This window comes from Crinia signifera, chromosome 9 (assembly GCF_055691185.1).
Source record: "Crinia signifera chromosome 9, ASM5569118v1, whole genome shotgun sequence".
Lineage (NCBI taxonomy): Eukaryota > Metazoa > Chordata > Amphibia > Anura > Myobatrachidae > Crinia > Crinia signifera.
Genome location: NC_139225.1, coordinates 72903239 through 72964945, shown reverse-complemented (window position 1 = coordinate 72964945; position 61707 = coordinate 72903239). Strand labels below are relative to the sequence as shown.

General features: G+C 47.0%; 2 protein-coding genes across 2 annotated transcripts; both read right to left on the bottom strand.

Moving 5' to 3' along the window:
* Positions 1-2849: 2849 nt before the first annotated feature.
* Positions 2850-16024, bottom strand: LOC146036621 (glutamine amidotransferase-like class 1 domain-containing protein 3, mitochondrial). Its single transcript, XM_083160564.1, has 4 exons — positions 15805-16024; positions 5315-5486; positions 5021-5222; positions 2850-3149 (listed from the first exon to the last, which is right to left on the bottom strand). The coding sequence occupies exons 1-4, from the start codon at positions 15913-15915 to the stop codon at positions 2957-2959; spliced, it is 678 nt and encodes a 225-aa protein (XP_083016690.1). The 5' UTR covers positions 15916-16024; the 3' UTR covers positions 2850-2956.
* A 22041-nt stretch (positions 16025-38065) lies between these two features.
* On the bottom strand, positions 38066-43660 carry LOC146036620 (cis-aconitate decarboxylase-like). The gene is made up of 5 exons (XM_083160563.1): positions 43597-43660; positions 43118-43305; positions 40556-40660; positions 40264-40469; positions 38066-39039 (listed from the first exon to the last, which is right to left on the bottom strand). Exons 2-5 carry the CDS (start codon positions 43193-43195, stop codon positions 38118-38120), a joined length of 1311 nt encoding a protein of 436 aa, XP_083016689.1. The 5' UTR covers positions 43196-43305; positions 43597-43660; the 3' UTR covers positions 38066-38117.
* Between the last annotated feature and the right edge of the window lie 18047 nt (positions 43661-61707).

Below are 61707 nucleotides of genomic sequence, written 5' to 3'. Positions count from 1 at the left end.
TTCATCATGGTTTGCACTAATGCATACTTGCCTACTTTTGAAAATTAGTTTCAGGGAGTTTATAGTTGATAGAATTTTGCACAGCACCCCACTGAGGGTGCATGCCATGCTCCACCCAAAGGGCGTGTCTAGTTCCATAAATGGAGAAATTGTGAATGTGGCACCTAGAAGCGTGGGTGTGAACTGCTGCAGGAATCTTTTAAAATGAATTTATATACAAATGCAGATGAGCCCCAACTCAGTAAGAGCTACCAAACTTGGGAAATGGTGCTGATGATTAAATGTATCTATCTCCTATTCCTTTTTTCCCCAAAAATGTAAGTGTTCTGTGGGCTAGGTGAAATGAGGGAGATTGCTGCTATTTCAGGGAGTCTCCTTCAGAACGCAGGAGGGAAGGCAACTATGGGTAATGTGGGTTTACATTTTTTTAACACTGTTCGCATTTTATGCAGAAATGTGGCTTGTAGATTATAGGGAGTAGCCAAGAGTTTTACACAAAGTATGTAAGGACTTTAGTGAAGGGTATAGATACGTAGTATCCAAAAAAATAAATAAAGTTTCATTTTTTTCTTTGGCTGAAAACGACGATCAAACTACCCCAGTGGTTTCCAAACTTTTTGAATTGCGGCACAGTGGCAAACGCAGGATTTTCAGAAGGGGGTTTCCAGAGGGGCGGAACAACGCACGGAGATGGATACTTAGGTGACCCAGTATATGCCGGGTCAGTTAAAGTATTATAGATAGACCAAATGTATATAAATAATAATAATAAAATATATATATATATATATATATATATATATATATATATATATATATATACACACACACACACACACACACACATATACATATATATATACATACAGGGGCATTAACATCAGTGTAGACCCCTGGGCATAGCAATGTATTGGGGCCCCTACTGATCCTCCAGCGGTAGGGGTGGGGGAAGCTTTGATGTCCCGCGGGTGGTAGGGGGTATTATAATAACCGCTCAGCATGTAGGGCCTGGATCAGTAATTTCCACTAATTACCCCTTTACTGCACAGATGGTGGGAGATGGGGTGGGAGAAGGGGGCATTGGGCTGAATGAAGGGGCCCTGATACATAACTTCCAGGGTGGTAGAGGATGTTTAATATGCAGAGGAGGGGTGTATAGTGGAGTGGGCTTATTATTCATAATTTTCTGGTGGGAGGACATCTTGCTTGACTGCAGATATCTCCAGTTCCCATAAATAGATTTCTTAGATTTTAATGGAATTAAAAACTAGAGAATCCCACCTACCAAATGGTATTGGAGACTAGGGAATCAGAGTTCAGGAGGCAGAGCAATCCGCCAACGAGAATATGAAACTACATACCAGGTGTGTGGAGCTGGAGCTGGAGCAGTAACCAGCTGCTGGAAGGCTGATATCTCTGGTTTTGGAAACAGTAGAGACAAGCTACTAGTGTCTATCAAAGGGGGAGAGTCTCATCTTTTGGAATATACTCTCAGAAAAACTCTGTCAGATAGAACCTGAAATATCTGACTAGGAAGAGCAATTAACAGTCTTGGATGGGGACCACTGCTTTGAAGTCAGATATCTCCGGTTCCCAAGGGCCGATTTTTAAAATTCTTGTACCCATGGAAAGAGGGGACCCTCAGCTTTCAGCCTAGGTCCCTTAGACTCCTAGGGGGGTTTCTGGGTACTCAGAAACCCCCCATGCGTGCGCTACTGCGGCACCCTTAAGTATCAGAATATTTTTTTCACTGCACCCCTAGGCCAAAAGTTTGTTACTGATATTAAGTAAGTTGTGATTAAATGGTTTTCCTTAGGTCCAGTTATGTGGTGAGAAACATGATTCACTTCTGTTTACCCACATATTCTTGATTGAAAGCCACAAGAACTGATTTGGACTATTTCATTGGCCATAAATAATTTGAATTGGTTCTGGACCACCAACCTGAGGCTCCCCTGCAAGTGCTCAGAGGTACCCCAGGGAGCCTAGGCGCACAGTTTGGGAACCACTGAATTACCCAATAAAAAAGGTATTCAGCAAAATCAAAATGCCTCATTGATCCTTATATAGGAAACATTGCAAAGGAATAGAAAACTGCATATATGTACAATAAATATTGGATATAATTTTGCACGTTGTATTAGAAATCTAACTAAGTGGAAATCCTTTTGAACGTGAATTTATATAAATACAAATGCAATTCTTTTACAGACAAGCCATGGAAAAGCAGCTGACCGTAAGGCCGGTTTCACACAGTCCGGCTCCGGCCAGGGAGCCATGCCGCACACATTAGTTGTGAATGGACACTATTGTGTCCATTCACACGGGACGGCCACACTGTTGCAGCCAGATCCCGCCACTGGAAGGGACGGCTGCCGGGCTGTAGCCATCCCCTCCATGATAAAGTATTGTGTGCGGCACGGCTCCCTGGCCGTGCGGGATTTCACCGTCCGGCAGGAGCCGGAGTGTGTGAAACCAGCCTAAGAGCCACGGAGTTCCTCACAGAAAGTTACATACAACTTATAGCAAGAGCTAATGTAGTCCTAAGGTTGCAAGATACATGATGTGGGAACACAAGTGTGCAGATGCATCTCTAACCACTTTTTAGTGCAGGGCTGGGCAACACCGGCCCTCCAGATGTTAGTGAGCTACACATCCCAGGATGCTTTGCATTAGTTTTGCTATGTGGCCATGCTGAAACTGATGCAAGGCATGCTGGGATGTGTAGTTCATCAACATCTGGAGGGCCGGTGTTGCCCAGCCCTGTTTTAGTGCCTAGTTATGGTGTGTACACAGAATAACTGTTACTTCTAGAGTAAATGCAGAAGGAATGACACCAGAGCCACCTATTGAATATCAAAATGACACTTTAATTGTTAATAAATAGACAATTATTCAACGTGATGAAGTTTTAACTACATAATAAAATCCAGCTGTATTCTTTTTCCTTGTTCATTTAAGCTAGCTTGAGTACATCTTTAACCATTTCACCGATGCCGTCGAAGATCTCATGTATTGGGCTATTACACATGAAAGCGCTGGTAGTCACCAGTTTATTTTTCGTGTCCACATGAACTTCATGGACTTGTTTGTTGACATGTTTACAGCCAAGCTGTTTAATGGCTCCAGCGGTTCCTGCATGGGGCCACCTGCGGAAGAGAAGGGACATGCGGTTACAATAGTGATAAAATGACCGTGTAAAGTACAATAGAAAGGACTTCCACATTACCAGCATTTATTTCTTACATAAGTCTGTGATGCTAGAACAGACTACTCCAATCTGAAGTGGGCATCTGGCTGTGGTGGAACTACAGGACGTATAGGGAGTTACTGTAACACATCCCACAGAGCAGTGGTCAGGGAACTCGGTCCTCATTACCCCACGCAGTGCATGTTTTGCAGGTCTCCTCACAGAATCACAAGTGAAATAATTAACTCCACCTGCAGACCTTATAAAATGTGTCTGAGTAATTAGTACACCTGCTGGGTTACCAGCAAAACATGCACTGTGTGGGGCAATGAGGACACAGTTCCCTGACCACTGCCATAGAGCCATATTATGATCACCTCTGATATATATTACAAGTTCTAATTCAGATATAGGTCAGAAGGAGAACAGCTGGAGATACAGGTTCTGGTGTTGGATGAACTCAGGCCTTCTTCCTTCATTCCCCTTCAAATTTAGTGAATGAGCTAAAGATACATGTGGACAGAGTTGGACTGGCACTAAATGCTGACTCTGGCATTTAAAGCCTACCAGCCCCATGCTGTGGGTTTCACACACAGCTCTGTGGGTTTCACACACAGCTCTGTGGGTTTCACACACAGCTCTGTGGGTTTCACACACAGCTCTGTGGGTTTCACACACAGCTAGACTACAAGCTGATGGGGCATAGCTGTTGCAGAAGGGACACACTGAAATTTAGTAGGCAAAGTCACAAGGGAGAGGAGTTAACTGCACCTGGGTGTTATCCTTCCAAGGGGTGACACCCAAATGCTCCTCCTCCCTGACAGGAGCGTGTTGCTGCAGTGTGACATTATCCTACAGCATGGGTCCTCAAACTGCGGCCCTCCAGATGTTGTGAAACTACAAATCCCAGCATGCCTTGCACAGTTTTGCTATAATGGAGTGTTAAAACTGTGGCTAGGCATGCTGGGATTTGTAGTTTCAAAACATCTGGAGGGCCGCAGTCTGAGGACCCATGTCCTACAGCAACTGGCTCCTGTCATGGAGAAGGAGTTGGCATTGCAAGCAGTGATCTCTGCGGATGCTGGGCACACCCCTGGAGTGAGGCAATTGAAGGGTTCTTGGAAAATATGGCCCTGCAGTGACAACAGTGTTTGTGGTACTGGCCGCACCAGGGGTCACCTACTACAGTGTCCCCAATGGTAGTAATAAATGGATGGGTGGGGGGGGGGGGGGGGGGGTAGAGATATATGATAACTGTGGGTGGTAATAGAAGTAGGGACATGACAGTGCACACCTCAATGAATTCTTACACATACCATGTAGACGCAGTGTCTGAGGGGCTGATGACTGACCTACTACATATTAACACCTGTCCTCCTCCATGTATTTGTAGTGCAGAGCCTGCACAGGCCTAGTGTGTGCCTAGATGGCCGCTGGCACAGCTCAGGCAGCAGTGCACTAATAGGTCACAACGTGTGACTGTGGATATAGTGTGAAGAGGTCAGAGGCTGCCTCTTTGGATCAGTAATCTGATTGGTGACAGTCATCAAGGAGGGAGGCCTGGGGCATTTGCCCACCTCCTAGATCAGCAATGCCAACCAGGCAAAACTGTCTGCCCATAGCACCAGCTGGTCAGTCCGGCCTTTCATATAGATAATCAATAATAAAAATTCCAAATCTGTAATCGCACACGGATCAATAGCATTCACTCTGTATCAGGTATAGGGTCTGCAAATCTTCATAGTGGTTTATATACAGTATGGGAGATTTTTGCATAGCTTTAAAAGGAAAGTACGGCCACAATTATTCACACATATTGCTGAGACATACTTGTCACACTCTGTATCGCAGCCAACAGTCACTTCACACCCAGGGAGCAGCTTTGCAGCCAGCACAGGGGAGATACAGCACAGGCCAATGGGCTTCTTAGCAGCATGAAATCCCTTAATAGCTTCTTCAACAGCTGTTAGAACGGAGCAGTCCTTCCCTGTCACTGCCCACGAAGAGAGATTTTTAGCAACTCCAAAACCTCCTGGTAAAGGAGAGAGAAAACAGAATGAAAATCTCCATCACATTTATGGTACTTTTGTTTGTGCAGATCTATCACCCTCTGTATGACTGTACCTGGTATGATGAGTGCATCATAGTCACCGACTTTCAGATCTGCAAGGTCTTTAATATCTCCTCTTGCAATCCGCGCACTCTCTGTGAGCACATTCCGCTTTTCCTCAGTGGGCTGTCCTTTCACATGGTCCACAACGTGCATCTGGTCTATATTGGGTGCGAAAAGCACATACTGCAGGAGGAACAGGGAGAGAGCGCTTTATTACACTAGGAATATGGATACTACATGCAAAGTAACATCAGAGGCAAGCACACAGCACCATGGGAGCTTATGTGATTAATGTATACAGGGCAGAGCTGTACTACGCTGAGAGATGCATTAAAAAGCCTATTAGGATACTCCAGAGGAGAAAAAAAAAAAAAAAAAAATTTGGTAATTGTGTATTTTCACGGCACCCGATATATCGGTGCGATCCGAAGCAATTTTTGACCTTTTCAGAATGATTTTATATAGTGTGGCGAGCGCAGTAATCCGCGTCCCCTCGTGGGGCTCGCCGTGCTCTCCACACTATATAAAATCAACTCCATGCGTAGTGGATAGTGGGGTTATGAACAGGTCAAAAATCGCATCGATATATCGGCCGATATATTGGGTGCCGTGAAACTACACAAGTACCAAAATTTTGCCCACACATAACAACATCTGCTATACACACTGTAAAGTCCTTGTTCCCCGCCACCTAGATGCGAGGAAGAATTGGGCAGCAGACCCCCTTCCCTCCTACAGATGTAGCCACGCTTATCATTGCAGTGTCAATCACCATGTGCGACTCACATGGCAATTGGCGCAGTCCCATAACCGCACGTGTACATGTGATTCGCTCCTGGGGCTCATAGAATGGACTGAGTGACAACATAGTAGCATGGCGATTCCACGCCACAGGTGCGAGTTTGGCTACATCTGTATCATTTAAAATGCATAATTGGTACTCTTTACTTAGAAGGGCGCCCACGATTTTGATCGTGGGCATCGTTAGTAAAAAATCTCGGGCATCTCGGGCATTGAATGCACTAAAAAAATCGGGTGCGATCAACCGACGAGATGCCCGAGATTTCCCATAGGGAACAATGTTAAATGTCTCAATTGACCCAATTTTCCTGTTCAATGCCTCAATTGACCCGATTTTTCCATAGGAAACAATGTTAAATGGGCCACAGAGGCCAAATGGGCACCCTGAAGTGTATAATGGCCACCCGAATTGTTAACGCCACCCCACGATCAACGTCAACCCGATGCGTGGCGAGCGCAGCGAGCCCGCGAGGGGCGGCGGTACGCGTCCTACGACCTTTTCATACCCCCACTATCCACGTCGGCGTGGAGTTGAGAATAGAAAGTGTGGCGAGCGCAGCGAGCCACCGAGCCCGAAGCGTGGCGAGCGCAGCGAGCCCCGCGAGGGTACGCGGACAGCTGTGAAGCCCGCGAGGGGACGCGGATACCTGTGAAGGTATCCGCGTCCGCTCGCCACGCTTCGGGCTCGGTGGCTCGCCACACTTTCTATTCTCAACTCCACGCCGACGTGGATAGTGGGGGTATGAAAAGGTCGTAGGACGCGTACCGCCGCCCCTCGCGGGCTCGCTGTGCTCGCCACGCATCGGGTTGACGTTGATCGTGGGGTGGCGTTAACAATTCGGGTGGCCATTATACACTTCAGGGTGCCTATTTGGCCTCTGTGGCCCATTTAACATTGTTTCCTATGGAAAAATCGGGTCAATTGAGGCATTGAACAGGAAAATCGGGTCAATTGAGACATTTAACATTGTTCCCTATGGGAAATCTCGGGCATCTCGTCTGTCGCATCGCACCTGATTTTTTAGTGCATTCAATGCCCGAGATGGGCGCCCTTCTAAGTAAAGAGTACCGCATAATTTCCTTGAAGGAAAACATGGGACAGTATCAAGTGGTTAATAAGTTTCAGGGAAAGTCATTAAGTTTTTTTTTACAAGCCTACATTATTAGTCATGTAAGCAATGTAAGGGTGTCAGCTATCTGGCTTGTTTACAGACAGTTTCTTATAAATGGATGTTAATGGAGCTGAAGGCTGTTTAAGCTTGAAGCATGATAAGAGCCCTGACTTAGGGTCAGCAAAAGTTCAGGCAGTGAAAAAACTCTGCTAGGTTTTTCTGCCTAGTGATAAGGTGGGCAGAAGTAGTTAGCCTATCAGGAGTTAAGGGGGAGGGTACATTTTAGCACTACTTAAGCTCTAGGGACCATGTGACCTCCACCTTCTTACCTTTGGAAGTGCTGGTTCCTGTGGGTCCTGCGCAGATCTGGTGAGTGTTAATTTCTTCTTTACATCTCTGTATTTGAAAATGTCCAGGCCACGTCGCTCTGCTCCCCCTCCCCGCCGTCTGGTGGACGCTGCCAGGCCCCTTGCGGGGTACCGGCGGCCCAGGGTGAGAGTAGTGGCTGTGGAGGATATGGGGGAGGCTTTGCCTGCCCTCTCAGTGGATGCAGGGGGTGATGCGGTGGTTGTGATAGCCCCCCCGCCAACCTCCCCTTCCCCGGCGCCGTCTGCGGTGTTGGGGCAGGGCAGTGAGCGGGCAGGGAGTGGGGAGGGCTTGCGGGCGGAGTCGGCGGCACCGGAGGTGCTAACGGAGGGGACGGAGGCAGCGGGGAGCGTAGCGTCGGGCGGGGTACAGGCCGCAGCGCTGGCTGGTGCGCGGCCTGGGCGCGAGGTGGGTGACGCGCCGGATGACGCGGCAGCGCTCACAGCTCGCGGGGATGTGCGGGAAGTGCAGGCCTCGGCTCTGGTGAGCGCGAGGCCTGACACGGCAACGCAGGCGGCGGGGAACTCCTCAGAGCCTGCTGAGGCTGGGGGGTCCCCCGCTCTGCAAGGGGGCATACAAGCGCCAGGTGTGGGGGCTGGTAATGAAGCGTTGGCTTCCCTTGCGGGGAGCAACGCTAACGGGCAAGTGAACTCAGTGGCTGTGGGGAGTGAGGCTGCTGGGGGGGGCAGGAATGGTGAGGGGGGTGGGGGGGTGGTGAGCGATCAGGCTGCTCCTGTGGTGACAGGAACAGGGGGATTCGCTATGGGGGATTTTGTGCCTGCAAGTAACATGAATGTGGGTTCTGTGACAGGAGGATTGAGTAGCCTCAGACCCCAATATAGAGTGGGGATGGGGACAAGTGTTGTGGGTCTCCCTAATGCTGGGGTTAATCAGGGGATTTTTGGTGAGCCAGGGTTGGGGTTTGGTGGCTACAATGCCATGGTGGGGCAGAGGGGTGGTGCAACAGCGCCACCTGCAGGGGCAGGGATGGGAGGAAATGTTTTTTATCCCAGTAGTTCTGTGGGCACATCAGGGCAGATGCAGGGACCTGCAGCAAGTGTTTACCCGGGATTTTCTTCAGGGGGTGGGATTATGTCAGCAGCAACCTGGCAGGGGCCTCATTCCCTCCCAATGCCTCAGGTTTCCCCCATGTTAGGTTGGCAGGGACAGTGGGCCCCGCATAGCTCCCCATATTGGCAGTCCCACATGGGGGGTAGTGGTCAAGGGGGGATGCCCCAGGGGGGCCCCTTTAGGCCTGTTTTTCCCGCGGGTTATGGCTTTCAGCAGAGAGCGGGGTATCATTCGGGGTCTATGGCCCACCCTATGTGGGGGTCCATGGTTTCGCAGGGGTACAGCTCACCCAGTTCAGCGGGCAATGTTTGGGAGCAAGGGTCATGTTATGCAGGTTTTTGGCAGCCGCAGATGGGGCAGGGTTACGGGTTTCCCCCGGGAGCGGGGGGGGTTGGGGGGTTTCCCCAAGCATCAGGGGGATATGGTAACCAGATCAGGCCTGCGCACCAGCAGCGGACCCCGCTTTCAAGTGCTTTTGAGGTTGTCCCTCCGGCCATGGCGGAGGCTTCGGCGTCCGTTGTGGCCGAAGGGGGCAGTGTTGTTTCTTCCCCCCCCCCCCCGTCTCTTGTTGTGTCTTCACAGGCGAGTGTGGGTGCAGGGACGGCAATGGCAGCCAGGAGGAGAAGTCGAGAAGTCCGATCAGAGCCAAGGACAGCCCCTGAAACGTCTGCAGCAGTTTCCGGGTCGGCCGTTGCGGCTGACGAAGCTCCGGGGACATCAGGCACGGGTGAGTGTGCGGTTCATACATCTTGTGATTCTACAGATAGTGACACCAGTAGTGTGGGGTCGGATTCCCCTCGGCGCCCGCGTAAGTTAGCTAGGATGATTGCACGCCAGGTCGCTAAGGTTACCACAAAGGACAAGCCTTTGGGTACAAGCGCTGCTCCTCCTCCTGCGGAGCCACCCCTGTTCACCGAGATGGTTCACTGTGCGAACACAGCGGTCACCAGGGGCATTCGTAAGAGGATGAAAGAAAAGATTAGAAAGGGGAAATATGTGGATATTTTTACTCTGACGGATGACATGAAGCAGGCCTTTGAGAAGGCAAAAAAGGCAGACGGAATAGGAGAAAATGCCTTTAGAAATTTTCACCAGTGGCTCAAGGGGTTTTTAGTTTTTGCAGCTTGTTATGCCGAGACCAGGGTTGGGGAATACCCCAATCTTATAAAATATTTGTTTTTGGTACACGAGATGTACTTGAAAACAAAGGGGTATTCCTGGCGGGAGTATGACGAAAAGTTTCGTCGAAAACAGGATGGTAACGCGGTGTTGCCCATGGGGTTCAAAGATGTTGAGGTCTGGCTGGAGGTCACTCAGCAGACAAGGCCTCTGGGGGAAGGTGCGGGAAAAAAGGTGGCAGCGGCGCCAGCTCAGTCCCCCAAGGTAGCGGGCAAAGGCAAGTGTTTTGCTTATAATGAAGGGAAGTGCAACAGGGGGGCGAATTGTCGTTTTCGCCACTCCTGCAGAGTTTGCGGGTCCAGTCACCCAGCAAAAGATTGCACCGCAGCCCCAGCGGGTAGGGCCGGTGATGCCAGTGAAGCCGCTGGAGGTCACAAGTAAGGCTCCTTCGCCTATAGTGGTGGCTGAGTTAGTCCGGTGGCTCAGGAACTACCCGGATCGTGAGGCTGCCAGTTTTTTGTTGAATGGTTTTCGTTGGGGTTTTCAGTTGCCAATTGAGGGTTCAGTACATGTTGTTGCGGTTAGGAATTTAAAATCGGCCAGGGATTTTCCTCTCATTGTCCGACAGAAAGTGGATGCCGAAATAGCGTTAGGGCGTATGTGCGGGCCATATGCGGTACCGCCAATACAGGGTTTGTGCATTTCTCCGGTGGGTGTTGTACCAAAGAGCACCCCGGGAAAGTTCAGGTTGATCCAACACCTATCTCACCCCCATGGGGGGTCGGTTAATGATGCCATACCGGAAGAGCTGTGTAGGGTTAGGTACCAGTTATTCGAGGAGGCCTTGCAGTTAGTGAGAGGCTGTGGCCGTAATGCGTTGTTAGCAAAGGTAGATGTCGAAGCTGCTTTTAGGTTGTTACCAATACACCCGGATTCCTTGCGGTTCCTGGGTTTCAAGTTAGGTAGTGAGTTTTTTGTGGATAGATGTCTTCCTATGGGGTGCTCGGTTTCTTGCGCGTATTTTGAAAGGTTTAGTTGTTTTTTGCATTGGTGCATTCAGTCGGTTTCAGGGCATCAGGGTATTGCTCATTACCTTGATGACTTCCTTTTGGTGGGTCAGGGCGGGAGCAAAGTTTGCGAGAAGTTATTGGAGGTCACTGAGAGGGTTTTCAGAACGCTAGGGGTGCCCATAGCGGAAGGGAAAACGGAAGGCCCAACACATTGCCTCAGTTATCTGGGAATCGAAATCGATTCCCAGGCGGGATGCTGCCGTCTACCGGCGGACAAGGTACAGAAGCTTTTGGGTCTCATTGAGGATTGCCTGGGTAAGCGGAAAGTGCGGTTAAAACAGGTTCAGTCCTTATTGGGATCTTTCAACTTTGCGTGCAGAATCATACCCATGGGTCGTGTGTTTTGTCGCAAATTGGAACGTGCAACAGCTGGGGTTGCTCGGCTCCATCATTCGGTTTACCTATCCAGAGAAATCAGGGAGGATTTAAAGGTTTGGTCCTCTTTTTTGGTTTCTTTCAACAGGGTAGTGTTGTGGCCTGCACCTCCTTGCTACAACAGTGCGTTGCAGTTATTTACGGATGCGTCAGGCAGTTGTGGGTTTGGGGCCTTTTTCAGGTTGGAATGGTGTGTTGCGGGATGGCCAAAGTCCTGGGTGGATAGGGGCTTTACTAGGAACCTTCTGTTGTTGGAGCTGTTTCCCATTGTGGTGTCCCTGGTGTTGTGGGCCCGTGAATTGGCCGATAGGCAGGTAGTTTTTCGGTGCGACAACATGGGGGTGGTGCACGCAATAAACAATCAGAGGAGTTCATGCCCGTTCACCTTGCGGTTGCTCAGGCATCTAGTATTGCAGTGTCTTCAATTTAATATTAATTTCTCTGCCAGGCATGTGCCTGGCATAGAGAATAACATTGCGGATGCATTGTCCCGTTTCCAATGGGTTAGGTTCCGGGAGTTGGTACCCGGGGCTTCTCCTGTGGGTTTGACATGCCCGCCTTTTGTCTGGCAGATCATCGAACCGGGTTAGTGGGGCTGGCCAGGAACGCTCTGGCTCCTTCCACACAAAGGGCATATGATGCAGCATGGAGGGATTGGCAGGCTTTCCTGGGTAGGTATGGTCGGGAAGGTGAGTCCATGGAAGACAGGTTGGGTGTTTTTGTGTGGGAGCACTACGAAGCGGGTAGGGCTAAAGGGGCCATGTCGATTGCCCTTGCGGGCATAGCTTTTCATTCTAAGCTGCGGGGTCAGGAGGACCCCACTCGGTCCTTTGTGTTGGCCAAGGCCATGAAAGGGTGGGCCAGGGCCAACCCGGCAACAAAGGACGCAAGGCGTCCCATTGATTTGGTACTGCTGAAAAATCTGGTTAAGGTTTTAGCGGATGTTGGGGAATCTCCATTTGAGGTGTTGCTTTTTAGGACCGCTTTTGTGTTTGCATTTTTCGGGGCATTTAGAGTAAGCGAATTGGTGGCTAAGAACAAAGCGGGCAAAGAGGCTGGTTTGCTGGTGGGCAACGTCAAAATAGGTAGTGGCAGCGTGTTATGCAGGTTGGCTAAGTCCAAAACAGATCAGCTGGGGAAGGGGCGCTGGGTCACATTGCAGGCGCAATGCGCTAAGGATATATGCCCGCTCAGCTTGGCGCAAGCTTATTTAGGAATCCGCCCTGCGGGGATTCAAGGGCAGTTTTTGTTGCATGCAGATGGGAGTTCAATGTCAAAGTTTCAATTTGCTGCGGTTTTAAAACAGTGTTTAGTGGTACTGGGACTAAGGCCCCAGGAGTATGGGACCCATTCCTTTCGGATTGGGTCGGCTACACAGGCGGCGGCGTCCGGATCGTCGGTAAGTGAGATCCGGGCGCTAGGCCGGTGGAAGTCAAATGCATACAAGTCTTATGTTCGTTTAGATAAGTTGTAGATGCGCCTGTTGCGCCAACCCTAAAACGAAGTTTACTGTCGGTTTTGGAACGGCAGCGTTCCGGAATCGATGGTGTGAAGGTTGTTTTTACTTTTTCCTCCACGGGGGCCTTAATTCAATTGGCAAAACTGGTCCACGGGAGGTTTTTTAAGTTTTCTCCTTCACATGGGTTGATTATGTATCAAGTTGTGTTTTTCAAGATTAAGATACTGATGTTAGGGAATCTCCTTATTTTTTCAGTTCCAACGGATTCATCAGGACAAATATGGCTCATCGGCCATTCTTTTATTTATTGGGCCGGGAGGCATCCAATGGCAAGAAGGTCACACGATTATCTTGGTGATAGGCAGGTCAGGTGGATAGGTGTCCGGGGTCTGCGTTGGGTCGAGTTCCTGAAATTGCTCATGAGGCATGAGAGGAACTGGGGCAGGCCTGAGTGGCTGGTCATTCATCTTGGGGGTAATGATCTGGGTATTACCAAAGGGATTGACTTGATTCTAAGCATCAAGTCGGATCTGGTGGCGTTGAGGGCACACTGGCCTAATGTTAAGGTGGTGTGGTCGGAGATAATTCCCAGGTTTCATTGGCGGGGTGCAGTTAGGATCTCCGCCATTGAAAAGGCTCGCAAGAAGGTGAACTCCGCAATAGGAGTTTTTGTGAGAGCCATGGGAGGAATTGTCGTCAAACATCCTTCGCTGGTCTTGGACAGTGTGAGGTTTTATCGTGAGGATGGGGTGCATCTTTCCCCTGCGGGAAATTGCATCTTCCTGGAGGATATTTTTAGAGTTTGGGCATGAGTAGGCGGGTTAATGGCCTTTCGGGTTTTATAATGGGGATGGCGGTGGAGGTTGCCTTAAGGCAACCTTTGTTGTGGCGGAAAGTCGCTACCAGCCAGCGGTCAAAGGGGGGCATAAGCGGTCATCGTGGGACACCACCCCTTTCGTAGGACGGCGAGTGGTCCTCGCCATGCGGGTGGACAAGGGGCGTTCCCCTGCGGGACCGCCCATTTTTTGCTCTGCCAGGTTAGGGGGTGGTGAGATCCTCACGATGCAGGTTGTGCCAGTTAGGAGGCGGTGGTGAACCCCTCCTTAAGTTTAAGTCACATGTTTCAAGTTGACTGGGCTGGCGTGTGGTAGCGTCTAAGAATTTTTGCCATCCTCCATTTTTTAGTTTAACGTTAGGGACTTGATCTTTAAGATCCCAAAATTCCAAATTTAAAATTCTAGTTTAGCTTAACAAGGTCTTCAATAAATAATTCCTTTGACCTTTTTAAACGTAATTCTGGTGTCTGAGTCTTTATTTTGTCTGCGTGAATTATTTGCGTCAGTCTCAAATTATTTTAAGTAGAGGTTTTTGTAATTATGGTTATATAAAGGTTAATTAAGTCATGGGCTACTTAATGGAGCTGAAGGCTGTTTAAGCTTGAAGCATGATAAGAGCCCTGACTTAGGGTCAGCAAAAGTTCAGGCAGTGAAAAAACTCTGCTAGGTTTTTCTGCCTAGTGATAAGGTGGGCAGAAGTAGTTAGCCTATCAGGAGTTAAGGGGGAGGGTACATTTTAGCACTACTTAAGCTCTAGGGACCATGTGACCTCCACCTTCTTACCTTTGGAAGCCCTCCCGCCCTCCCTATTTTAGTACCCAGTGGTGGGATGGCTATCCCTCAGAGTGCTGGTACGATTGGTCTTTTTAAGCAATTTTTGTGGTGGCTTTTCAGCCAAAATGGCGGAAAGTCGCTACCAGCCAGCGGTCAAAGGGGGGCATAAGCGGTCATCGTGGGACACCACCCCTTTCGTAGGACGGCGAGTGGTCCTCGCCATGCGGGTGGACAAGGGGCGTTCCCCTGCGGGACCGCCCATTTTTTGCTCTGCCAGGTTAGGGGGTGGTGAGATCCTCACGATGCAGGTTGTGCCAGTTAGGAGGCGGTGGTGAACCCCTCCTTAAGTTTAAGTCACATGTTTCAAGTTGACTGGGCTGGCGTGTGGTAGCGTCTAAGAATTTTTGCCATCCTCCATTTTTTAGTTTAACGTTAGGGACTTGATCTTTAAGATCCCAAAATTCCAAATTTAAAATTCTAGTTTAGCTTAACAAGGTCTTCAATAAATAATTCCTTTGACCTTTTTAAACGTAATTCTGGTGTCTGAGTCTTTATTTTGTCTGCGTGAATTATTTGCGTCAGTCTCAAATTATTTTAAGTAGAGGTTTTTGTAATTATGGTTATATAAAGGTTAATTAAGTCATGGGCTACTTATCACTATAACAATAAGATTCCACATTGCACAATGCCATCTCCTGTATACCTCCAGGGCTTCCCACCAGTGTACAGCATTTATGTAGAACAAGTGTTAGCACAGGCCAGGAGTTTTGCAAGAAGTCTTGATGTATGGGCTGTATAAAGACAGCCAGTCACAAAAGGTAACAAGTCCTCTTACAAAGTGTGGTTGTCAGGACTATCCACAAATAGCAGATGTCACCCCAAAATTTAAAGTTTATCAGTTTTAAATAGCAAACTTTATAATTGCAGCAGCATAAGCAGAGATCTGAAGGAGAGGTAGAAATAATATTGCAGGTTACATTATTAATGACTACTGTCCAGTAATGACAATATAGAGTACTGATGCGTACACAGCTATGTGCCAGGGTATATTCAGGCAAAGGTGTTTGCCAGAAGAATGGTCAGTATTAAGCTCTGATGCCATTTATATACAGTCTTATTACACTTTATATCTTTATCTGCTTTTTATACAACTGGTACATTATAAAGTGTCATCTCCTATAGTGCTGTGTACACAGCAGATCTAAGGCCCTACACACTAAAACGATTTTTTGGCCGATTTTCGACCGATATATCGGGCGATTTTTGCAGATAATCGGCCGATATATCGAACGATCGGTCGAAAATCGGACAAAAAAATCGTTCTAGTGTGTGGGGTCCTTTAGAATGAGCAGCATTACAGCACCTTGCACAATAGTTACTAGTTGTATAGTGAAGAGCCACAAGTTCATGCACAGTAATGCACTGCACGGTCTGACAGCTTTTAAAAGACCCTGCAAAAAAGTATGATCCCTACGCTCTTGGCTTATACACATTTTGCCCTGTATCGTCTTTTCTCACCTGAGAGCCGGCCCTGCTCAGATGCACAAGCACAGCCGAGGACTCGTGGATCTCGCTGCCATCATACACCCCGCAGCCTGAGAGGATCACTGCCACCTTCTTCTGGGACATGACTGATGCAGGACACTGGCAGGGGAAGCCTGGAATACCCGGAAGTAATAGCAGTTGCTGGAAAGTCGCTTCAGAGAGAGCTGTGTTGTGTTCTGCTGTGTGGCACCTGCCCTTATATACACACACAGAGGGGGCGTGTCTGGGGAGGAGCCTGTACACAGGGAAATGCTGTCTACAATGACTCCACTGTAATTATTACAACTATCGCAGCCCTCGGGGTTTTCCCACACTGTCTGTCACTCACCTAATGATGGGCGCAGCCTAGACCAAATTACAACTGATGGTTTATTTATTTTTTAACAATACGTTTTTATTGTGAATTTTTCATAGAAATAATATGGGGGTACAGAACTTGGAAGGGAAAGAAGGGAGGGGGAGATGAGAGTAAACAAATGATAAAATAATATTTGTACCAATATTTCAGTCTGCATCCATACAAAGTAAGAAATCAAAAGTAAAGTCCTGTAAATAAATAAATAATGTCCAGGACGGACAAAAGATTGCAATGCTTTACCAAAGATTCCATGTGTGTTCCTATGGATCTTTTGTTAAATCTTCAGATCTTTAATGCAGCATTTAAGATCAGAAGATTTAGCAAAAGGGTACTTGTGTAGTTTCACAGCGCCCGATATATCGGATGCGATATTGGCCGGTATATCGATGTGATCCAAAGCGATTTTTGACCTGTTCATTATCCACTACGCATGGAATTGATTTTATATAGTGTGGCGAGTGCAGTAAGCCGTGTCCCCTCACCACACTTTGGGCTCGGTGGCTCGCTGCGCTCACCACACTATATAAAATCAACTCCATGGGTAGTGGATAATGGGGTTATGAACAGGTCAAATATCACTTCGGATCGAATCAATATATCGGCCGATGTCGCATCCGATATATCGGGCGCCGTGAAACTACACAAGTACCAGCAAAAGATCTGCGAGAGCGTGCATCCGACCGATATCCGGCCAATTATCTGTAAAAATCGATTTATCGGAAATCGGTCAATCTGCAAGATAATCATTCTAGTGTGGGCACCTTAACATGTATCTATTAAGTGCATAGATTACATCTAATCTTAACATACTAAAGTGAATATATGTCCTAGGAAATACATTTACTGTTTCAGAATTACTGGTAATTGTAGGAGAAAAACTCACAGTGCTGTAGTTGCTAAAATTGTGATAACTTCTTACCAGAATGTAATATACTTCAAGCACAGAAAAACAATCAATAATAACACATAGATAGATAGATAGATAGATAGATAGATAGATAGATAGATAGATAGATAGATAGATAACAGTTTTGCAAGACTGGTCCCGGTCTCTCCCTTTGATCTGATGATAGCGTGGACACTGATTTCCTTTGCCATCAATATAGGGAAACTATCTGGCACTCCCACATCGATGGCAAAAGTAGTTGACATCGGTCACAAACCATCGATGATTTTAAATCATCGATGGTCGATGGCCATCCCTAGTCCTTATACACTTCCAAGGATTTCAGCATAGAGTGCCGCTTTTCTCCAAATATAGCCGATCCCACGGCATGCAAAGAATAGGAAATAGCTCACAATGAGCAATATAAGTAAAATTCCTTTATGTAATAAGAATAGCTCACGTACAAGTCAAGTTAAAAAAAAAACAGCTTGCCAGCGATATCAGGGGGAACATGGGACGGTATCCTCCAATCCTGCACCAGAGCTGCACAGCTCCAGTTTCACTGCTGATCGGACCTCCTGGCTCCACACAGTACGTCACTAGAACACACCAACGCGTTTCGTCACTCAATTGGACTTCATCAGGGGTGTGGCTATCCTGGACGAGCTCATGTCTTAAATACCCGATCGTCATTAGCAGCAATAGTTCACAGCTTTATGCATTCGATTATAAGTACCTCTATTTGTAAAGCTGCATTTTCATCTATCTACCATGTGAACATTAAAAATGACCAAAAATACATATAATACACAACAAGTACATATACATCAATTTCATACATATATATATATATATATATATATATATATATATATATATATACCACACACTTAATACAAAAAAGAATATACAATTCATATATAAATAATTCACAGTTCACAATTACATTTCATTGATATGAACATATTAAAAAATAATTTAAAAAAAGACATACAAGATAAATAAGAAAGAGGAAGGGCCAGATGTATCAAGCTTCAAAAAGTGAAAAAGTGGAGAGTGATAAACAGCCAGCCAATCAGCTCCTACCTGACATTTTTCAAACCCAGTCGTCCTGATGGCGGCACTCAGAGGAAAAAACAACACGAGAAACAGTTGTATGAGCCAATGTTTCAAGGCCGTCCGGCCTTTTTATCAAGGTGCAAATACTGTATATATATATACAGTAGTATATATATATATATATATATATATATATTATACATAACATTTTAATAAATATCTAAAATTTTTCAGGCTTGGCCCATCCTTACGGATCATCTTAAACTGTGCAAGTGGTACAAGAATATACTCAGTGGAGACCCCGCCCCCGAACATGTAATTAATTAACAAAAGGTGCCGCACACCTGGGGCGTTCATGGCTCACCACTTTGTGGAAAAGAAGCACAATTTAACCAGTATTAGATCAAAAATAATGGCCATGTGCCTAAACCTGTCAGAGGGGGCAATAGGGGAAAAAAGTTGCTACAGGCAGAATCTAGATGGATTCACATGTTGGATACACTGTCTCTCTGTATATATATTATATATAGTTTCTTATATAGAGCTAGTGACCAGCAAGCACCAGTAATAGCATAGCAGTCCCACCAAGTTACAAGTCCAGAAGGGAAGCTAAATAATACATAAGTGCCTCAGAGGGTTATGCGTGTAGAACTTAAATATGATAGGCTTGCCTGAAGAGGTGAGTTTTCAGGGAACGCTTGAAAGTTTGGAGGCTAGTGGAGAGTCTTATTGTGCATGGAAGGGCATTCCATAGGGTGGGAGCAGCCCGATGAAAGTCCTGTAATAGTGAATGGGAGCTAGTGACCAGCAAGCACCAGTAATAGCATAGCAGTCCCACCAAGTTACAAGTCCAGAAGAAAAGCTATATACAGTAGGGGCCCATTTAAGAAGGATTGCATTTACAATGTGATCTGGGCAAAATATTACCGCCCAGGATCGCATACCGCCCAGGATCGCATTGGGACCGGCCAGGCGCAGGCGCAAAAAGAGCCCATCCCTGCGAAGTCCAGAGCCGGAAGCCGGGGTGTCTGCCCCATCCATGCGAAGTCCAGAGCCGGAAGCCGGTTAGCGCGGTTAGTGCTGACCCCTGCCGACCAGCTGACCGCACTGCCACCGAGGCAGTGCGATCCCATAGCCATAGGCTATAATGAACTATCGCCATGTCAGAATGGCGATAGCCATGGGGTGCGAAGCTGGGCTGCCCGATGTTTATACATTGGAGAGCTTCGCATCCCCCATAGAAACCTAGGGGGATGTGGCCGGCAGCAGTGAAGGGTGGATACGGTTAAATGCAGGCAACCAATAGAGGGACTGTCAGAGTGGATCAGCAGACACAGAGCATCTTGATAGGAAGATCAGCCTAGCACCCAGAGGCGTAACTAGAGGCTTGTGGGCCCCATAGCAAAATCTTGAAAGGGCCCCCCACCCATTGTGACAGAGAGAGATATGTAGAACGGGTTTGGGGAGAAAGTGTCAGAGGGAGAGAGAGACAGTGACAGATAGAGATTGTGTTATTGGAGGAGAGAGACAGTGTCAGTGAGAGAGAATAATGCAAGAGAGAGAAACAAAGAGAGGAGGGGGCAGAGGGAGCACTACCTGGCTAAAGCACCTACACAGATCTCTGATGTGGCGGACACTTCATTTGGCCCCGTCCCCTAAAACAGGTAAATAGTGTCACCTCTGGGAGCTGGCCAGGCTGGGGCAAACTTTGACACAGTGTGAAGGGTCCGCTACATCCTCCCACACTTAGGGGTATTCAATGCTGTGGGCGAGTGGTGACAGTGAGCAGAGCTTCCTGCTCGCTGTCACCACTCACCCTGACAGTATTCAACGCAGCCCCCTCATACGCCAATTCCCCCTCGCTCCATTTTTTGAGCGAGGGGGAATTGGCGTATTCGGCTCCTGAACCAGCGAAACTCGCGGCTAAATATAGTGCATTTTCTGCATTCGCCGCGGGTCTCGCTGTTTTGGGGAATTCTCGACGTCCTGTGACGGCAAGAATTTCCCCAGAACATTGAATAGAGCGAGCGGCCGGCGCGGGGGTTAAACAGCGAGGATCGCTGGTTTTCTGCAATCCTCGCTGTTTAACCCCCTCGCTGGCCGCTCGCCGAGCCATTGAATACACCACACTGCGTCACACACAAATGTTGTAGAGTGACCAGGGGCACACACACATACATGTTAAACATGAACCAGGGGTACACGGGCAAACACACACACATTACACATGGACCAGGGGGAACACTTAAACACACACACACGTTGTACAGGCAGTCACACTGATATACACAAACACATACATACATACATACATACATACATACATACATACATACATACATAGTACAGGGACCAGGGCAGGGCATGCTGACACACTTGTTGTACATGGATCTGGTACATATAGGGTACATGTACCAGGGGCGCACACATAAACAAAAGATCCCCCCCTCATACCTGCAGGTGTTCCTAGATGAGTCAGTGGGACCGGGACTCAGTGCTGCATGAGATGTGGCAGGACACGGTACATTGCGGGCCTCTCCCCCTGATCTCCCTCCACCAGCTCCAGCCATCAACATTGGGTCCGCTAATCCTCCTCCACAGAGCGGCTATGGGCAGCAGTGGGTCCTATCCTCCCTCCTGCCACAGATCGGATCCTCGCTCCCTCCCTCCCTGCGGCCGCCAGCACGGCGCAGCTCCATACAGCAGCAGCATACCCCCCGGAACGACTTCTGGCAGCAGCAGCGGAACCTCTTCGCCGCTGCTCCTGAGGTCTCCTCTTTCCCCCTAACGCCACCAGTGTCTTCCGGGCAGCGCTACGCCCGCGGCCTCCCTCACTTCCTCCCACGCTCACCTGAACCCGCGGCTGCATAGCGCATGCTATTTTTAAATAGCACAGTCTTGAAGGGTGCAGGGGATAGCATGCTGAAACTTGGGGCCCCCCAAGCTGCCGGGCCCCATAGCAACTGCATCCCCTGCACCCACTGTAGTTACGCCACTGCTAGCACCAGCATTTAGAATGGATTGTAGTGGTGAGAGTCTGTTCTTGGGAAGACCAGTAAGGAGGTTATTGCAATAATCAATGTGTTATATACTGAGTGCATGGGGGGGATTTAGTAGTGTCTTGTGTGAGATTGGGTCGTATGTTGGATATATTTTTTAGATGCATGTAACATGATTTAGAGACAGATTGAATGTGGGGAACAAAGGACAGTTCAGAGTTGAGGATGACCCCTAGGCAGCGAGCTTGTGGGGTAGGGTATATTGTCGAGACAAATGGAAGACACCAGAATTGTCATTAAACAAGCTGACAAAGGGGGGGGGGGGGTGGTGGTAGCTATTATGGATAAGGTACATTATGTCACAGAAATAAACAGATTATTGGGACTCAATGAAGTCTCCTATCAAAAACTTTCAAAAGACCCGACAGATGTGTTTTTGATAGAATTGAGAAACTTATTAGAAAAAGGTAGACAAGCGAAACTTTTGTCAAAAGATGAATTCGATTATATTTGGAATGAGCAGCCGAGGGTGGCTATAATCTATCATCTACCTAAAATCCATAAAGGACCAACTCCCCCCCCAGGTCGCCCGATTGTATCAGGAATAGATTTATTGACATCACGTTTGTCAGAAAATTTGTGGATTGTAATTGAAAGAAATATGTTCCCCTCTTGAAGTCATATATAAAAGACTCAACAGCTGTTCCAATTATACGGCATTTTCACCAGGACGTCCTGATAAAAATGCCATATAATTAAAACTTTGATAAACTACCGAGGAGAGATCAAGTCTTAAAAAGCAGGTGTTCCAGCTAAATAGTAGACATACTGTATATGCGACACTGGTCTGGATAGGTTACTCACAAGCCCCAGCCTTGATGGGATAGCTGGGACTCCGGCTTTTTTAATACTTGGTAAGAAGTGTATCTCAATTGGATACAGTCATTTGGTTGACCCCTGTTAGATCGACATGCATTGGATCCACCACTGAAGGTCGGAATGAGTTTTTCACATGTTTTTTGAGCCGACATGTGCCGACAAGCAATATATCATGCTTTAACATCCACTAGGGAATGGCGGGAGAATAGAATAGATCCCGAAGCAGGGGACGTGGCACACTTTGACAGTGTCTATGTCGACTATGTCAACATCCGGGTAAAATTTATTGAAAACCTCATGTTGACCTTTTGACTATACACCTTCCCATTGTCAACCTAATTCTTGTGTCAACCCGAGGTATGCTGACCTAATATGGGTCAACCCAATGACCCACACCAATCTCAATTTTAGTAACTACAGCGCTGTGAGTTTCTCTTCCTCTTTCCACCCTGATGATCTGCGCCCAGCCAGCTCTTACTCACATGCAGCGTAATACTCATACAACTACTGTATGGGAAGGTTAGCACCGGGATCCTGAGTGGAGTGACAATTACTTTGTACACACCCACTCGTTTTTTTGTTACAGGTAATTGTGACAAACTGACAATCATGTGTGTGAGTACATGAAGTATCCGACATCTGAATTTTCCACATTGTGAAACCTCTGTCCCAATCATTATTATAATTAGTGTGTAAAAGTAGAGGAAGACGTCTCTAGTGCTAGGAAGTAACAGAGAAACATAGGGGCAGATGTAATAAGCCTACATAAAGCAGTGCTAAAGTGTAAGGTGATGACTTAAGGCACATAAACAGGTGCCCAGTGTGTATGGTCCCGCGGTGAGCGCTGATGCGTGCTCCCGCACCATCGCTGGTCGCATCTGCTGGGCAGGGCGAAAATTGTTCTGTGTGCAAAAGAAAATGCCAGACCCTGCAGTGCATTTACTGTACATGTTCTGGTGCCTCTTCTTTATGCAGTGGGGCCCGGGGGCCTGTATGAGGAATTACCTGGGAGGGGAATAGGAATTACCTGGGAGGGTATCATTGTGGAGGGGAACAGGAATTACCTGGGAGGGGAACATTGTGGAGGGGAACAGGAATTACCTGGTAGGTGAACACACACATTGTGTTGAATTACTGTGGGGGCAGTGTGTGGAATTACTGTGGGGCAGGGCTGCCAACAGAATTTGTGGGGCCCAGGACTGCTAAAATAGGTAGTCCCCCCCCCCCCCCCTATTGTCACCAAAAAATATTTTAGTCAAGCAGCAAGGGTGTAAAGGTGCCCATACACGTTACAATTATTGTATACAATATTGTATACAATATCGCATCTCATCCGATTTCGGTTTTGCGATGACATCAGATGAGATGAGATCTAGTACAAAAAGTATGTGCAGCACATACTTTTTGTACTAGATCTCATCTCATCTGATGTCATCGCAAAACCGAGATCGGATGAGATGCGATATTGTATACAATATTGTATACAATAATTGTAACGTGTATGGGCACCTTTACAAATATTAAGTGACTACCTGAAAAATAAAATGTTTGAAATACTGTAAATAATATATATAGTTTATTTTTAGTTTTAAGGGCTCACCTAATATTTATAACAGTCTTGCTGCTTGAGCCTGCAGACTGCACACGCATACATACATACATACATACATACATACATACATACAGACAGCAGCAGAGAGCTCTCCCCCCTCCCAGTCCCCGGTGTGTATATTTAGTTACCGTACCTTTAGCACAGGGGAGCGGCGACACGCTGTCCACACACTGTTTCCTGCTGCACCACATATGGCAATGCCGGCTCCTCACAGGAATCACTGCATGGTGTGACGGTTAGGGGTCTGTGATGGTGCAGCGGGCCGTGGATAGCGGGTTGCGGCTAGTGGGCGATGTCAGATCGGCTGGGCCCGGGACAGCTGTCCCCATAACTCACCCAAATCTAATTCTCTCTGCACAAGTTACATCTGCCCCCCTGCAGTGCACATGGTTTTTTCCATTTGAGAAGGAATTGCCTTTGCGAGTGAAGCAATATAAGGGCCTAAGTGTGGATATATATTTACCACTGTTGCTTGTAATAAATGTGGTAACACAAATTCAGAGTTTCCTGTAGTATTATAAAGTGTATCGGCTGAACACACAGGTGAAAATTTACTAAGATGGGAGATCTATTTCACATGGGTCCTATAGATTGTAAGATTGCAGCAGGGCCCTCTTACCTCCATGTCTGTCTGTTGTTACCCAGTTTGTTTTATCACTGTCTACAATTGTAAAGCGCAACGGAATCTGCTGCGCTATATAAGAAACTGTAAATAAATAATAAATAAATGGGATATTGCTATGGCCAACCAATCAGAATCTACTCTTATGTGAAATAGAACACACGCCTTAGTAAGTTCCCACTACAGAGTATGAACATACACAGAGTTCTATTATTGAAAAGATAGAATGTGTGTGTTAATTATTTTAGATACATAAGTTCCAATACCAAATATATAGATCATACTGCATCTCTTATATATAAACATAAGCACTGTGGATATTCACATACCTCCTTATAATGTCTAGAGCAAAGTACATTATATTGAAATATAATGCACAGTTATTACAATTCTCAACCCAATGGTATCATAATCTATACAGTTGTGCTCATAACTTGACATACCCTAGCAGAATTTGTGATTTTCTGGCCATTTGTCAGAGAATAGGAAACTTTTCTTTCACTCATGGTTAGTGGCGGGGTAAAGCCATATATTGTCAAAGAACTGTGTTTGCTCTTTTTAAAATCATAATGACAGAAACTACCCAAATGACCCTGATCAAAAGTTTACATACCCCAGTTCTTAATACCGTGTAATGCCCCCTTTAACATCAATGACAGCTTGAAGGCTATTGTGGTAGTTGTGGATGAGGCTCTTTATTTTCTCAGATGGTAAAGCTGCCCATTCTTCTTGGCAGCAAGCCTCCAGTTCCTGTAAATTCTTGGGCTGTCTTGCATGAACTGCAAGTTTGAGATTTCCCCGAAGTGGCTCAATGATACTGAGGTCAGGAGACTGAGATGGCCATTCCAAAACCTTCACTTTATTTTGCTGTAACCAATGACAGGTTGACTTGGCCTTGTGTTTTGGATCATTGTCATGTTGGAAAGTCCAAGTACGTCCCATGTGCAGCTTCCGGGCTGATGATTGCAAATTTTCCTCCAGTATTTTCTGATAACATGCTGCATTCATCTTGCCATCAATTTTGACCAAGTTTTCCGAGCCTTTGTAGCTCACACATCCCTAAAACATCAGCAATCCACCTCCATGTTTCACAGTAGAAATGGTGTACTTTTCATTATAGGCCTTCCTGACTCCTCTCCAAATGTAACGCTTATGGTTGTGACCAAAATGTAAAATTTTGGTCTCATCACTCCAAATGACTTTGACAGGGTCGAAACTAGGGTTTCCGGCACCCAGGGGAATGGCAGTCATTTGGTCGCGGGAAGTGCTGCTGATTTTGAAAAGAATTGCCGGATGCTAATTGGCTGAGAGAATTCAGCCAATCAGCGTCCGGCAAGTCTTTTCAAAATCTGCTCCCCTTTCAGCTGCCGCTATGCCCGTCGCCAGACCCCCGCTGCCTGTCCCCAACAGCGCCCCCCCATGCAGTGCCCGGTGCGCGTGATCCCCCAGCACCCCCCTAGTTATGGCCCTGACTTTGTTCCAGAAGTTTTGAGGCTTATCAAGGTGCTGTTTGGAGTATTGTAAGCGGGATGCTTTGTGGCATTTGCATAGTAATTGCTTTCTTCTTGTGACTCGACCATGCAGACCATTTTTCTTCAAATGCTTCCTTATTGTGCATCCTGAAACAACCACACCACTTTTTTTAGAGAGTCCTGTATTTCAGCTGAAGTTATTTGTGGAGTTTTCTTTGCATCCTGAACAATTTTCCTGGCAGTTGTGGCTGAAATTTTTGCTGGTCTACCTGACAGTGATTTGGTTTCCACAGAATTCCTCATTTACCACTTCTTCTTCTTACCATTGGAGTTTGAACACTGCTGATTGGCATTCTCAATTGCTTGAATATCTTTTTATTTACCCTTTCCTGTTTTATACAGTTCAATTGTCTTTTCCCACAAATCCTTTGACAATTCTTTTGCTTTCCCCATGACTCAGAATCCAGACACATCAGTGCAGCCCTGGATGTAAGATGCAGGGGTCTTTCAGGAGACCAAAAACTCACTGACCTTTTAGACACACACACACTGATTACAAGCAAACAGATCACAGGTGAGGATGGTTACCTTTAGTAGCCATTCAAACCCATTTGTGTCAACTTGTGTGCATTTTATGAGGCCAAAATCTCCAGGGTATGTAAACTTATGATCATGGTTATTTGGGTAGTTTCTGTTGTCATTATGATTTAAAAAGCGTAAACACAGTTGTTTGACAATAAATAGCTTCACCCAACCACTGACCATGAGTGAATGGCAAGAAAATCACAAATTCTGCTAGGGTATGTAAACTTAAGAGCACAACTGTATATATGTCTAGTGTCTGTGTGTCACCAAAACAATGCTATTTGTTGGCTGCAATGGAAACTACGGGTGAAGTTTTTTAAAGTGGCAATCATTTACACTACAAAACCAGTATCAGTTCTAAGCACGCAGCATGTCTAGTATCAGTTCTAAGCATGCAGCATGTCTAGTAGCAAGTTCTGTGTGTCACCCAATGCACATTTGACTCATAGCTTTATCAATGTACAGTAGGAACACCATATCTGGATTCAGACAAACTATGTCAACACATATAACCAGTCAGTGATCCAGAGATGCTGGCTGGCCCTGGATATTGAAAACAAATGTCCCTATGAGGCCACACCCCCTTCAAAGTAGGCCACCCCCCTTCCAGACAGCCATGTCTCCAGTGGCAGGGATCTTGGGAGTTAATGTAAAGTGTGCATTGGTTGTCACCACACCCAGTGATGCCTCTGGTAGTATATATGTCTTCCAGACTTCAGCCTCTACATGGGCTGCTGAGCGGCAGCCCATAAAAACCATCTTCCGCACATCCGCAGTACGAGGACGATACTGCACATGCATTGGACCCAGGACCCTGAATTTGCCTCTATGGGCTGCTGCAAAAGCAGCCCATAGAGTCTGGGGGGCCAGCGCATGTGCAGTATCAAAGAAGCTACTGCACCTGCGCTGGCCCCATGAAGGTAAGAGTCGCCACTGGTTGCAATGCAACTTTTTGTTATTGAGCGTTTGTTGGAGGTAACTCGTGAGCAGTGAGTCACAGTGGTGAGTTTGTTGGCGGTAACTGGTGAGCCACAATGTTGAGTTGGAGTGGTGTTTGTTGGAGTGGTGTCACAGTGGTGAGTTGGAGTGGTGAGTGGTGAGTCACACCTTCTGTACCATGTCAGCATCTCCTCATTAGTTCTTTTTGCACACTGTCCATTCTATGTACAGTCTGTAGCAGTGTGATGTTTATATTCTCTGTATGAAGTGCACGTGTTCTGTTTTGTATTCAGGGGCATTTTAAGAGAGGAGGAGATCCATGTGCAGCCTCCTTTGTTTGGGCTTGTCTCTCTCAGCCACAGCGCCCCGCCACGCAGCACAATAGAGTCTGAGCACTAGAGGGCGACTCCGCCCCCCCCTTCCCCACACAACCGAATCTCCTTGGTATCATGTGTGGGGATGTGTACGAGATCACATGGCCTCGCATCCCTCCACTAGCAGGAGACATCATTCAAAACTGACTTTTACTTGCATGCCCCTGGATGAAGTAGGTTTGGGCGGCTGATGTCTTGTGACAGACATCAGCCCACCTGCGTACCCATGGGAATGCCCAGTGTTTTCATGAGGACGCCAATAAAACATTGGGCAGGCCCCCAGCCCTCCCTCCCCGGGCCCGTACGCCCCAGCCCTCCCTCCCCACAGCAAATGGCCCGGTCCGTGTGTAACTCGCCTAAGCCACCCCCAGCAGACAGTACAGGCCTAATAGGGACAGGAGGGTAGAGCAAAGGACAGAAGAAGAGACAGAGAAGGCCCAATAGGAGTCACCAGAGATGAACATGGCCACCATGTGTCAAGGTATATAAATGTAGCATCCTCTTTGCCAGCCATATTTGTGTATGAGCAGAACACTGAAGGACTTAAGCTGAGTACACATATATACAAGTGTCGGGCTGTTCTTTCGTTCTGGGTCAATTGTATATGTGTGTACGCTGTCCCGTACGAGCGATAAACGGAAAAAACCTGTCTTGACCGTCCATACTCGGTCAGTCGACGGTTCTTTGCTGTTTAATTTTCATCCGACAGGACGGCCTCATATCGGTACAAAAGTGCAGTGTGTTCGACTGATATGCTGCGGTTCGACCGATATGCTGCGACTATACTGCCAAAGCTGGAAAGCTTTGGCAGTATAGAGATTCGGTTGTGTGGGGAAGGGGGGGGGGGGGGGGGGCGGAGTCGCCCTCTAGTGCTCAGACTCTATTGTGCTGCGTGGCGGGGCGCTGTGGCTGAGAGAGACATGCCCAAACAGAGGAGGCTGCACATGGACTTTCTAGGCTCCTGATTGGCCAGAAATCATTTTGAGCAGAGACGCCGAGGAAGAAGGATCTCTGCATCTCTAGTATACAGAGGAGCAGAGCGGGTACCAGCAGCCGGGAGCAGCGCGTCTTGAAGTGAAGATGCCGGGGTGGACGCCAGAGGACAGGTGAGTAGGTTTTCCTTCCCCAGGTACCCCTTTGGATTACTACGGATCCAGGACCCTGGACTCTTCAGCCCTGGAGCCCCGAACCCGGACCAGCCCCGGAACCAAGCCACCGAACCCTGGGACCTACCTACGGGATCAAGATAGGTAAGTATCAGTGTGTTTGTGTAATGTATGTATTAAACTTTTATTTTTCTAAAGTGTCAGTGTGTATTTATTTAACTATTTTTTTTACTGTGGAACTACAAGACCCAGCGGGCCCTTTAATGCCCCACAGGCTGGGACTTGTGGTTCTCCAAGTCCTAGCTTGCAGGGAAGGCTTGCTGGGACTCATAGTGCCACAGGAAAAAACAATAGTTTTTTTCATCTATTTTTTTACACAAAGATCAGCTCGATGCCTACCGCCCAGGGGCATCGAGGACAGCACCAGGCTTAAGCCTTGTCAGGTAAGTCCTGGAGGGGGGACCCCTTAATTGGGGGGGTCCCCACTCCCCCAGGACCCCTGGCCAGGCTGACCGGTCAGAGGGCTGAAAGCTTTGGCCGGGGCGACTTGTATAAAAAGTCTCCCCCCGGCTGTGTCATTACCCTGCTGGCTGGTTTGGCCTGGGGCTGGTTCTTAAAATACGGGGGAGCCCTGGTCATTTTGTCCCCCATATTTTGGGAACCAGCCCCAGACCTGGAGCCTGGGGCTGGTTTTAAAAAATCAGCGAAGCCCTATTTGTTGGGTTTCCTGATTTTTTAATACCAGCCCCGGCTCTTTCAGCCTGGTGCTGGTTACGGCTGTGGGGGGGACCCCACGCCGATTTTTTTTTAATAGGTAAAAGGGTGACAGCTATAATTATGCCCTAACCCAGCCCATTATGATAATTTTGGTCACATGTGACGTGTCAATAGCCCAAATCGAGACAGTGTGTACGGTGGTACAATCTTTTTCTTGCGACTGTTTGGACGGGAGTACATCAGACGTCGCAAGTAAAATTGTACAGGTGTGTATGCGCGTGTCGGCTGTTGTTTGTGGACGGTCCGACAGGAGTACGGTAGGCCGAACGGTTGCCAGAAATAGGGATTGTATAGATGTGTACCCAGCTTTAGAGGTAAATTTACTAAACCTTCTAAAGAGGTGATGTTGCCCAAAGTAACCAATCAGATTCATACTATCATTTTCGAGGATACAGTAAAGAAATCGTACACAGAATCTGTGTGGTTGCTATGGGCAACATTACTTATTTTCATTTTTAGAAGATTTAGTAAATTAACCCCTTAGATGGGTGCATATTGACCAATACAATTGTGGTGCAGACTTAACTTTATACAGTCTGTTTGCTGTTAGCTGTAGCTGGATATTCCTACCTAGGGACAGATTGGTATTTAAAAGCAGCCTGGGAAATGTTTTAAAGCAGCCCTAATGGGGGGGTGGAATCTCTTGAGCAGGCGTGGTCAGCCAAGAGGGGTAAATATACTCCCGCCTCATATAACCCATTTTCTTCCCTCTCCCACTGGGTTGGGCTTCGGTAAATATTTAGGCAGTGGCTGGGTGTGTACAGTTAGGTGTATTGTAAAGGAAAGTGGGGGAAGGGGTTTTGGAGGGAAAGAAACCGCACAGGTATGTTGAAGGTAATAGGTGAACATATGGTACCTGTGAGAGACTGACTGAACCCTTGTATGGGGTGTATGTGTCCCAAGTATACTGGACTAAGGTATGTCACTGGTACTTGTATTCAGGACAGTCAGTGGTGCACCCCAGAATTAGGTAACAATATTAAGTGTATTCAAGAAAGGAAAGAGAAAAAAAGGAAACTCTTGGTGGGGGCACCATTGTATCACAGGTATTGAATTTGATGACAGTATTAAAATGTAACTTTTATTGGGTATTTCCTAAAAGGTAAGTATATATTTTACTCACTTGGTCAATAATAAAAATTTGCTGCAAAAATATATATAGTAAATTTAAAGGCTATTATTGCCTAACAGGCTATTCCAGGATATAAGTATAGAGTGACCCTCATATATCCTCAAATGCCAACCAATAATGGGTATTTTGTGAGGAGGATTAAATCATGGGGTCTTTTTGCATAAAATATCACGTATTCCCAGGGGACAGAAAACAGTAACATGCAGCCGTACCTTTCATGCATATAAATGTATAGTAGCCAGTAGTCAGAGCGGGGCATGCGATTGTGTACAATAGTATGGTCAAAAAAAGAGAGGACAAATCCACTGGAGACTTCCAGTGGTTACCTTAAACCTGCGCCGGTTTGTGTATAACAAACCGCGCTGGATTCGGCTGCTGTTCTCGCCGTTTGGAGCTGTGCTGTTTCCTGCGTCTGTCCCTGCCTGAGAAATGCCGGACACCCGTGTGCACCAGGTGTACCGGCTACCGACGTAAGTTTTGCAGCGCTTGTTCACATACTATTTTTTTCTTTTTTTGACCATAATATTGTACACAATCGCATGCCCCGCTCTGACTGCTGGCTACTATACATTTATATGCATGAAAGGTACGGCTGCATGTTACTGTTTTCTGTCCCCTGGGAATACGTGGTATTTTATGCAAAAAAGACCCCATGATTTAATCCTCCTCACAAAATACCCATTACTGGATGTGTACAGTTAGGGTTAGGCTGGGTTTTTACAGTTAGGCAGTGGCTTGGTGTGTACAGTTAGGGTTAGGCTGGGTTTTTACGGTTAGGCAGTGGCTGGGTGTGTACAGTTAGGGTTAAGCTGGGTGTGTATGTTTAGGCAGTGGCTGGGTGTGTACAGTTAGGGTTAGGCTGGGTGTGTATGGTTAGGCAGTGGCTGAGTGTGTACAGTTAGGGTTAGGCTGGGTTTGTACAGTTTTGCTGAGGCTGGGTGTGTACAGTTAGGGTTAGGCTGGGTGTGTATGGTTAGGCAGTGGCTTGGTGTGAACAGTTAGGGTTAGACTGGGTTTGTACGGTTTTGCTGAGGCTTTGTGTGTACAGTTAGGGTTAGGCTGGGTTTGAGAGTAGCTGGGTGTGTACAGTTAGGGTTAGGCTGGGTTTTTACGGTTAGGCAGTGGCTGGGTGTGTACAGTTAGGGTTAGACTGGGTGTGTATGGTTAGGCAGTGGCTGGGTGTGTACAGTTAGGGTTAGGCTGGGTGTGTATGGTTAGGCTGAGGCTGGGTGTGTACAGTTAGGGTTAGGCTGGGTTTGTACAGTTTTGCTGAGGCTGGGTGTGTATAGTTAGGGTTAGGCTGGGTGTGTATGGTTAGGCAGTGGCTGGGTGTGTACAGTTAGGGTTAGGCTTGGTGTGTATGGTTAGGCAGTGGCTGGGTGTGTACAGTTAGGGTTAGGCTGGGTTTGTACGGTTTTGCTGAGGCTGGGTTTGTACAGTTAGGGTTAGGCTGGGTTTGTACGGTTAGGCAGTGGCTGGGTGTGTACAGTTAGGGTTAGGCTGGATGTGTATGGTTTGGCTGAGGATGTGTGTGTACAGTTTCAGTTAGTCAGCAGCTGTGTGTGTATGGTCACAGTTAGGCTGGGAGTGTAGGTATACAGTACTGTATGTTTAGGCTAGGTGTGTAGGGTAATAGTTAGGCTGATGCTGGGTTTGTACAGTTATGGTTAGACTACATGGGGGGTGTTTGGCTATGGTTAAGATGTGGCTGGGTTTGTGCATGTATACAGTTAGGCTGTGGCTGGGTGTATATGGATAGGGTTATGCTGCAGTTGGGTGTGTGTGTATGGATACATGTAGGCCAGGGGTGGGGAACCTTTTTTCTACCAAGGGCCATTTGGATATTTATAAAATCCTTTGGGGGCCATATAAAAATTATCAATGGCATATACATGTGGGCATTGTACACAAGGGCAACGGCATATACATGTGGGCATTGTACATACATGTGGGCATTGTACACACGGGCAGCGGCATATACATGTGGGCATTGTACACATGGGCAGCAGCATATGCATGTGGGCATTATACACACAGGCAGTGGCATATACATGTGGGCATTATACGCACAGGCAGCGGCATATACATGTGGGCATTATACATACGGGCAACGGCATATAAATGTTGGCATTATAAACATGTGGGCATACACATAACAGTTCTGCCCACCACTGCAGAGACACCAGGGCTGGCTAATTAATGCCCAGCAGTGTGTGGGTGATATGGATGACTGACAGATCCAGGGGGTTGTCATTTATTCATAAAAAGTGACAGTGTGGAAGACATAATCACATAAACCTGTTTGGGGGGACACCCCCCCTTCCTCCACACTGTCAGTTTTATGAATAAATGACAACCCCCTGGATCTGTCAGTCACTGGGGAAGGGAGGTCAGCATGACTGAGGCTGCTGGTCACTGGGTGGTTGGGTAAGAGGAGCGGCACAAGAGGCAGTCAGGGAAAGTGATGAGACGGGAGCAGCATTTACCTTTACACTTCATAGGTATTAGCTCCGGCTGCACAGCGTGATAGAGACTGCTGCTGCTGCCGCTGATGGACTCTCCATCCTCTCGTAATGCTCCCGCCCATGCAGTGCATGGCGGGTGCATCACAACACTCGCGAGAGTTTCCAGGTCCCACTTCCTACTGCCCGCAGTGATTGGTGGACGTGTCACCGTCACAGCCCGCAGTGATTGGCGGGTGCGTTGTCTGCATAGATCTCCCCCTTATCTCGCCGGGCGGGCGGCTCACCGGCAGGTGCATCACTTCCAAGTTCCAACTGGAGGGTAAGCGGGCATGTGTGTAGGCGGCAGGCGGGCCGGGCAAACTGGGAGCGGGGGCCGTATCCGGCCCGCGGGCCGGAGGTTCCCCACCCCTGATGTAGGCTATGGCTAGGTGTGTATGGATAGGGACAGTTAGGCAGTGCCTGGGTGCATAGTTATATAACCCGTTATACACTGTACCCAAGTAAATGAAAATGGATTTCTATCATAAGTTCTGTGAGTCAATATAATGAAAAAATGGATACATGATCAATGTTATTTTCAGACACAATTTAATGTACGAAACATGCAAAGTATTTATGTATTTATTTTATAGTACATGCAGTCAGCAATTTATATTGTACTGTATAACATATTTACACAATTCCACATTTGCATATTGATGTCATTGCTTCCTAGTGAACTAATAAACAAAAATATTTTTAAATATACATATTTGCACAAGCAATTCCATAGTGTACATTTTTATCTTATAGATAATATGCTTGACACACACACACACACATATATATATATAGTTAGTGGGGTTGCGGCCTGGCACTCTCCAATCCCGATTGCAGCTGCCCCGGTGCCTTCTCTTAATATTGATAGCGGAACAAAGAACAGGCGGCACTCGGAGGACTTTTCAAATTGGTGTATTAAATCGAGTAGCTTAACGTTTCGGAGCTGCGCTCCTTTTTCAAAAGCCTCACCACTTAGTCTCACCACTTAGTCTCACCACTAGCTTTTGAAAAAGGAGCGCAGCTCCGAAACGTTAAGCTACTCAATTTAATACACCAATTTGAAAAGACCACCGAGTGCCGCCTGTTCTTTGTTCCGCTATATATATATATATATATATATATATATATATATATATATATATATATATATATATATATAGCAGTTTTGTTTAAAGCAGGCACTCACCATAGACCATAGGTAGTAGTTGAGACAAGGGGTGACATTCTATGGGTTGAGATAATTAGACTTTTGCGATTTTTTTTCGCAAAAACGTCCGAAATCGCATTTTTTCCATTTTCGCAAGTTGGACACACTGGAAATGCGATGGCTGCTTTTCGCAGCACATCGCATCCAGATGTTTTCACATGAAAAAGTATACAAATCGCATATTTAATGGTATGCGATTTGTATAAAGTGTGTCTATAATTCGCCCAAAAATCAGACCAGGTTCTGATGGGCGAATTAGCCAGAACCCTGCACAGATCGCAATGATCTGTGCAGGGTTCTGGTGTAAAAAAAAGTTGTAACAGTTAAAATAAAAAAAAACGAGCGCGGGGTCCCCCGCCAGAGCATAACCAGCCCCGGGCTCATTGAGCCGGTGCTGGTGACATAAAATCAGGGTCCCCGACAAATAGGGGTCCCCTTGATTTAATGAAACCAGCACCAGGCTCAAGGTCCGGCGCTGGTTCCCAAAATACGGGGGACAAAATGACTAGGGGTCCCCCGTATTTTAAGAACCAGCACCAGACCCAACCAGCCAGCAGGGTAATGCCACAGCCGGGGGACACTTATTATATAAGGTCCCGCGGCCAAAGCATTATCCCCCTGGCTGGTCAGCATGGGCAGGGGTCCTGGGGAAGTGGGGACCCCCAGTGTCAACACTGCCTGGTGTTCCTGGTCTTTGATGTGACATGTTCCTGTCTTGACAAAGGTCCCTGCGAGGACCGAAACGTCGACCACATTTATGAAATAAACCTTGTCTCAACTACTACCTATGGTCTATGGTGAGTGCCTGCTTCAAACAAAACTTCTATATTTGGGACATTGTTTCCTCTAAAGCGGAGCACCACAAAGTTGTCCGCAAGAAATGGATGGAGTGCGGTTCCTCAATTCTACTATATTGGCTATTAGACACTTAGGGTGACATTCTATGGGATGAGAATTTTTCGCACTTTCAAAATCGCCCATTATCGCACTTTTTTAATATCGCATTTTTGCCGCGAATTCGCATATTTAATGAGGTGCGAATTCTGGAATGAAAAGTGCGATTAGGTGCGATAATGTGCGAATTTTAGGCATGAAAATGTGCGAATTTTAGGCATGAAAATGTGCGAATTTAAGGAAATGTGCAATTTTTTGTTCATCAAAAAAAAAAAAATGGCGTGGGGTCCCCCCTCCTGAGCATAACCAGCCCTGGGCTCATTGAGCCAGGGCTGGTTCCAAAAATACAGGGGACAAAAAGCATAGGGTCCCCCGTATTTCTGAAACCAGCCCCGGACTCTTGGACCAGTCCTGGTTCCAAAAATACGGGGGACAAAAAATCTGGGGGTCCCCCGTATTTTGAAACCAGCACCGGGCTCCAACAGCACTCGGTGTCATGCCACAGCCGGGGGACACTTTTTATATAAGGTCCCCCGGCCGAAACATGAGCACCGTGGCTGGTCAGCCTTGGACGGGGTACCTGGAGGAGTGGGGACCCCCCCATAAAGGGGTCCCCCCCCCAGGCTTCACCCGTCCAGGGCTGAAGCCCGGGGCTGTCACCGGCGTCCGTGGCCAGTGGACGCCGGCCTGATAGTGTTAAATCTTCCATACATAACATTGCTTGATACAGAAGAACTACAAGTGCCAGAAGACCTCCCCCGCATGCTGGGACTTGGAGAACCACAAGTCCCAGCATGCGGGGCATTAATGGGCCCGCTGGGACTTGTAGTCCACCTGTAAAAAGAATGTTTAAAAAAACACACACACACAGAGAAGTAAAACTTTATTGCACACACACACACCTCACTTTTACACCCACATACTCACCGATCCAGGATCCAGCGCTGGTCTCTCTGCAGCAGAGCCGGACAGCCCGCACTGACAGCGGGCTGAACCGGCTTCCTCCGACCTAAGGGCGGGGGACCTTATATAAAAAGTGTCCCCCGGCTGTGGCATGACACCGAGTGCTGTTGGAGCCCGGTGCTGGTTTCAAAATACGGGGGACCCCCAGATTTTTTGTCCCCCGTATTTTTGGAACCAGGACCGGTCCAAGAGTCCGGGGCTGGTTTCAGAAATACGGGGGACCCCTATGCTTTTTGTCCCCCGTATTTTTGGAACCAGCCCTGGCTCAATGAGCCCGGGGCTGGCTATGCTCAGGAGGGGGGACCCCACGCAATTTTTTTTGTCAAAAAACACTTTTCCACATTTTTTAACACAGGGCCATGCACAGATCTCTATGATCTGTACAGGGTTCTGGCCAAATCGCATATCAGAACCTGGTCTGATTTTTTTGAGATTTTTAGACACATTTTTCAAATTCGCATCTCATTAAATATGCGAATTGTATACTTTTCAATGTGAAAACATCTGGATGCGAGTTCTGGCGAAAACTAAAAATCGCACTTCTAAAAAGTGCGATTTCGCGGCAAAACCGCAGTTTTTGCCGATTTTCGCATCTCATTAAATATGCGAATTCGGGAAAAAGTGCGAAAACGGCCGTTTTTGCGATAAAATTCGCCAAAGTCAGATTATCTCATCCCATATAATGTCACCCTATGGGCCTTATTCAAGTTCACTCTTTCTGACAAAAGCCTTCTTAGATGGACAAAACCATGTGCACTGCAGGGGGCAGATGTAAAATGTGCAGAGAGAATTAGATTTGGGTGAGTTATTTTGTTTCTGTGCAGGGTAAATAATGACTGCTTTATTGTTACACTGCAATATAGATCTCACTTTGCAGTAAAACCCCACCCAAATCTAATTCTCTCTGCACGAGTAACATTTGCCCCACCTGCACTGCACATGGTTTTGTCCATCTAAGAAGGATTTTGTCAGAAAGAGTGAACTAGAATAACCCCCTTAGTTCCCTACCAGCAGGAACTCACAATTTTTCAAATACCCACAAAAGTGTCTTTCAGCGCCCTATGTACAGTATGTGATGTCCATAAAAGATATATCAATTGAAATATGAAATAATGATACGCTTGTAGCTTCTTGTTTTCTGGAACAGTTTTCTGCTTATTTTGAAATATTTTGATCAATACCCTTTGATCAGGTTATGCAGACATCATACAAGTCAAATACTTCAAAAGCATGGGTTAGTGCCCCACGCTTATATATGAAACAGTAGGACCTAGTAGTATGACTTAATGCTCAATATTTATTTATATATGAGCATAGTACAGTACAGCTGATCGGCAGAGGGAAGTGGTCTGCCACATATGCACAGGAATGTCGCTGTACCTTCTACTACTATGACAATACTAGTAAGCCCGCTTGAAGCAAATGCTTTGAAAGCTAGTCTGCTACCTTGTGATTACTTCTGTGTTTGTGCATGTTTCAGAGAGAAAGAGATGCATCATTGGCAGTGTTTTAGAGACACACAAATGGACACTAGACATATATATATATATACTGGTAGACATTTACCATCAAATGTAGACCCCGAATCTCATTAATATGCCAAGAAGATGTGGCATATGTGGACCTAGTAATACGTTGCCTAGCTCTAAGTTGCTATAACCTCACCAGACATTGGTCTGCTATAAATCAGAGATGTGGGGGTGATGATGTAGCAAAGCAACAAAGATGCAATTTCATTATATAACTATTTTCAGTTTTTGACAGGTATGTTACACATTGTAGCTATTTTAACAGTTTAATGTTTCATAAATCCAACAAGAAAAATAGATATAAATACTAATACATTAATTAATAAATACCATCCTAAAGTCCTGCTTTAGAATTGCTGTAAACAGAGAAAGAGTAAATCTTATATGAGTTACTGAAGTAGCAATGGCAGTAGGGAGCTGTCTCTGACACGCTCTAGATTGTCTACTATCTGTATTACACCTTGCACCTGGTCTTCCTGCAGGACATGTCTGGCATTGGAGGAGAATTTCTTCAGCAGTGATTCTCTGCTCAGCGGTTTTCTCCAATGTCCATAAAAAGTGTCACATTTTGTGGTCACCAGATCCCCATTTCTCAGCAGCAGAGCCACCTCTGCATACATCTTGTCAAAGTTGGCTTCATTATCTTGAGGATGTTCCACCACCACTTTGCTCAGGAGATTCTGGAGTTCTTTACGAAACATGGTGTCTTCATGGAAGGAACGGACATTCACTTCCCCATCCAGGAGTGCGGTGCAGGCATTGAACTGGAAAGAGTGGCGGGCCTGGTGCTCTGAGTCTGGATAGGGCCTGTTAATGTATTTGGATACTGGGACTCTAAGAACTATAGACTGAATAGCGGATGGGTCAAATGAGCCATATTGTTGGACAAATCTATTCCTAACTGAGACGGCAGCATCAGCGATCCAGTGCATTCCTAGATGTGCAGGAAAGGACTTGAATGCAATGTCTTGCTTCTCAAGGAGAAATTCATACTGATTACCTGGTGGAGATAATGGCTTAGGCTGGTAATCGCCATAAAATGCACTAAACCCAGCGCAGCCGGGCACATCATCCAGTATGAGAGTATTGGCCTCCATTCCCTTAGCAGCCAGGATAGCAGCTTCCAGACCTAACCTTGTGGCATTGCCAATATGCAGGGGCTTGGCCAGGGTGGCAGCATTTGCCATAGGAGCACCAGCAAGTGAGGCTGCTATCGCCAGGGCATGAGTGCATTGATCTTTGTCCAATGAGAGAAGTTTTGCTGATGCTGCTGCACTTCCCATGGTGCCAACCACGGATGGTGGATGAAATCTGTATTGAGGAAATATACGTTATTAATTTGTATGACAATAACATGTACACGTTATCTGGTATAATAATAATAACAACATTTACTGGTAAAATAAAAACATTTACAGTATTTGTTAATAAGATGATCATGCCGTATAGTTCCATATCCAGCTAAAATATCATTTTCTTTAGCACAATGCCTGTTTTTCCCATTATTGGTTATATATAAACCCTCCCTCCCGGCAGCCTAATCCTAACCTTCCCTCAGGTAGCCTCACCCCATACCTCCCAACATGTGAAGGACAGGTAGTCGGATCCTGTGCGAGGCCATGCCCCCATTTTAGTCGATGTGGGGACATGGCCTGCTCTGTGAGACCCTGGCCATGCCTCCAGCCACTCTGTATCCGGGAATAGATGATGTATGCAATAGGGAATAGATGCATTTGCACAGTTTCTATTCACCGAAGAGCAGTGCAGAGCACACGGGACCGTCCCAAAAAAACAGGGCATTCCAGCGTAAATCGGGACAGTTACGAGGTATGTTACCCTAGGTACCCTATTCCTCCAACCTCCTGGCCTAAAGCTAACCCTCCCACATACTTATGTTCGGGATGGCAACAGTCGGGATTCCAGCACCGATATTATGACTGCTGCCAACCCATCCACCGGGATGATAAAGTTAGGCACTTAGAAGGGGAGACTAGGTGTAGGATGTGGGGCAGGGATTTAGATTCAGGTGACATGGTATGGGGGTTAGGGTAGGCACTACCGGGAAGTGTTAAGCTGGGCACACACCGCGCCCTCCGTTATAGTTAACTATATTGGTGGTGCCAAAGGAGAATGATATAGTGCCAACACACTGACCGTTTTCCGTCAAGGATGTCACCCACCCCATGTACTGCACATGCATTTTCTGATGACATTGAGCATACATCATTAACGACATTGGGGGTAAGCCCTTATTGTGCTTATCGTTAATGATGTATCACCCACTGTGTTCCCATCTATAGGCTGCAGGAGGGAGGCTTAGGATAAAATGTGGGGAGGGAGGGTTGGAGATGGAGGTTGGAGGACAGTTAAGTAGACTTGCAAGAACCCTGGTAATGTCAGTGTTTGTATGTCGATTGTTCGCATCCCCCACTTCCTTCATCCGGATGTATACACATGCACACACACAAACACAGACACACACAAACATAATTAATTTGTTGAATATTTCATTAACAATAGGGACTAACTACTCACTTTTTGGGAATGCTCTTTGCTTCGCTGGAGAAACCCATAAGTCTTCCTTGTATTTCAATCCCCACATTGAAAGCTGTCAGCAGTTCCTCACCACTGATCTTTCTGCCTTGTGCAAGTATCTGTGACAATGCCAGGATGGCAGGAAGCACGGCACCAGAAGGGTGTGTGGCAGGGTGCCACGTGTCATCAAAGTCCATGGAGTGAGCCTAAGGTGAATGTGAGATGATTAGATTCACTGTGCAGCTTTAGAAACATTACGGTATTACTCTTATTTATAGTAAAGGCTACTTACAGCTACTCCATTGGCATACGCAGCCAGGGTTGGGGAGAGCTTTAAACCTTTTTGCCCATAGACAGAACAAAGGGCAGAATTTCCAGATGTTGAAGAATACAGGTCCTGAAACAAGAAAACAATATGATGTTAATCTTTAAAACATTTGTTAAAAGCTTGTATAAGAAGAATAGATTTGGGTCTTATGGTCCACAAACTTGCCGACCTTAGTGTTTCTGAATTATTGTATAACTATAATTTGAGGCAGTGTTCTCTTACATTTTGGGGTATGGTGACCTTGCATAAGGATCGCACCAACGTAACAGTTAAACGCTCACTGAGTGATATTTCACATATATTTTCTATTATACTTAATAATATACTATATTGTATTTATCTCTCACCACAATGGAATCCAGTAAAGGTGTAGTCAGTGCTGTCTTTCCCATTGGGCACGATGGGCAGTTGCCCGGGGGCCCTAGGACCTAGGGGCCCCCGGCCCAGCCCAATGGGAAAGATGGTGGCCGGGGTCCGGGAATCCGCTCACCCTCGCTGGGGGATCCGGGCAGGGGGATCAGGGCGGTGGCGGTAGCTAGAAGCCTGATTCGGCGAAGCTCTATTTGCCGGCGGGGCGGGAAGCGCTGTTGCATTTGAATAGACTGGCCGGACGCTGATTGGCTGAATTCAGAAAATCAGCATCCGGCCAGTCTTTGAAAAGGCAACAGCGCTTCCCACCCCGCCGGTAAATAGCGCTTCACCTCCTAGCTAGCAGTGAATTTAATTTCGGGGGTCCGTGTGCCGGGGTTCTGATCACCCTCACTGGGTGATCCGGCAGGGGGATCAGGGCATCGGTGGCGGTAGCTAGGAGCCCGAAGCGGCGAAGCGCTATTTGCCGGCAGGGGGGGCGAGAAGCGCTGCTGCATTTAAAATGACTGGCTGAATGCTGATTGGCTGAATTCAGCCAATCAGCATCCGGCCAGTCTTTTCAAATTCAACAGCGCTTCCCGCCCCCGCCGACAAATAGTGCTTCGCCGCTTCGGGCTCCTAGCTACCGCCACCGCCGCCCTGATCCCCTTCCCCAGCGAGGATGGTCGGATCCCCGCCACCCGGCCACCATCTTTCCCATTAGCGCTATTTGCCGGTGGGGCGGGAAGCGCTGCTGCATTTGAAAAGACTGGCGGAACGCTGATTGGCTGAATTCAGCCAATCAGCGTCTGGCCAGTCTTTTCAAATGCAACAGCGCTTCCCGCCCCGCCAGTTAATAGCGCTTTGCCACTTCAGGGCAGGCTCCTAGCTACCGCCGCTGCCCTGATCCCGCTGCCCGGATCCCCCAGCGAAGATGATCAGATCCCCGGCCGCCGGAAGCTGACTGGCTGCGGCACAGAGCCAGAGAGGTGAGGGTTGGGGAGGTGACTGTTGGCTCCTGGGCAAACTAATTTGGGGGGGGGGGGGGTCCAGTGAACTAGGTTGCCCAGGGGCCCTTCCTAATGTTAAGACGGCCCTGGGTGTAGTTGTTTTATAATAGCATTTGCAAATTGTCCATATGAACGGATGACATTGTATCTTAGGGAGCTCTCCCTTCTGACTGTACGAATATTCTTATGATATTTTCACTGTGACTTAGGGCCTTATTCTAGTTCACTCTTTCTGACAAAATCCTTCTTAAATGGACAAAACCATGTGCACTGCAGGGGGGCAGATGTTACTTGTGCAGAGAGAATTAGATTTGGGAGGGGTTTTATTTCAAAGTGAGATCTATATTACAGAGTAAAAGTAAAGCAGTCAGTATTTACCCTGCACAGAAACAAAATATCTCAGTCAAATCTAATTCTCTGTGCACAAGTTACATCTGCCTCCCCTGCAGTGCACATGGTTTTGTCCATCTAAGAAGGAATTTGTCAGAAACAGTGAACTAGAATAACTTGTTAGTGACACGTAGGCAGGGCAGCCGAGAGGAATGCCGGGCCCCGGTAAAAATTTTGAGGCATGGCCTAAGTGTGGGAGGTGTGGGCACCTCCCGCACTTAGGCCACGCCCCCAAAATGTTTAAAGAAGGGTGAAAGAAAACTCTAAAAACTGTAATCTCAGCAGCAGCACACACCTACAGCATGTGCTGTGCTGACAGAAGGCTCAGCATGACCTCTCACGCTGTCAGTGAGACTCTCATGCTGAGCCTGCTGTCAGCACAGCACATGCTGTACAAGTGTGTGCTACTGTTGCTACCCGGGAGGGACGGAGGGGGAAGGGAGGGGTCGGACCACGGCCCCCCCAGCAAGCCTGGGCCCGGGTAATTTGTACCCGCTCCCCCCCTCTCTCGGCTGCCCTGCACGTAGGTGATCACCAGTTATAGAATGTATTTCTCAATTTGATTAATCTTTCTAATTTTCTCCCTAACCTCTCATATAAGGGTTAATAATTGTGTACAATATTCAATTTACATATCTATTTGATCCATTACCTATTACATTATACTTTCATATAGTATTCAGATTAGAGTTTTTATCTTTCAGTCCATAGTTCTGTAACCATATCCTCATAACTCAAATGATGACATACACTATCACAGATCATCCCCATGTATTACCTGGCAGTATTTCACCACGATATTGAAGACATGAGTTGTGCTGCCGACCAGTCCGACCCCAATGCTGTCCAGGATCATGCGCTTGCTTCTGTGCCGCACAATAGCAGACAGGTGATCCGGACGGATCTCATGGATGAATGAGGCAAAAGTGTTGGTGACGGATTCATCTAACTGGTTTCCCACAGCCACTGATAAGAGACACAGCACATTAACATTTCTTCTAACTTTCCTGTTTTACATTTCTTTTTTTCAATTCAAATGGGGCCATTTTTAATCTTATGAAACTTTCAAAATAGTATTTACCCTGTTTTATTAAATACTAGAACTTTTTACTAATTATACACTAGGGTAACAGCTCACAGGTTAATGTCTCATTGGCACCATAACTATGTTACAAATATTGTATTGATAACATGATTGCACCAATTTAATTTCCAAAAAATAATAATGATAATGAAGTGGATAGTGAAGATATTTACCTTTCTCTGTCAACTTGTGAATTTGCCTTGATAGTTGATGAAGGCTCTTTGTGTTCTAAGAATGATAAAAAAAATATTGAATATATATTCGTTATATATTGTAGCATACATTTTAATGCCATGTGATGGTAACATATGTAGTTTAAATACTATGTGAATATAATATACTTTAATGTACTCTATGTGCTGTGAAATCCACAGAGAGCTCTATTTTATCAAAGCACACTCTTATCCTGGTCACTGTAACCATGTCCTATGACACTTTATCATGTTGTGCTGCTTGTTACATCCAACATGAACATTTACGCAATTAGTTCTAATTGTACAATTAGTACTCATTAGGCAAAATGCTGTAGTTAGCAGCATAATGAATCATATGAATAATAATATAGGTATTATAACTAAGTTGACGTTTTGTTCCATGTTATTTATATAGATATTTGAAGCTTTGTACAGTACATTAGGTATTACACATCTCCTTGGCAACATTATAAACTATAATAGATTGTGTGTAATTATCTTATATATTTTTACTGTTTTTTTTACGGAGAGTATTTATCAGAGATTGTAGAGAGATAAAATTGTTACATATAAAGTACTAACCAATTAGACCTTAACTGTCATTTTTTAAACACGTCTCATAACATGTAAGGCAGAAGGCACATTTTTTCTCTCACCAAGTAATTACCCCCTTAAAATAGCATTTTCTCTTATTTTATTTATTTTATATACAAGGAATCCCTATTACAAATGCTTTTCTACTTTCAATGCCTTCCTATTTTCAGTGGTTCCAGTGACATATCTGTTCCTAGCCTTGTGTACAGCACTTGCTACAGCTTACGCACCCACAAACACCTTTATACAAGTTTATGCATTGTTCAAACTTAACTAACCAATGCTAAGCTGCTGTTGTTACACCAGTGATGGCCCACAGCCTACTGTAATTGGTAACAGAATACTGTATATGGCATTGGGTCATATTGGGAAGTTTGGTATACATGTAAATATTTTATATAAGCAAATGTAATATTTTTATATGACACATACTATAGATACAATAATAAACCATAGAATATAAATACAATACTATTAACATACAAAATAATGGTGACATTACAATTATCTTCAAGTTGGTTAGTAGTGTAGGTCTATTTACAAAAGGTTTTTAGTATATTTGATCAATTTGAAATATGGAATACTGGGGCAGATGTATTAAGCCTTAACAAGAGATAGATGCAGGGGTGATAAAGAGAGATAAATGTCCAGCCAATCAGCTCCTTACTGACTTTTTTCAAACACAGCCTGTAACATGGCAGTAAGGAGCTAATTGGCTCGACGTTTATCTCTCTTTATCACCCTTGCCTTTATCTCTTGTGAAGGGTTAACACATCTGCCCCAAGGCATCTTATATTGTATAACATTTTTCCAAAATGCGTAAAATATCTACATTTACATTGAAAGAGTACTTACTTTAGCAGCTGTAGAAAGCATCTTGAATTAAGGTTTGTTTTATAATGTGAACTGCTTCTTCTGATGGCTAATTCTATGTTGGTTGAGGGGATGTCTACAGTATGTGCACATCCAAATCTATGTATCCTTATATCATGGTGCTGTGTGTGGGCGTTACACAAACAGATTACACCTGGGAAACAGGTTCAGCTATAGTGCTGGGAACTGTTCCAGGAAGTACTGTAAAGAGAAGAAACTTCCCAGGATGCCACTATAAACAAGTCATCCCTGTAAAGGCCCCCTTACACTTGTCCAACTTATTGTCCAAAGAGTTGGACCTGATTGACTTGAGATGTATCCTATGTGCAGGAAACTCAATCTCTTTCAGTCTCTTGGTTATACCCAATGGCATGGGATTGTGCATTGGGTCCTACACATCAGGCACATCAGATTTTGTCAGATAAATTAACCCAATCCACCTGAAATGAGTCAAATCTGACAAAAGTGTAAAGACCCCCATACATTAGGCCGACTTGTCCTTAGGACAAGTCGGACCCAATTCGCCTGTGAGCCGCCTGGCAGCTCCCCGGGAGGCTCACATACAATTTGGCACTTGATGAGCCAATTCACATGTGATAAATCGCTTATTATTGCGATGGTACTTGTTTCCTAGAACGGCACCCACGATATTGATCTTAGGCATCGCAAGGAAAAAAATCGCGTCGGTCGCATCGCATGCGGCCAAAAAATTGCATGCAATGCGACCGACGCGATTACCACGATTTTACATAGGGAACAATATTAAATGGCCCAAAGACCCAAAATAGCCACCCTGAAGTGTGAAATGGCCCCCCAATTGTTAACGCCACCCCACGATCAACATCAACCTGAAGCGTGGCGAGTGCAGCGAAAAGGTCCTCCGAGTTTTTCATACCCTACTATGCACGTCGGCGTGGAGTTGAGAATAGAAAGTGTGGCGAGCGCAGCGAGTCACCGGGCCCGAAGCGTGGCGAGCGCAGCGAGCCCCGCGAGGGGACGCGTATACCTTCACAGCTATACGCGTCCCCTCGCGGGCTTCACAGGTATCCGCGTCCGCTCGCCACGCTTCAGGCTCAGTGGCTCGCTGCGCTCTCCACACTTTCTATTCTCAACTCCACGCCGACGTGGATAGTGGGGGTATGAAAAGGTCGGAGGACGCCTACCGCCACCCCTCGCGCGCTCGCTGCGCTCGCCACGCTTCGGGTTGACGTTGATCGTGGGGTGGCGTTAACAATTGGGGGGGCCATTTCACACTTCAGGGTCTGTGGGCCATTTAACATTGTTCCCTATGTGAAAACGGGTCAATTGGGCCATTTAACATTGTTCCCTATGTAAAATCGGTAATCGCGTCGGTCGCATCGCATGCGATTTTTTGGCCGCATGCGATGCGACCGACGCGATTTACATTTTACCATGCATTTCTATGTAAAATCGCGGACATCGCATCGGTCGCATCGCATGCCATTATAATGGCATGCGATGTACATGCGATGCCCGCGATGGGCGCCGTTCTAGGAAACAAGTACCATTGCGATTTATCACATGTAACGGGGAGCTGCAGCGGGTGGTGGGGAGCATGGGGTGGGCGGTGATACTCATCAGTGGGACGCCGGAGCGGGCAGCGGGTCCTGGCGCTTTAACTAGCTTGTGGCGCCAGCGGCGGCGAGTGGTGACCTGGCCGGGCGGTGTGATCACAGACATCAGCAGTGGGGACGGGCAGTGCAGTGGCGGGTATTAGATTTTTAAAATACCTGTCAAATGACTGGCCGTTCTCTGATTAGCTGAGAGCTCTCAGCCAATCAGAGAATGGCCAGTCAATCTAATACCTGCCAGTCCGCTACTGCACTGCCTGTCCCGCAGCGCTGCTGATCACACCGCCCGGCCAGGTCAGCACTTGCCGGCGCCGCCAGCTATTTAAAGCGTCAGAACCCGCTGCCCGTTCCGGCGTCCCCCTTATGAGCGCTGCTGATCCCACTGCTCCCCCGGTCAGTCTGGAGGTCGGACGTGATCTTATGTGCTGACCTCCCTGATCCGATCCGATGCACACGGGACCACGCATCGGATCAGATGTCACACATCTGCGATTTTGGGACGATTTCACCAAAATCGCATAGCGTATGGGGGCTTTAAGGAGCCCTTATGGGTGGCGTAATACCTAAAGCATTTTATTAGCAATTAGTTTCTATGTCATATAAAGTGATGATATGATACTGTAACAATGTTGATCTATCTTTATGTATTTTATCTTCCTGGTCAGAACTGAAAGGTTAATAATAACAAAACCTGACAACTTTTCACTGTATAAATCAAATTCAAAACATAGAAAAGTAAAGTGTTAGCCACAAAATTCGAACAAACTCTTATTGCCACATTCAAATATATTTTATATTTTATAATGTTATTTCTTACTCATTTTCATTTAGCCATCGGCTTAGTTTAGCTACAGGTGTTTCTAATTGCTGATATATTGGGGGTAATTCAGTCCTGATTGCACGGCAAATGTTCTACGGCCAGCAATCAGGTAGCTATAGTTAATTCCCATCATGCAAATTCATATGTACGCCGTGCGAGTGGTTGTGCACACCTAGCAAAGATTTTGTTGCCGTGTGAAAATCTATTTGTAAGACGCTCATCGTCTAAATTTTTTTACTGGTCACCGCTCATCGCAGGATCAGAGCAGCCATAGACTTACTCGGTGGCTGCTATGAAATCAGCCTGATCATGGCTGGAGCTGATGTCACACACCCTCCTATATTAGGCTTTGGCACGTCTGTGTTTTCACTGACACGCCCAGCAATTTTCACTAAACTGACGGTAATTACCCACAGACACCTACTTCCTGTCGTTCTCCTTGCGAACGGCTTGCGAAGAAGAAATGTAGCAGCCTGTCATCGCAGCATGACATTGAGCGCGCCTATTGCAGCCCATACGCACGCACAGTTAATTTGCAGCTGTGCCATCAGGTCGGGATTACCCCCAATATGTTGTTCATAGTATAAAAGTAACCTACGCAATGTCTTGCACCATGTACTATATTTCGGTGGGTTTTTGTTTTAGGGAGCACTCCCCACTGGGCCAGTTTTTTGGGGGAGCACTCCCTAAAAAAAAACCACCACTGTGCCGCTGAGCACTACATCAGCAGCTGCTCGGCCCTGTCCCTGGCAACCCAGCTGTGTGTGGCGTGACGTAACAAGGTCACAGGTACACATCAAAAGTGATCCCAGCACTATAAACTGTATATATATATATATATATATATATATATATATATATATATATATATATATATATATATACAGGGCTTGCGCCACCACTAGGCAGCCTTAGGCATTTGCCTAGGGCGCTGGCCGCTGGAGGGCGGCAGTTTGGAGCTTGTCCGCGCCGCATCACCCGCCAAGCCTCCCCCCCCCCTGGAAAGTCACAGCGCCGCCGGACACCCCCCCTCTCCTCCCGGCAGAGTTGCGGCAGGCAGCGCCGCATCGCACGGCAAGCCCCCCCCCGGAACGTCACAGCGCTGGACCCATCCTCTCCCCTCCCTGGGGAGAGTCGCGGCCGCGCATAGCAAGCCCCCGCGAAGGTCACTGCGCCATGCGCCGCATCACTGGACCTGGCAGCGTGGCCCCCTGGAGCGGGTAAGTGTTAGAGCACCGGGGCGCCCACCCCCTCCCCGCCTGGGGCGCTGTATATATATATATATATATATATCCTGCCTTCCTGATAACCTAAAGATCATGCAGAAAGGTGTCAGCCAGGAATCCCTGAAGATTTTAACTAGATGAACACAGAAAATTCCTTCTTTTCTTTTGCATTAAATTCTGCCCATGGGGCAAAGCTGACACAGTTTCATGATGTCATGTCCAGTCCAGCAATAGCTGTAATTACTGTAAGTGACTTTATGGAGACTGTCTACACTCATTAGCACCACCAAAAACATGACTGTATGTAAATGCTTCTAGATATACAAAGAGAAACCACTCAGCTATTGTAAAGGTCCAGTTTCTACTGCATCACTGAATAAAAGAAAAGATCATCAGTGTTTTCAGCAATGCTGGTAAGGTGCATGTGCACTGCATCTATTTACCTCACTGGGGCCCTTATTCTGGTTGGTGCGGTAATATCCGCGTGCGTTCAGGCCGCCGATGTTTTGTGTCTGCGCATGTGCAGAGGCGTCTCTGCGTATGTGCGAACGGAACGCACGTCCAAATTTCGCATGAAATGTGTACACTACGAACAGGGGGTGGAGAGGGGCGTGAAGGGCTATTTGGGCTCATTACCATATGCATACGCCCCGCGTTTCATGGGCGTTCCCATGCAAACGCTGGGCGTACGTATGGTAATGCGGCCGTGAAGCACGTGTAGGGGGCGGACATATGACATCGCCGGATGTCAGCTGCCCACCCAGATCCCTGCTTTTGCACGGAAAAATGTCCGTGTGGTCTGAGGTTGCGGGAGCTGGTGGAGCACTCGGTCCTCCATTCGATGGTCTGCAGCCATCGAATGATGGGGGAGGTTCCCTTAGATGGAGGAGGCGTATTCCGTGAAAAATACACGTGCGGTCCGTTCGGCCAGCTTCTTACCGCGTACGGACGGAGTTGGCGATCCGTATGGAAGGCGGGGTTTCGCACGCACGGTCCTGGCCGCATATTCGGATCCGGCCGCACCGATCAGAATAAGGGCCTCGGTGACAGGATGCACTCCCAGCTAAACACCACCCCCCTTCCCCCCTGGGACACTTGGGAGGTATGAGTATATGTGATGTGTTTTAGTGGAAGTTGAATAGGCAGAAGCCATAACATTTATAGAAGGCTATAAAGAAATTATCTTGGAAAAAGTGCTACGGTATAATAGCAGGTTAATAGCAGGTGTACACAGGGGTGTGGTACGAAGCTCCAACGGGGGGATCCCGACAGTCAGTATCCCGATGTCGGAATCCCTACTGCGGGTGCTCCAACAGGGGGGCGAGCGCAAAGAAGCAGACCCCCACAAGGGAGAATAGCCCCTGTGAGTCTGGATCCCCCCTGTCGGAGCACCAGCAGTCGGGATTCTGACATCCGGATACTGACTGTCGGGATCCCCCCTGTCAGAGCGTCCAGGGCCGCCGACAGGGGGGTGCCAGGGGTACAGCTGTCCTGGGCCCCGGCCTCTAGAGGGAAAGTATAGGAAAGCCCACTGCAGTAACAGCACACTGACAGAGAAGTCACAAAGGTAACACATGCTTTCTAGACATAGATTCCTGGCAACCAGTGAATGAAGAAAGACCTAAGGGTATAGTTTTCAGTAAACAGTCACTAGGGAGGGAAAGCGGAACTACTGTAATTACATTATGGAGTGGGCTATTATAAATACCTAAAATTAATATGTACATAAACTGGAAGATAGAAGACATGAAGGGGGAAATTTACTAAGAATACGAATACAAACAATTGTATTCGTATTCTTGCTACGAATGAATACAACTGCATACCTCGTATGCAAAGTCGTGTTCCGGAGGGGGATTTATAAAGCAGTCAAATACGACTGCTTTGTAACCCTCCGATGTCGTATTCATTAGTATTAGCTGGCCGTATATACGGCCGCTAATACAAATTCCTACAGGCAGTCTGCACTGATCAGTCAGATCCGTGCAGGCTTTAGTGTAAAAAAAAAAAATAGAAATAAAAATAAATAAATCGGCGTGGGGTCCCCCCCCACAGCTGTAACCAGCACCAGGCTGAAAGAGCCGGGGCCGGTATATAAAAATCAGGGAACCCGACAAACAGGGATTCCCCGACTTTTAACAACCAGCCCCAGGCTCCAGGTCCGGGGCTGGTTCCCAAAATATGGGGGACAAAATGACTAGGGGTCCCCCGTATTTTAAGAACCAGCCCCAGGCACAACCAGCCAGCAGGGTAATGCCGCAGCCGGGGACACTTATTATATAAGTTCCCGCGGCCAAAGCATTAACCCCCTGACCTTTCAGCCTGGCCAGGGGTCCTGGGGGAGTGGGGACCCCCCCAATAAAGGGGACCCCCCCCTCCAGAACTTACCTGACCAGGCTGAAGCCTTATGCTGTCCCCGGTGGCCCTGTGCGGTGGCCACCGGGCTGATAAAATGGTGTAAAAAAAGATTAAAAACTATTGTCCTATACCGTGGAAAAAACTATTGTTTTTTCCTGTGGAACTATGAGTCCCAGCAAGCCTCCCCCGCATGCTGGGACTTGGAGAACCACAAGTCCCAGCATGCGGGGCATTAAAGGGCCCGCTGGGTTTTGTAGTTCCACAGTTCAAGAAATAGTTAAATAAACACACTGACAAGCCAGAAAAATAAAAGTTTAATACATACATTACACAAACACACTGATACTTATCTATCTTGAGCCCGTCGGTAGGTCCCTGGGTCCGGTCCGGTGGTTGGGTTCCGGGGCTGGTCCGGGTCCGGGGCTGCAGGGCTGAAGAGTCCAGGGTCCAGGATCCTTTGTAATCCAAAGGGGTACCTGTGGAAGGAAATCCTACTCACCTGGTCCTCTGTCGACCTTCCCGGCATCTTCTGTTCAAGTCGCGCTGCTCCCGGCTGCTGGTACCCGCTCCGCTCGGACACTGGAGACTGAGACGCAGAGATATTTATATTTCCCCGCCTCTACTCAGAATGAATTCTTTTGGCCGCCTGGCGGCCAATCAGGAGCCGAGAAAGTCTGACAGTTAACAGTCAAACACAACATTTGAGAATCTTTTTATAGTAAATTATTCTTTAATGTGACTATGAATCTGTGTCATAGTTTTAATACTTGTACTGTATCTTGTACTGATATAGCGCTAGGGACCCCCAATATACAGAGAAGCCTTGACGTGGCTTGGGGGCATATCATACACCTGCGGTAACCAATATCTCTGAATTCTATTATCATGTAGTGTTCGAGATTGGTTACTAATACCCCTCAGTGAGCTGGGGGAACTATGTCTTCTTTTACTTACTCAGTATTAACCCCTTCCTTGCATGGACCTGAGTTGTATTACTGAACTAATTGAGCATCTACCACTATCCATATGTCTATTACAGATTTGTAAGTTTAACCCTTTGAGTGCCAACTTTGCTGTGAGCGATCCTCAAAATATCCACTCAAAATGGCAGCGACAGTGACTGTTCTTTTAGTATAAATAAATACAAATACAGCCCAGTCACTTATCTGAAGTTTAGTTAAATATTGCACCCAAAAAAAGTCACTGTAATCTGCACTGGCATTTTAAACGGATATTTTGAGGATCTCTCACAGCAACGTTGGCACTCAAAGGGTTAATACTGTACAAAATGATTTCATGTAAACCCCAATTTTTATTCTATTCTGGATGCTGTTTCTACAACTCCTGCTCAGGTTTTAGACAAACAGGTAGAGGTTCTTAAGAGGAGCAAGATTTATCTCAGAGACAGACTGCTCAATAAGGAAATGGCAAAATGAATCCATTATATTCTGGAACCCAACGTTCATTGTTACTGACTGCTTTTCAGGGGATTGTAGGAAGCTGAAAACTATGTTTCAAACTAACACTAGGTACGCCCAATGGGCCTTATTCAGAGACAAATGTGTTTGGAAAATTGGCAAAACCATGTGCACTGCAGGTGGGGCAGATGTAAGATGTATAGGGGGAGATTCTCTACAACTCTCCAACCCCCTTCGCCGCCCATCGCAATTATAATTATCGCATATGTTCTAACATATGCGATAATTATAGCAAAGGACAGCTCTTGCATTAAGAGCTGTCCTTTGCGTTGAGAGTCGCCGGGTCTCAGCAGGTCCCGGCGGCTCCCCCTCCCTCCCACACCTGGCGCTGCTGCTGTGCCGGGCTCTCCTCCTCCTTGCACCCGGAAGAGGATCAGTGCAGGGAGGAGGTCACAGGTCCGGGCAGCACAGCTCTGTGCTGCCCGGACACAGGTGAGGGGGCATGGGGCGATGCGGGGCGGCGGGGGTCCGTGCGGGGTGGCGGTGGGTTCACGTTAGAAGCCCATTGGCTTCTATGGGGCATCACCAGATTTTTCTGGCGATGCCCCCCGCCACGGTAACCCGGCGGGGGATGCTTAGAGCATCCCGAAATGCGGTAAAAACCCAGATAACGGGGTTATACCGCATTTTTACCTTAGAGAATCTCCCCCATAGAGAGAGTTAAATTTAGGTGGGGTATGCTGAAACTGAAATCCAAATCTAACTCTCTCTATACATGTTACATCTGCCCCACCTGCAGTGCACATGGTTTTGCCCATTTTCCAAACAAATTTGTACTGAGCTCAGATCTGAATAAGGCCCAATGCAATATATTGGCTGATCTTGCAAAACATACTTACTAATCCACTAATTTCATTGTTTGATGAATTGGGTGGGCACATTGTCCCATCAGAAGTGCTGCATATTAGTCATTACATGAAGAATGTAATGATATATAGGGGGGTATTCAATCTGGGGTCACGGCAGTTGAGCTGTCCTGACAGACGTGACCCTGTCCCGTTCTCGGTCTGCTCGACTGAGAACAAGCAGGCGGACGAGAAAGGGGTGTGTTGCCACAAGCTGGGGCCGGGAGCTCTGGCCGGAAGCTCGTCACTTCCCGGCCATTCTCGGCAGAACGAGCCTGACAGCATTAAATAGTGCCTCTCATCCATCTTCCCTGTCGGGAGATGGCTTCAGGTGATTGAATACCCCTAATAGGATCGTTGTATGGTGGATTGTGCATTGTGTATGGTGTGGTAATACACCGTTACATCACATTGTCAATTTAATGGGTCAATAAATTGCTGAAGTGTATACCCAGCTTAAGGCCAAATTAATCTGGAAATAGTGTAAAGATTTATAGGAAAGGTGGTCATTACAGGTGAATCCAAAGGTTCTGATTCTAAGAATTTTGCTAAATATTTCTGCGTAAATTGTGTCCTTGTTTAAGACTGAAGATGACTGACACACAGGTTATATTGATAACGCATCATGGGGAAATTACATAGAAACATAGAATGGGACAGCAGATAGGAACCATTTAGCCCATGGATTTGGGTAGATCATTATGGTCAAGCTTGGCACACACTGTTGCATTGTGTACCCAGACAATATGCCACCTGACAATGCAACATATTGTACTGTGTGTACACATCAGAACAATAAAATGAAGGATGGAGCAACTTCTCGTTCCATCCTTCATTACCTTCCATGGTGCACCATGTGATATCGTCCAGTTGGTTGTGCAGCACAGCCAAACAATATCGCATGCGACTGCGGGAGTGCACAGATTTAGCACACACATTCCCAATCCAGCCAATATGTCATTCTGATCCAGCCAAAAACTACATAGCCAGCTGAAAACGCTCCAGTGTGTACCTGGCATCAGGATTCCGATTCAGTTCTCAATGATGATAAAACTGTTCTCATTATCAAGTGCTTTTTTCTGATTAATAACATCTATACAATTAGAGATTTATGAATAATTGCTGGCATTGGGATCTTTGTGATAAGATATTTGATGCAATATTGTTGATGGTGGAATAATCATGTGTTGGGGTATGGTAGGGATATGATCATGTGACTTATGCTGTGTACACACGGCTGCAATTATGCATAAAATCGCTGGCAAAATGGTCGCTCAGCGACCATATTGCCAGTGATTTACTGTGCAGCCAGCGATAAATGGCTGGGAGCGCGCTCCCGCGGCCAGCCCTTCATGGTCGCTGGTCGCAGTAGCTTGCTCCTACGATTCTTGCTAAAAATGCCTGGTCGCTGGTGCACAAAGTACTGTGCACCAGAGACCAGCGATATCTAGCCTCCAGCGCCGGCCGGGACCCGCCCACCCGCCCTGTCACAGTGTGACACGCCGGCCGGGACCCGCCCACCCGCCCTGTCACAGCGTGACACGCTGGCCGGGACCTGCCCACCCGCCCTGTCACAGCGTGACACGCCGGCCGGACCTGCCCACCCGCCCTGTCACAGCGTGACACACGGCCCCCCCTGCTTCCTCCTTCGTCCCTGTCCGCGCATACAGCACAGAAGCTGCTGGGCAAATCTCCCCCCCACTGTGCCAGCACCCACACCTCCTGCGCGCCCCACAGCCGCACTAGCCAGTAAGTGCATAGGCTGTATTTAGAGGGCATTGGTGTTGGGCAGCATGACTATGTTCATGCTGCCCATCGATGGGCGGCATGAGCATTACCATGCTGCCCCACACCAACCCATGTCAATCATAAATGAATTTAAATAGAGGGTAAAAAAAATCTAGTCAAAATTGCTAGCAATTTTCATGGAAAATTGCTGGTCCCTCTGAAAAACTGAGCAATATATTGCTGAGAAATATATTGCGGAGATATATTGCAAGTACACTGAGCAATATATTGCTCAGCAATATATTGCAAGCAATATATTGCTAGCAATATATCTCCCCCGTGTGTACACAGCATAATGCTGTGATTGTATAAAGATAAAAAAAATCGGTACTTGTTTCCTAGCACGGCCACAATCGCAGGCATCGCGGGTAATTTTTAGTGGTCTGCGATGCGACCGACGCGATGCCCGCGATTTCCCACTGAAATGCATTGGAAAAAGTCAAAATCGCGTCGGTCGCATCGCAGGCGGCTAAAAAAGCATTAAATGGTCCAGACGCGATGCCCGCGATTTCCCATAGGGAACAATGTTAAATGCCTCAATTTACCCTTATCAACGTAGGGAACAATGGTAAATGGGACAGAAACCCCCCAAAACACCCCTGAACAGTGAAATGGCCCCCCAAAATTAGTTAACGCCACCCCACGATCAACGTGAACCCGAAGCGCAGCGAGCCCGCGAGGGGCGGCGGTACGCGTCCTCCGACATTTTCATACCCCCACTATCCACGTCGGCGTGGAGTTGAGAATAGAATAGTGTGGCAAGCTCAGCGAGCCACTGAGCCCGAAGCGTGGCGAGCGCAGCGAGCCCCGCGAGGGGACGCGGATACCTGTGAAGCCCGCTCACCACGCTATTCTCAACTCCACGCCAACGTGGATAGTGGGGGTATGAAAAGGTCGGAGGACGCGTACCGCCGCCCCTCGCGGGCTCGCTGCGCTCGCCACGCTTCGGGTTCACGTTGATCGTGGGGTGGCGTTAACTAATTTTGGGGGGCCATTTCACTGTTCAGGGGTGTTTTGGGGGGTTTCTGGCCCATTTACCATTGTTCCCTATGTTGATTTGGGTAAATTGAGGCATTTAACATTGTTCCCTATGGGAAATCGCGGGCATCGCGTCGGTCGCATCGCATGCGATTTTTTAGCCCGCATGCGATGCGACCGACGCAATTTTTTTACCTGCGATGCCCAAGATCATGATCGGTGTGGCCGTGCTAGGAAACAAGTACCAAAAAATCTGTTACATGAAATAAACTCTCAGATGAGGTTCAGACTTGGTGGCTAAGCTAACATCATGTGATTGGTATGGGGAGATGCCAGTGTAACCTGGGTAACCAGTGGCATGACAATGCTGGTCTTACCTGTATTATAAAATCTACTTAATGCTGTGTACACACGGGGGAGATATATTGCTCAGCCATATATTGCTGAGCAATATATGGCTGAGCAATATATTGCTCAGCTTCTACTTTACAACAGCGACCAGAGATGGTCGCTGATGAAAAAGAAACTGCCGGAGGGAGCCCGGCAGTGGTAATCAGCTGGTCGCAGGAGCATGTTCCTGCGACCAGCGATCACCACAGGGGCAAAAACGGGAGCGCGCACCCGGCGATATATCGCCGGTGCACACTCCCATTGGGTTCAATATGGTCACTCAGCGACCATATTTCCTGCGATTTTGCACAAAATCGCCCCTGTGTGTACGCAGTTAAGGAACAAGGAAGAAATTATTCAATAAAATGTCTAAGTAAACATAGGGTGACATTCTATGGGATGAGATAACTGCGCATTTTTTTTATCGCACCACTTCGCCCTTTTTAAAATCGCAAGATTGGCCCGTTTTTCGCATATTTAATGAGATGCGAAAAACGGGCCAAATAGTGCGAATAGGTGCGAGTTGGTGCGATGTGTTTAGTCCTGAAAATGTGCGATTTTCATGTCTGAAAATCGCACGTTTGCAGGAAATCGCAAATTAAAAAAAAAAACCAGCGCGGGGTCCCCCGCCAGAGCATAACCAGCCCCGGGCTCATTGAGCCGGTGCTGGTGACATAAAATCAGGGTCCCCGACAAATAGGGGTCCCCTTGATTTAATGAAACCAGCACCATGCTCAAGGTCCGGCGCTGGTTCCCGAAATACGGGGGACAAAATGACTAGGGGTCCCCCGCATTTCAAGAACCAGCACCAGACCCAACCAGCCAGCAGGGTAACGCCACAGCCGGGGGACACTTATTATATAAGGTCCCGCGGCCAAAGCATTATCCCCCTGGCTGGTCAGCATGGGCAGGGGTCCTGGGGAAGTGGGGACCCCCCCAATGAAGGGGTCCCCCCCCCTCCAGGACTTACCAGCCCATGCTGAAAGTCCGGGGCTGTCCCCGATGCCCCTGGGCGGTGGGCATCGGGCTGATGGATAGTGTAAAAAATAGAAGTAAAACTATTGTTTTCTACTGTAGAACTATGAGTCCCAGCAAGCCTACCCCGCATGCTGGGACTTGGAGAACCACAAGTCCCAGCATGCGGGGCATTAAAGGGCATGCTGGCACTTGTAGTTCTACAGTACAAAAAAATAGTTAAAGAAAACACACTGACACCCTGAAAAATAAAAGTTTAATACACACATAACACACACACACTGATACTTACCTACCTTGAGCCCGTAGGTCGGTCCCTGGATCCTGGGTCCGGGCTCCGGGGCTCCAGGGCAGAAGAGTCCGGTTCCGAGAATGTCGGCTCCTGATTGGCCAGAAATCATTCTAACTAGAGACGCCGAGGAAGAAACATCTCTGCGCCTGTAAATGTCCTGTGAGCCGGGTACCAGATGGGTATCGCTTCTGCCGAAGAGGATGCCGAGGTCGTCGCCGGGGACCAGGTGAGTAGGATTTCCTTCCTTAGGTACCCCTGGGGACTACCTCGGATCCTGGACCCAGGATTCTTCAGCCCAGGAGCCCCGGAACCCCGGACCAGCCCTTAGTTTTTCTTCTTTTTTTTACACAATCCATCAGCCCGATGCCCACCGCCCAGGGGCATCGGGGACAGCCCCGGACTATCAGCATGGGCTGGTAAGTCCTGGAGGGGGAGGACCAGCCATGCTGACCAGCCAGGGGGTTAATGCTTTGGCCGCGGGACCTTATATAATAAGTGTCCCCCGGCTGTGGCATTACCCTGCTGGCTGGTTGGGTCCGGTGCTGGTTCTTAAAATACGGGGGACCCCTAGTCATTTTGTCCCCCGTATTTTGGGAACCAGCGCCGGACCTTGAGCCTGGTGCTGGTTTCATTAAATCAAGGGGACCCCTATTTGTCGGGGACCCTGATTTTATGTCACCAGCACCGGCTCAATGAGCCCGGGGCTGGTTATGCTCTGGCGGGGGACCCCGCGCTCGTTTTTTTTTATTTTAACCGTTTTTTTTTTTTTTACACCAGAACCCTTGCACAGAACATTGCGATCTGTGCAGGGTTCTGGCTAATTCGCCAAACAGAACCTGGTCTGAAATAAGTGCGAATATTACTCACCTTAAAAGTGCGATTTGCGGAAACGCATTGCATTAAATAAGCGATTTGTATACTTTTCTTTACGAAAACATCTGGATGCGATAAAAATGCGATTTTATCTCGCACTTTTGGTCAGCATGCATTAACGCACATAATATGCGATTTCTGTCCCTTAGCGCATCCTATTAAATATGCGATTTGAAGGAAAAATGCGATATCGCCATTTTTTTTCCTAATTAACGCCAAAAAACACAAATCGCATCCCATAGAATGTCACCCTTAGTGTTGAATTACTGTGGGGGCAGTGTGTGGAATTACTGTGGGGCAGGGCTGCCAACAGAATTTGTGGGGCCCAGGACTGCTAAAATAGGTAGCCCCCCCCCCTATTGTCACCTAAAAATATTTTAGTCAAGCAGCAAGGGTGCAACAAATATTAAGTGACTACCTGAAAAATAAAATGTTTGAAATACTGTAAATAATATATATAGTTTATTTTTAGTTTTAAGGGCTCACCTAATATTTATAACAGTCTTGCTTCTTGAGCCTGCAGGCTGCACACGCATACATACATACATACATACATACATACATACATACATACATACAGACAGCAGCAGAGAGCTCTCCCCCCTCCCAGTCCCCGGTGTGTATATTTAGTTACCGTACCTTTAGCACAGGGGAGCAGCGACATGCTGTCCACACACTGTTTCCTGCTGCACCACATATGGCAACGCCGGCTCCTCACATGAATCACTGCATGGTGTGACGGTTAGGGGTCTGTGATGGTGCAGCGGGCCGTGGATAGCGTGTTGCTGCTAGTGGGCGATGTCAGATCGGCTAGGCCCGGGACAGCTGTCCCCATAACTCACCCAAATCTAATTCTCTCTGCACAAATTACATCTGCCCCCCTGCAGTGCACATGGTTTTTTCCATTTGAGAAGGAATTGCCTCTGCGAGTGAAGCAATATAAGGGCCTAAGTGTGGATATATATTTACCACTGTTGCTTGTAATAAATGTGGTAACACAAATTCAGAGTTTCCTGTAGTATTATAAAGTGTATCGGCTGAACACACAGGTGAAAATTTACTAAGATGGGAGATCTATTTCACATGGGTCCTATAGATTGTAAGCTTGCAGCAGGGCCCTCTTACCTCCATGTCTGTCTGTTGTTACCCAGTTTGTTTTATCACTGTCTACAATTGTAAAGTGCAACGGAATCTGCTGCGCTATATAAGAAACTGTAAATAAATAATAAATAAATGGGATATTGCTATGGCCAACCAATCAGAATCTACTCTTATGTGAAATAGAACACACGCCTTAGTAAGTTCCCGGATGAACGGATCCGATACGATTTGCCAGCGGTCGGGATCCCGGCGGTCGGAATCCCGACACTGGAATCCCGACCGCCGAAATCCCGACAAGGGGGGGACATGGATCGCCCCCCCTTGCGGGCTCGCTGCGCTCGCCACGCAGCGGGCCCGGTGCCTCGCTGCGCTCGGCACGCTATTTTATTCTCCCTCTATGGGTGTCGTGGACACCCACAGAGGGAGAAAGTTTCGGGATTTCGGCGGTCGGGATTCCAGTGTCGGGATTCCGACCGCCGGGATCCCGACCGCCGGCAAATTAACTGCATCCCGTATGAACATACACAGAGTTCTATTATTGAAAAGATAGAATGTGTGTGTTAATTATTTTAGCTACATAAGTTCCAATACCAAATATATAGATCATACTGCATCTCTTATATATAAACATAAGCACTGTGGATATTCACATACCTCCTTATAATGTCTAGAGCAAAGTACATTATATTGAAATATAATGCACAGTTATTAAAATTATCAACCCAATGGTATCATAATCTATACAGTTGTGCTCATAAGTTGACATACCCTAGCAGAATTTGTGATTTTCTGGCCATTTGTCAGAGAATAGGAAACTTTTCTTTCACTCATGGTTAGTGGTGGGGTAAAGCCATATATTGTCAAAGAACTGTGTTTGCTCTTTTTAAAATCATAATGACAGAAATTACCCAAATGACCCTGATCAAAAGTTTACATACCCCAGTTCTTAATACCGTGTATTGCCCCCTTTAACATCAATGACAGCTTGAAGTATTTTGTGGTAGTTGTGGATGAGGCTCTTTATTTTGTCAGATGGTAAAGCTGCCCATTCTTCTTGGCAACAAGCCTCCAGTTCCTGTAAATTCTTGGGCTGTCTTGCATGAACTGCAAGTTTGAGATTTCCCCGAAGTGGCTCAATGATACTGAGGTCAGGAGACGGAGATGGCCATTCCAAAACCTTTACTTTATTTTGCTGTAACCAATGACAGGTTGACTTGGCCTTGTGTTTTGGATCATTGTCATGTTGGAAAGTCCAAGTACGTCCCATGCGCAGCTTCCGGGCTGATGATTGCAAATTTTCCTCCAGTATTTTCTGATAACATGCTGCATTCATCTTGCCATCAATTTTGACCAAGTGTTCCGTGCCTTCGTAGCTCACACATCCCTAAAACATCAGCAATCCACCTCCGTGTTTCACAGTAGGAATGGTGTACCTTTCATTATAGGCCTTCCTGACTCCTCTCCAAATGTAACGCTTATGGTTGTGACCAAAATGTAAAATTTTGGTCTCATCACTCCAAATGACTTTGACAGGGCCGAAACTAGGGTTTCCGGCACCCAGGTGAAGGCAGTCATTTGGTCGCGGGAAGTGCTGCTGATTTTGAAAAGACTTGCCAGATGCTAATTGGCTGAGAGAATTCAGCCAATCAGCGTCCGGCAAGTCTTTTCAAAATCTGCTTCCCTTTGGGCAAATAGCGTAGCTTGCTTCCAGCTGCCGCTATGCCCGTCCCCAGACCCCCGCTGCCTGTCCCCAACAGCGCCCCCCATGCAGCGCCCTGTGCGCGTGACCCCCCAGCACCCCCCTAGTTATGGCCCTGACTTTGTTCCAGAAGTTTTGAGGCTTATCTCTGTGCTGTTTGGAGTATTGTAAGCGGGATGCTTTGTGGCATTTGCATAGTAATTGCTTT

Excerpts from the sequence above, each read along its gene's own strand:
- LOC146036621 (XM_083160564.1), bottom strand. The coding sequence starts at position 15,915 with ATGTCCCAGAAGAAGGTGGCAGTGATCCTCTCAGGCTGCGGGGTGTAT. Across the intron at positions 5,223-5,314 it reads TGATGCACTCATCATACCAG|GAGGTTTTGGAGTTGCTAAA; the intron begins GTACAGTCATAC and ends CTCCTTTACCAG. Across the intron at positions 3,150-5,020 it reads TGCGATACAGAGTGTGACAA|GTGGCCCCATGCAGGAACCG; the intron begins GTATGTCTCAGC and ends TCTCTTCCGCAG.
- LOC146036620 (XM_083160563.1), bottom strand. The coding sequence starts at position 43,195 with ATGATCCTGGACAGCATTGGGGTCGGACTGGTCGGCAGCACAACTCAT. Across the intron at positions 40,470-40,555 it reads CGTATGCCAATGGAGTAGCT|GCTCACTCCATGGACTTTGA; the intron begins GTAAGTAGCCTT and ends CATTCACCTTAG. Across the intron at positions 39,040-40,263 it reads GCAAAGAGCATTCCCAAAAA|ATTTCATCCACCATCCGTGG; the intron begins GTGAGTAGTTAG and ends TCCTCAATACAG.